Source organism: Carassius gibelio, chromosome A10, assembly GCF_023724105.1.
Source record: "Carassius gibelio isolate Cgi1373 ecotype wild population from Czech Republic chromosome A10, carGib1.2-hapl.c, whole genome shotgun sequence".
NCBI classification, from domain to species: domain Eukaryota; kingdom Metazoa; phylum Chordata; class Actinopteri; order Cypriniformes; family Cyprinidae; genus Carassius; species Carassius gibelio.
In genome coordinates, this window is record NC_068380.1 from 6789015 (window position 1) to 6852634 (window position 63620).

Here is a 63620-nt window from a genome sequence, read left to right on the forward strand (position 1 = left end):
TTTTCGAGTTTCTAACATTAAGACGTGATCATCTGAAATTTGTGTCTTGAACAGGTCTCATTAGCTTTGTGTGGGGGCTGAACGGGCTGTTTCTCATTAACATCTAACATGACACTGTTCAAAGATACAAACCGTTAACAGCACAGATTTCAAAGTATACACCTCCAGGCCACTTTGTGAAGATCAGTGAAAACACAGCTGATGGCGCTGGTATTTCTCAGGCATCAGAATGTTGAAAGAATGTTGCTCGCTTGGGTTATCAGGGTTTCTTTTCTGATTTGCTGCTTAACGTGTTTCATCATGTTGTTAGATCCACATATCTTGAGGTTTAACCCAGATTGGCAGTCACTGATTAACTGCCGCGAACAAAAGGGAAAGCGAGTAAGTTATTTCTTGGGGCTTGTTTTTTTACAACATTATAAGTGATCAATGATCAGTTGAATGAATCCGAATAGTAGTGTCTGTTTATAACAATAATGTAAAATTCATATGCATACATACAATGAGCACTGTGGGAATGACAGGAAGCTCTTCCTGTAGTCCTGTTATCCACATATCCATAAATAGCCAATACTAGGGGCCAGCCTGTCAAAGTTCAATATTTTAATCAAAACCATTTTGATTAAATTTGTCTTTACACAGTCTTTAATTTGACTACATTTTAACCTGATCTGACATTGCAGTTGGGTTTCTGTAATATGTGTGTTAGGTGGGATATTTGATGTTCTGAATGAATGTCTAGTGAACTATATTACTAATCAGATGTTCAGATCAGTGGAACCCTGCCCAGCTATTGTGAGCTCTTCTGTGACACAGAAGGTAAAGGAATTTTGCTTTCAACATGTTGTAAAATGCTGTCTGCTCTTTGCCTTTGGAGGCAGAACAGATATTATCGCTATGCTATGGTGGTGGTGTCTGGTGTGTGTCTCAACTGTAAACTTAAACAGTGTCTTGCAACTTCTACTGCCTTAATGTAGTCAACAGTTGTACAGTATATTCCAACTATTTTAAATGATTGTAAGCAGTCATTGGAGGGTGCTATTTTCATGACTATGGTAAAGGTACCATAGTCCATAAGGTATTGCGATTAGGAACGTTATATATATATATATATATATATAACATTAATCTCTTTTCAAAATTTTTTTTAATTTTGTGTTCACAGCACAATCTATTAATTTTACATGTAAGAGATATAATAGTAATAATAATAACATTAATATTGTGGTAGTCACAAGTAGTCTTCTTGTGAACAAGTATTCAAATGAAAGCTCAGTTGTGTGTGTGTGTGTGTGTGTGTGTGACTGCATGTTCCTGCAACTACAAATGTGTCCCCTAGATGCTGCTAGGTTCATATGTATAAACCTCGTAATCTGCTGTGGAGGTTTGGAACTTCTGTTTGCTCATGGTCCCCTAAACAGATATTTCATAATGAATGAGTTGTTATTTACAAATTATTATAATATATATAATTATTACGGTTATTTCTTCTTGTTGAATAAATGCAACATAGTGTCATTCCAATAATAAAATGATTATACATATATATATATATATATATATATATATATATATATATATATATATATATATATATATATATATATATATATATATATATATTAGACAGCAATTAGTGTTCTTGAATGAACGTTTTTGTCTGTTTAAAAGTGGAATTGACTATATATAGCAGACTGGAGCTGATATGAGCAGAACAGTCATTCTAACATCTCAGCATATTAGAAAACACCACAATGAATACACATGTGGTCCAAACAGCTGTGCCTGGCTAGTGTGTCTAACTCAAAGTCATGCTTTTTGAAGGACAGCTTCAGTCCACCAGTAGGTTTTTAAAGATTAGACGTGATACAAGCTTGGCTCAGGCCAGAGGTTAATCTCTCACTGGCATCCTGGAATAGAAGCAGTGGATGCTCTGCTCTGGCTCTCTGCCCGTGGTCTGTATAGCGGCTGTGCCTTACAGAGGTGGTATCGCCAAACACTGCTACACAAAACTTCACAAAAGACTCAGCAACCATTATAACTGGTGAAGTTTGCATTGCCAATTATTATCATTCCAACCAACAGTGAAAAGTAACCCTGATAATTTATAAAATAAAAGTAACCCTCCTTAAAACTAATGGCCTGGTGATTTGTTCGTGAATTATCTTTAGAATCATAAAGTGATCAAATCATCCTGGAATCTACTTATTTTTTCGGCAACTGAAAAAGCTTGCGACAGATTTTCTAATTTCAGATGCTGACTGTAGCGCACAAACAAATAGCATTAGAGGGGGGATGTGAAGGAGCATTGGTTGGGCCTGCTGAAGGATCATGCCCAAACAATTGAAATAAATGAATGAGGCATCTCGTTCAACAACATGAGGAGAAATATAAATCGAATATGTTTACCAAGCTTATATGATGCTTAAAGGGAAAGTTCACCCAAAATGAAAATTACCCCACGATTTACTCACCATCAAGCCATCCTAGGTGTTTATGATTTACATTTACATATTTAAAGAATACATTTGGAGTTATATTTAAAAAAAAAAAAAAAAAAAAGTGCATCCATCCATCATAAAAAGTACTCCATACGGCTCTGGGGGTTTAATAAAGGCCTTCTGAAGTGAATATATGCATTTGTGTAAATATCCATATTTAAAACTTCATAAACTTTAATGTCTAGTTTCCACTTACTGTTCTACAAGCATTCACTAGAGAGCGGTGTTCCAGTGAATGATGTAGGACGTAGGGATAAGGGATAAGGAATATGCTAGTCTCATGAAAACCTAGATTTGTTTAATTTGAACTCAAGTTTCTGTGAACGCCTGTATGACAGTTCGTGGAAGCTAGAGATTACAGTTTATAAAGTTTTAAATATGGACATTTTTCTTACACAAATGCATCAATTTGCTTCAGAAGGCCTTTTTTAAACCCCCAGAGCCATGTGGAGTAGTTCTTATGATGGATGGATGCACTTTTCTGGGCTTCAAAATCTCAACCCCCATTCACTGTCATTATAAAGTAACAGCCAGGACATTTTTTTTAATCTAACTTGTTGTTATATATATTGTATTCTGAAAGAAGAAAGACATATTGACATATAGAATGACTTGAGGGTGAGTTTTATTGAAATATGCCTTTAAACTTTTGACTTGGCTTATCTGTGTAGAATCTCATTTTTTAAATATTAAATAATAATACAGATTCAGATGTCGACTGAATCAGTTGGTTGAATGAATCCATGACTCAATAACACTCACTTGTCAATATGCACCTGCTGGAGAAATAATGACATACTTTAACATGCAGAAAGTCAGCACCACAAAACGAATTATTTAATGAATCGTTTTAGTAACAGTGAATTCAAAAGATTCGAGTTACTAAGTTGTTTTCTTGGTTGAGAAATTCTTTTACTTTTATTTTTCTTTTTAACTTAAGAAACTAAGTTTTAAACTTAATTAACATGAACTTTAATACAGGTTACACTAATCACGAATACAGTGGGTTGTTAAGGTTGTTAATTACTGGGAGCGCGCTGATGACGCTTGATAAAGAGGAGGGGGAAGAGGAGGAGACGCGGAGACGCGCAGCTCCTCAGCTCCTCCCACGGGCTTTAGGCTCGGATGGATTTACTCTCTGAGTGTCTTCGGTGAATCACAATCCTCCAAACACAACGTGAAAACACGTTATTTTGGAATAATTCATATAAACCACCTCGTCGGTGATCGTGTCAGGCAGACTGAATTTGAAACGCCGCGCACTGACTAAACTTGAATGTAGTTTAATTGCAATAATATCATATACCTTGATAAATTGAGAGTGCTTGATGTCTGTTTATAATATAGAGAAAGAGAAAGAAAAAGTACAACACAAGTTTAAGAGGAGAAACCTGGAGAAAAATAACTCAAGGACCTGCGCTGATCACCTTGTCGTCGAGAAGGTGAGTCTGGATCAGTAGCCTATAGCCTACTTAAACATGTTTACTATCACATGTATATGTAGTACGTGTACAGTTTGTCATTTGCATGTCTATATTATGTTTTTGTAACAACATATAATATATAAGTAAATGAAGCCACGTTTGGTTTATCTGAAACTTCTTTTAATCTGAGTTCACTTACAAAAATAGTATGACTGTTCAATATTAGATGGCAATACTATGGCGCTTTTATGTATTTCATGGTTTTGAATAATATACTCATACATAATGATGTACATATGTTTTTGGCTAAATTTAAACAGTAAAACATTTTTAAAGCAGGAAACTTAAATACAAATATTGTAATTTGCACATTAATACATTTCTAACTTGTTAACATTTTTTTTTTTAAAGATTGTATTCAAACCTGTGAATTTGAAGAAAACAAAAAAAGCTAAATTAAAAAAAAACGAATGAATCTGAAAATACATTTTTGATTTCTAAACCCATGTGACATCTTGTTCCAAGTGCCTCAACCTGCCATTTATAAAAAATGCTTGTCCTGAGAACACCGTTCATCTTCTCAGTTCCACCTTGACTAGCCTATACAGTCTACTATAGTTATAGTTAGCTCTTGTTTGAATGTATGCTAGTGTTGTTTGATGATGTTAAACGTTTGCCCAACAGCTATAAAACAATTATGTAAATATTGATATTTTAGGAGGACAGAATTCACCAAAATTATTCTAATTTATAAGGGTTTTGAATTAACAGTTTAACACCATAATACAAAATCAGTGCTGAAAACAAACGTTTGACATCATAGATTATTAAGATATAGTCATGACAACTGGCCCGGGTCTCCACCATCACCACTTGAATCTGCACATTATAAGTGTTCCTTTGAGTTAAAGAAAGGTGGGCTTTAATTTTGCATCTGAGATAGCCTACTCCTCATATTATCAGTGGTTTATGGGTTTCCAGTTGTTTATGGTGCTGCCAGAATCTCATGAGAGCTGAGCATTTCTCTTGAGCTTCAAGGTTTTGGGCTGAATGTTGAGGAAAGTGGTGCAGACTGCTGCTCAGGAAACTTCAGAGAGTGAAAGGACTAATAGCTGGACAAAATGGAAGTGTTTTGCAAACGACGGGAACCACCAGATGGAGGGTGCTGGATGTTGATGTCTTTCATCTTCTTCAGAACAAAGCTCTGACTGTAGATCATTTCAGGTCTCCTGAGAGACTGTTGCCTGAGTTCACCTTCATTCTGGTGTCAGCAGTGATGCTGAGGCACAAATGATGTCTATGTGTCATATTTCGCTCCTGTTATGACATCTAACGTCATTATTAGCTCACCACAACAACCAATGTTTAACATCCAAACTATGAGATTCTCAGAGCAGGTTAGAAGGTGCCAAAACAAAAGCAGTACACAAAGAGAGAGAAATGAGCTTGTCTTTGCTCACCAGAGGAGTGGGAATACAAAGGGCTGGTTTCATCCCTGGGAAAGGAAACCCTCCTCCCTGTGGTGGATCCATCAAACATATTGGATGATTTCCCACAGAAACTTCCCAAAGTCTTTTCACTAGTTCTTCAATATGTCTTGTTAGAAGCTGTACTATGATTAGTCTCTCTATTATCATCTCTATGATGATGTCTCTCTATTTTCAGACATTTGAATCATTTATGAGTCCTTGAATAGAAACAGAGTTCATTTTTTGTTAATGTCATGCTGGATAATTAGAGTTTCTGGACTCCAAATCTGAGGTGAGGAACGCTGGAGGAATGAGCTGTTTGTGTTTGGAAAACACAGTATTTTCGCATCCCAAGTGTTGTTGTAATATATGTTGTCATATTGTTGTCCAACCTTTATTATGTTTTTCCAAATCTGCATGACTTAACTTGCAAAAGGAGATATTTTGATTGAGATATCATGTGCAATGATATGCAATTTCTTTGCCCCAAAATATTTACATTTATTTTGAAATTATTAGATTATATTTAGAAAAGTTATGTATACTAATGATCATATATTTTTTTTAATTATTTTATAAGTTGTTATTTGTCATTGTGTACCGCATACAATGGATGCTCATTTCCCTGCCATATAAATCCAGTTTATTCTTCTGTTCTGAAGTGATAACTAGTAGAGATGTTGGTGATAATTCACTGTTCCCCTATCCGGTTGGCAAGGCTTCTAAAGTGGACACCTTTATTACTCTGTAAAGTCCCACCAGGAACAATGAGGATGTTTGAGCACCTGCTGCTGTAAAATGTCTGAAAGTAACGTTCTTTCAAGGTCGGATGTCTCAGTCAGATGTTAGGAATTCAAACCGTTGAATAGAAAGTGTTGCAGTTTTGTACTGAAATTTGGAGTTTGTAAGATGTTTAAATTGTATTGAAGAAAGTTTTTTTTTTTTTTTTTTTTTAAGGTTCACCAAGGCTGAATTTATTTTATCAAAAATACAGTCAAACAGTATTATAGTGAAATATTACAGTTTAAAATAATTGTTTTCTACTTTGATATATTTTAAAATGTACTTAATGTTTGTGATGCTAAAGCTGAATTTTCAGCATCATTGCTCCAGTCTTCAGTGTCACATGATCCTTCAGAAATCATTCTGATATGCTGATTTGCTGATTGGGGTTCTCTGAGCCCTCCTCTCGGACAGCACGCCAAATACGCATAACTTTTACTCCGTTTATTATATGTAGTGAACTCGTGAAATGTCCTTGCTGTCAAAACCTTTCAGGTCAAGCCTTCCATGAGCTCAGAAACCGTAAATAAGCAAATTTGTCTTTAGAAGTGACAGCTTGATTTCTTCTTTTCAATTTGTTTAATATTCCCATTTGAAAAAATATATATATTACTTGAAATCTTGAAGAGTGATTCCTTTTGGGTCCACTAATTAGAGAATTAGCTGTCAAAACAGCTTCCTCCCACTTACACGAAGCAATGCAAATGACATAAGTCATTTGAATATTTTGCAATACATTTTAAAAACATAAAAAAAAAAACATTGAGCTCAAATTGTTGCAGGACATTTAAAATTAGATATTTGATACAATTACAAAATAATCTAATAAAAAAGTGAGTAATTTTATATTGATTTTTTAATTCAGTTGTGAATTTTGCAATTCTTCTGTTCATACACTTGTTTTTGCTTCAAATCAAAGTTAGCAATTTTATGTTCACGTTGGCTTGATTAATGGCTTATAGCTTAAAATACTGTATGTAGAAAATGAATGGGGATAAACTTCTAGACCCAAAGCTGCTGAAAAAGTCCATTGAATTTGGTCCCCTGGTCACTTGAGGAGAGGGTCTGTAGTGAGGCAGGAAATTAAGCAGACCAAAGGTAGCTTCCTGTTTCTGGCAGTCGTACCTGTCGGGAAAGTCCAACAGCCGTGGAAGAGCAACAGGGTCTGCAGTTAGAGCTGGCGGGAATAGGGCTCAAAGCAGCATGTTAGAGAATTCGGGCTTTTGTAAGTCTTTAAAACTCATGGAAAGCTCAGTGTCATGGAAACAGGCTGGAGCATGAAGCCCACACCAACACAGCTGAGTACACACACGCTTACATTATACACTACCTCTCTTCTGCTCGAGTACTGTATGTGTCTGCCATTGTTTACACGGAGAGATACGGTTTTAATGGATTTATGAAGAATGTATATTAATATTGAGGTGGAAGGATCTGTTTTGCTCTTCCATAATCATGTAGCTGCTTCTGAGTGTGTCATAGGAAGACATAATAACACAGAGAAGAAGAAAAATCATATTCCATACAGTCCATGTTGGGATTGGTAAGATTTTTAAAGATGTTTTTGGAAGTCTTATATTCTCACAAAGGTTGCATTCATATGATCAGAAATACAGTAAAAACAGTAATGCTGTGAATTATTATTATTATTATTATTATTATTATTAATATGATTAAGTATTATACATTTTAAATTGTTATTTATTATAAGCTTAATTTATTGCAAAGCTAAATTTTCAGTATCATTACTCCAGTCTTCAGTCACATCATGATCCTTCAGAAATCATTCTGGTTTATTTAAGAAACATTTATAATAATTATTAATGTTGAAAACAGTTGTGATGATTCATATTTTTGTAGAAACCCTGATACATTTGATGACTAGAAAGTTCAATAAACGTATTTATTTGAAATAGAAATAGTTTGTAGCATTATATATGTGTCTGTTAGCACTTTTGATTAATTTAATGCAACCTTGTTAAATAAAAAAAAAAACACTAAATCTTATGGACATGCAGCTGGAAGTGTAGAGAAGAGTAACACATGCTTTCATATTCTCATGCATTCGTTTTAGCATTTTCATAATGATTTGTAACACAGCCATCGTGACTTTTAGAACCGTGGTTATAAGATGGCTTGTGAGGGTTCATATGTTAATGTCTGTTCTGAATGAGTCAAAGGAATATGATTATTGTAGAATATGAAGCAGGATTTTTGAGGAAATGACTAATGAAGACTCGTAGTGGCTTGTTTGTGTATGTGAGGTGGGTTTTAGAAGATGTTAATGATATGCTAATCTGTCTGAGTGGGTGCTTCTGGTGGACAAAGATCAAATCTGTGCCGGCTGCGTCTTGATAGCCCTCTTTAATTACTGTCATTGAGATCTGTTGTTTTTCATTGGAGCATCTGGTGTGGGAATGCTGGGTCAGTGGTTGACTTATGGGTTTGTGGTTTTATGTATTATGCACTAGAAATCAATTATGCCTTTTAAATAAATTAAAATAACCAAGTCTTTTATTTGTTTATTAAATAACATAATTATAGGATTTAAATGGATTTAAGAGAATAAAGGTAAACAAAGAACAATAAAATAATTGCATTTACATTTACGTTATCCTCTCTATTGTATACATAAGAGCCAAAAATGGCTCTGTTAATGTTTCTTGTCCTGTCACATTTGGTTATTCATTACATGAATCATGTAAATGACAGTCTATGCTTTTGAATTAGAGAGTGACATTTTACTAAAAAGTTTTCACGACTACAGTACGTATTATTGTCAGTCTTTCAACATTTCCGATGTTAAACCGAGGTCCTGACTCTCTGTGGTCATTAAAAATCCCAGGATGTCTTTCGAAAAGAGTAGAGGTGTGACCTCGGCATCCTGGCTCAATTCGCCCATTGGCCTCTGACCATCATGGCCTCCTAACAATCCCCATATCCGCTGATTGGCTTCATCAGTCCGTCTCCTCTCCACCGGTAAGCTGGTGTGTGGTGGGCGTTCTGGCGCACTATGGCTGCCGTCGCATCATCCAGGTGGATGCTGCACACTGGTGGTAGATACCCCCTGACTATGTAAGCACTTTGAGTGTCTAGAAAAGCGCTATATAAATGTAAGGAATTAAATTTCTATTGTAAAACTGTTGTCAGATATTTCATATTTAGCTACTTACGTGTTACTTTTTGCAATCTGCTAAAACTGAAGCATTCTTTGTAAATTCATGTTAACAGTGTCGTCCAAATTTCTTTGATCGGCCATCTCTATCATTTTGACATTCATCAGCCCTAAGACCACTGGACACATTTGGAATAAGAAGACGTAGTTAAAGAAACGTTTGACTATCAGTACACTTTTTTTTCAAATTGTTCTTCAACCAGGCTTTAATGTTTTTGATCGACATTCTGCTGAGCTGAACTTTGGGACTATGGTGACCTGTAGACTGACAGAGAAGGCCGCTTTGACTCTGTCGGGTCACATTTGAATATCTGATTCTGTAAAATCTGGAATTGTGTGTGTGTCTCACAGCTTATAATCAAAGAGCTGCTGTCACACAGAGTCCTGTAGGACCTGCTCTCAACCTCAGAAGGGCTGTTCACTGACCATCAGATGCAAATTACTCCACAAACTGGCAAGAAATGTCCGTGATCCAGCTAAATCTTATCTGTTTGGCCAGGTTGGTGGCATGACTGCGTGTTCTTCATTTTGGAATTACTTGTATGACGAATATAAGCAGAAAGTCTACATACAGTTTTGCTAATTAGTCTTCATTTTGTTTATTTGTTAAATGCTGACAGTGGTGTTGCCGTTGCATTCAGTTGCAGTTTGATATTATTTCCTGTATAACCCATGATGCTGTGATTATGAAAAGATTTTTTTACTTTGTATTTCAGTCGGGGTAAAATGGCATTGTGAACTGACATTACTGTTGACCCACAGATTATTACCGCAGTTATTACTGACATATCTGAGGCTGTAGAATTTTCTCTAGTATGTTTCCCTAAGGCAAGTTTCCCAGACACAGCTAAATGGCTAAATCCTCAAGGTTTTAAATGCGATATCAACACCAACAGTGTAATTTAGTTGAAGACAGGATAGGCCTGATGTCATTTCTTACAGATGCGTCTCGTTCCTGCAGGTCTGGAGTGTGTGAGTGGGATGTCTGCGGATCAGCTTTGGCCTGACTATGGTGAAACACCAACCGTTACAGGTGTATGAGAGACAGCTGTGTTTGTCCTGTCTGACCGGGATCTACGGCTTCCGCTGGAAACGGTACCAGCGCTCCCATGACGACAGCTCCAAGGTAACCACAGCATCATCCTTTGTTGGAGAAGCTATTCTAACTACATGAAGACCGAATAAAGATTAGATTTTGGTTTGTAGTTATGATGCAGTTTAACAGTTTCTTTTAAAGAAATAAATAATTTAAATAAAAAAAAACTAATAAAGAAATCCTTTGCGTTATCAAACTTTATTCCAGCCCATGTAACAATAGTGTGATGGATAGCCATTTTGATGGGAAGATGTGTAAAGATTGAATGAGTTGCCAATAATAACCAAGCAGGCGGAGCTTAGAAAAGTGTCAGTTGTCATCTATGATTCCCACACCTCTGGATCATAGTTATGGAACTACTTTGATGATACCGGTGCTTTTCTATAGAAATTTCTGTCAGTGCCTGGCGCTTTCCCCTCTGCTGTCTGAATGTCTCTGTCAGACAGGGAGAAACTCAAGCCAGAGTTTCAGATTCCCTGGAGGACGTGTTGTAGGTCAATTCCAATCTGTATACAACACAGTGAAAGGCTTAGTAAGGTCTCTCTGTCTCTCTTTGACTTGTCCGTTCAATGTCTTGTGACGCCAAACTGGATACTGAGCTTATTTTGTAAAATTAATCAAGCAGCTAAAGCCTGTTATTTTAACCACACATCCATTTCAGCCCAGTGATCAAATGTTATGACCTGAAATGAGCCACAGTCACATTGAAAATCAACCCTTATCTAATCTTTACCTACGGTCCTCTAATATTCATAGGGTATCAAGCTTAAGTGTACAGTGGGTATAGAAAAAAGATAATCACTGAGTTGGAAAAAGGATCATCCCCTTGTTTCAGTATTTTGTTGAACCACCTTTTGCTGTTGTGGTTGCACATCTAAACTTTGTGATATTTGTCCACTTTTCTTTGAAGAACTGCTCAAGTTCATTTAAGATTGATGGTGACTATTTGTGGACTGCTGTCTTCAAGTCATTCCACAGATTTTCAGTGGAGTTTAAGTCTGAGCTCTGTCTAAGCCATGCATGCACATTCACCTTTTTCTCCTTCAACCACTGTGATCTCAGTTTTGCTATGTTCTTTGGGTCATTTTCATGTTTGAAGGTAAAACTTCTTCCCTTCGACAACTGTCAGGCGCAGGGCAGTAGATTTTCCTCCTGTGGCTAAATACAATTTTAGTCTCATATTTGCCTCAGAATCTCCAAGGTGGGTTTTGGCAAAGCTCAGTCGTGTCTGCATGTGGTCTTTTTGAGGAGTGACTTTTTTTCTTGCAACCCTCCCATACTAGTCACATTTGTGAAGAATTTGTGATATTGTTGTCACATGCACACAATGACCACCCTTTTCATAAATTCCTGCGACTGCTTCAGAGTTGCTGTAGGCCTCTCAGACCAGTTTCCTCCTGGCTCTTTCATCCAATTTGGAAAGACGTCCTGATCCAGGGAGGGTCTGTGTTGTACCAAATACCTTCCACTTCTTAATAATAGACTTCACCGTGCTTCTAGGCATTGATAAAGCCTTTGATTTTTTTTTTGTACATCTCTTGACTTGTGCCTGTCCACAACTTTATCCAAAATACCTCTTTTGACAGAGCAAACTCATCAGACTCAAAAAGACTCAGCTGTCTTTTTTTATGTCATTACTTCTGGCTCCGCCCACTCTATAATTAGGAGGAGCTGATTGGATTGAGGGATTAGCAGCTGTCAGCTGTGCAGAATGAATGAACAGAACAGTGAAATATGTCCTCCGCTGTACAGTATCCAACAATTATTTTGGATGCCTCCAAAAATCTACTGCCTTTTCTCAGCAGCTCCTCAAAGGTGGACAATACTTAAAAAACATGTTGATAGAACTAGTTCATAGAACTATATAAATTTGAAGTATATCTATTTAGTTTAATTTCTCAAACACACTTGCGCTTTTAGTTGCAATGTTTGACAATACTTTGCAGTACTTGCAAACTTATTTGAATCTGATTAAATATTTTTACACATGTATTTCATGTTGAATATGTTACAGGTAATAAAAATGTATACACTTAAATATTGAAATTGTCTTTTTGTGACTTCTTCTCACAGTTTTTACACCAGTGGGCTCAATTTCTTTATCTCGCCTAGGGCCCCACAACCCTTCGGACCGGCACTGTGTCAGATTTTTAAAATCAAATAGGCTAGGCCTACCTGAACGCAAACATTCAAAATCTGACATTTTCCAGAAAAGAATCCAGCAAGATCAATTTAATGTGAGCAACAGTGTGTTTTGCTGCAACAGCGCTGATGAAAGTGTTTGGGATCATTTTATTTTAAATGGCATAATGTCAGCTGAAAACATTGCAGTTGTGTTTTAAAATACAACAACGAGCACCACAAAACCATTTAAAGAGGCTCATTCAGCGGTCTCCGTGCGGGATGGGAAAGTCAGCAAATTGATCTCAAGCATATGGCGCGCTCTCTTCATTTTATGAAATGATCATAATGACATCTATTCATTTTATAATCCTGCTACTAGCATTTTATTCAGTCTAAAACACCATTCATTCAAGCGAGAAAGCGTTTTGTGTGTGGGGGGGGGGGGGTAGCACATCCTGTCATGGCAGTGACTGCTGCCTGCAATTGATGCATTTTGCAGCATTATGGTTAACGACTAATCAATTAATTGATTAATTTAAACGACAATCGATTTAGGAATCCTATGAGATTAGTTTCAGGCATTGATGGTTTTCCTACTAACAAGCATGTGTGCTCATGTCATTTAACACACACATCAGGGAGAATTGTATTGTTATTGTTTATTTATAAATATATATTGTTTGCCCCTGTGAGAAACCTTTTTTATTCCGTTGATACTTTTGGAAAAAATTTTAATCAAGTGAATCCGAACATGGTCCTAAGATTTCTAGAGGAAATAAATGTTAAACATCTTTTATAGTCTTCCTTTGATTGATTGTACTTTATTCTCGCCATGAATATAGCCTTAGAAGCTGGTATGGCGTTAAAAAGAAAAGAAAGAAAGAATATATATTGTTTTAAGTAACGCTTTTCAGTATTAGCATCAGGTGAGCCGAAACAAGTTTATTACATCACCTTTTAACTCCTGTGAACAGCAATAAACCTCCGCCCTCTCGATCTCCACCAACGACACTGCATGGTCTCCTAGGAAACATGCTTTAGTGCCATGCAATCTTTCTCTCTCTCTCTCTCTCTCTCTCTCTCTCTCTCTCTCTCAGAATGATCCCGCTGTGCTGAAAATGTTCCATTGCTGCTGTAATTCTCTATTGAACGCTGCGTGGTTTCTATGGTGAAGGAATTTAATTAAATTCCTGTCATTTTGTTCATAAACTTATTAGTTACTAAAGCTCACATTCTATCATGCTCTTTACAACTTTAAGGCATCTTTAAAGCTCTGTATTTGATCTCAGTGGCCTTTTATATCCCCTGCCACACATGATATGTGATTAAATGAGTGCTGAGTCCAGATGTGAACATGTTGTAAATGATATAAAGACGGGTATTAAATGTCCCAATTTGGAACATATAAATAAAAAATAAGTTGTGAAAAAAATCACAGACAGGCTGGATGATCGATTAATGCCCTGTTTGTCAGTCTGCCATGTCTGTCTTGTTGTGTTCCTCACAAGCTTTGGATAAAAGCATCTGCTAAATGAACAAATGTACATAAGTCTGTCTGGAAGGCATGCGTGCTTATATCCGGTTTTTGTTTTTCAGTGGGAATGTTCATGGTTCTTCCTCCTCTGCTGTTCCTTTCTCCTTCTCCTCGTCTGGTCATACTTCTGGTTGGTGGCTCATAATGACTACAACGAGTTCAACTGGTGAGTTCAGCCTGATGTTTGGAGGAACCTGCTGTTTTAGGATTGACATCAGCAGGTCATTAACTCTGATCCCTGCTGTGTGTCTCCACCACGAAGCTGACATCAAGCCATGATTGCACATTTCATTACTACAGCATGTTTTATGAGTTTACTAGTTTGATTGCGAGGTTTACTCTTAGTTCTTTTCATAAACATGGATTTCTTAACAGGTTTCTGAATTAATTTTATACACTAAGCTTTGGAAAACATCATGTGCTAAGCATGCTCTGTTTTTTTTCCCTTCTGTTGATGGTGTTTGTTTCTCTGGCAGGTTGTTATATAATCGTTCAGCCGTTTGGAAGGATGGCACAGTCCCTATTCTCACCACAACACTCACAGGATTCACTTACACTGCATTTTTAATGGTGAGCATTCTTAACACATGCACATGTGACACAGAAAGTAAGCAGTGGTTTTAACTTTTTATGGCATGTTAATTGTTGCATTTACATGGTGAAACCATTACTGACTGCTTGGTAGTTCAAAACATCACCCTTGCAGCCTTAATTACATATACACGCTTGTGAGTGTGTATGGTTTTTTATTTTATTTTTATTGAAAATTATTATTGTTATTATTATGTAGAAAATCTTATATAATACCTATATAAGTGAGTAAGAGCATCAGATAAATGTTTTTTTTTTAATTACTTTTATTCATTTTTATGTATTTTAATTTATTTTATTTTATATTTAAAATAAATATAATAAATATTATAATAATATTTAATATTATTATTATTATTATTATTATTATTATTATTTTTTTTTTTTTTTTTTTTTCAGATTCTTGCACTTTGTCACATTGTACTGGGACAGCAGCTTAACTTGTACTGGATCCATAAGGTGAGATGAGTTTATACATCTATTTAAGCCTTTAGCTAGACTGGGGTTATTCATGTACATCATAACAAGCTTTATTTTGCACAGATTGTAGTCCTGGCTATTCTGCTCACCACCATAGCAGGACTGGTGTCCATTGATGATTTCTGGCAGGATGAATGGGACATTGTCATCATTTCTCTGCAGGTTGGATCAGTCTCATCAGCATATTGCTGCCCAGTGCCTTGAGGTCTTTCTTCTCAAATAATTTAGGCTCTGTCCTGATGTGATCATTGATTTGTTGTAGTTCACAGGGCCGTTCCTACACATCGTGGCTTTATCTGTGGTCACAGCATTAGGTTGGGTCATCGCTGGTCAGGTGGTCCGCGTGGAAAGATCAAGTGAGTTGAAACGTAATGTGAGGGGAAATGGCAGTTTAGGTCGAAGCCTGGCTGACCCCTCACCTACTTGAATTTGAAATATATGTAGATTACCATTCAAAAGTTTGGAAATGACAAAAGCTGTTCTTTTGAATTTTCTAGAACTGTTTTCAACATTGATAATAATAAGAAATGTTTGTTGAGCAGTATATTAGAATGATTTCTGAAAGATCATGTCACACTGAAGACTTCATAATATTATAACTGTTTTCACTTTATTTAGTAAATGCAGCCTTGGAAAGCTTATGAGATTTACCCACCCCAAACCTTTGAACAGGTGTGTTTACATTTTGACATCTATTTTTGTGTGTGTATCCAGGATTCCAAGTTGTAACGCTGGTGATTTATGTGAGCCTTCTCCTGGTTCTCTATCTGGTTCCCCTCTTCATCTCATCTCCCTGCATCATAGACCGGTCCAAGCTCGGTCCTCGTCCCGCTGTCATTGGCCGTCGTGGAGCTCCAATGGTGAGTTTCATAATCCTGGTTTTCCAGGCTGGAACATCGGCCATATTTGAACTCAGTTCCTGTGACATGGTTCGTCTGTGGAATCCAGGTTTCTTTCTGAAGTTTGCTGGAAGGATTGTGTGCCCCTGCTGTAGAGATCAACACTTACACTTTGTCTAAACATTAAGCTGATTGTACAATGGAGCTTAAAGCGGTTTGATAGTAAGATAGTAACTCCGACTACACACTTCCTCTTTCTCTCAGCTCGCTCCAGAACACACCATCATGTCCTTCAGTAAAGCACTGCAACAGAAGGTCACTGCCCTGGAAGCAGAGGTTACCATCAGGTATCCTTTTATCTTTTTTGTGTGAAACCTACCTCTCATACCTTTCTAAACAAAGCGTAATCTTGTATTTATTTTATTTTCAGTTAAATGTGAAGAAAGGAATAGCAACAACTCTAATTGGCTCTCGGTAACTTAGTATGCTTTTTTCGCTTCAGTCTGGATGGAGTGCCTTTTTTGATGAGGGACCGCACACTCCGCAGGACCACCAATGTGGACAAACTGTTTCCGTCCCGTCAGGACCACGATGCCTCGTTCTTTAACTGGACAGAGATTCGCAGTCTAAATGCTGGACTTTGGTTCCTCAGGGTATTGCATTTGATTTCTTTTGTATTTCTTATTGTCCACCTTCACAATTACTAAAGATTTTGAGGTTGTTTGTCCTTCAGGATGATCCATACTGGACAGTGCAGTACATGTCGGGAAAAGATCGCAACCGCACGGCCAATCAGACGGTGTGTAGCCTAGCGGAGCTGCTGCGTCTGGCTGCTAGAGCGAACCGCTCAGTGATTTTCAGCCTGCGGCGGCCTCCATCCCATCATCCCCGGCATCAGCTCTGGGTCAGTGATGCACTGAAGGTGATTCAGAGATCCAGCATCCTACCAGAACAGGTGAGAACGTGTCTTATTATTCATTCTAAAATATTCTGATAAGCTTCTAAAGTTAAAAAATAACTTAATCTGCTACTTTACACTCCAAATAAATGCTTACTTGTGTTGTTACTTATTCTGTCTAAACCGTACATTTTGAGATAATATTCTTAATAAAAAATCAAACATTAGAAAAGGCCTTTATCAGCTACTTTATAAGAACCAGTTTCAAATAAATGATGTGTATTATAATATTTAATTACATATAAAAGTATAATGTCGTATTGTAAAAGTCTTAAATATTGAGAAAAATATTCCTAAGAAGTTTAGAGTAGAAAATAATTTCATTAGCCACAAGTCATTTTTAATAAATATTTTTTTGTGATCAACTTTTCATTTGATTTTATCACAAAATGTACACTTTATTTTGTTATATGCCAAGTAGTATATATGTGTCCTCAAGTACATAAAACAAACACGGGTTTTCAACAGTGCAACAATAACTTTATCCAACATCCAGAAATGAACTTTGTGCTTTATGAATGACAGCCAATGATCTCTCTAAAAGAGCAATATTTCTGAAATAATTCTATCATTCTTTTATTGAAGGGGGTCCAGGAGAAAACCAAGAGTGCATTATATATATATTTTTTATTTTTTTACTGCAGTTAAACCTGCAAATATAACTTACTTAGAAGCCATATTAGTGCAAATAATAAAAGATGAGGCATCATTAAATAAAACTAAGGTAAGCAGTTTAGGGACTGGGAACTCTAAAATATCCTTAAGAAAACTGCGACTCAGAACCAAAGATTAGAGACATCTGGGCAATCCCAGAAGATATGCAGGTAAGTGCAAACTGTATTCAGATTACTGTGAGCTTCATTTAAAAATGTCTGTAAGGGAAAAGGGAAACTTGAACTTGAAATGAATCAACTGATGTGCAGGATTACCATCCAAATTTTACCATTCCTAAATTAATTATTTACAGATATTTATTTATTTAAAATTATATAGTTTGTTGTCTTATTTTGTCAGTACTGTATGTTTTAACATTTAGTGTAAATCTTAAATATCCAGATATAAGCTTCTGAGATTAGAAAAGAACATAATCAGCTACTGTGTGTGTGTGTGTGTGTGTGTGTGTGTGTGTGTGTGTGTGTGTGTGTGTGTGTGTGTGTGTGTAGGTGATGTGGACGCCTGACTGGTACAGGAAGAAGGTGCGTGCAGCGGTTCCTCTCCTTCAGCAGACGTCAGATGAGAAACTTCCTGTGGCTGAGCTGAAAGAAAGAGGGATCAGTACTCTGACCCTGCACTACAGCCAGGCCAGAGCTCAGGATATCAGGTACACACACACACACACACACACACACACACAGAACGTCAGCACACATCGGCCTTTCTCAGTCTGTATTAAATATCATACTGAAAGCATTTTGCAGTGAAATCTAACATCAGATGTATAACCATACAGCTATTGCCATTATGATTAAATCACAGTGTATTAAAATGTTAATATGGAGTTATCAAATGGGATACAGCTATTGGAAATATTGTATTATCTTGGTGTAAATGGTGTAGATGTAACACATTTTTAATCCATTTTAATACATGCATTTAGATACTTAGGCTGGGTCTGTGTAATGTTTTGAGAACACATTTTTATTGTTCTTTTTATTACTATGATATCACAATGCATTATGATTTATATAGTTATACAATATACATTTTAATGTATGTTTACATCTTTTTGCTCTATAGATACATGCAGTACATACATGCAATCAGTTTTATTGTTTCGTTAATATGAAAGTAGGGAAGAGGTTTAGTTCTGCAATACTTTTACTAAACAAACTTCCTCTGTGTATATGTGTGTGTCGTGAGCAGGCAGTTCTCTGGCAGTAATGTGAGTGTAAACGTGTATCCGGTGAACGAGCCGTGGCTCTATTCGCTCATGTGGTGCAGCGGGGTTCAGTCCGTCTCTTCTGATGCCCCACACATTCTGAAGAAAGTGCCTAGTCCTGTCTGGATCATGGTACTGATCTCTCTCTGGCTGAATCCCAGTTCACACACTCCTATTACGTACGAAAAGTGCTGGCCACATTCAAGAACACAGGCCAGTTTTCCACAGATTTGGAACGCTTGTCATTCATGGAGTCCTACACTTTGGCAAATATTCTTTTAATGGCTAATTTGATTATGCTGTCATCATCCACGGTGGATGTAGTGAATCTTGGCCCTATACATTCTACTTTCCATTCCACTGGATACTGTAGATTTTACATTACATGCTTTATAAATGATGCAAGATCAGTATTGAGAAATAATGTTGCAAATGGTTGCATATGTGTGCATCACTAAAACCTGTAGCGCAAGGGATTGTGGGCAAAAGCTTTGAAATACTTCAAAAAATTATTTGGAAATGGTACCTTTATGCTAAATATTTAGACACATTAGACATTATATATACTGTGTGTGTGTGTGTGTGTGTGTGTGTATATATATATATCATATTCTTATTAATTAAAACAGTTTTATACAGATTTAAATTTTATTTGATTGGGATTCTGGTGTGGGATTTTCAATATTTTTATGGCTGTCTAATGGCTAAATGCTGCTTTAACGTGTGTAGAGTGCAGATGAATATGGCCTGATATGGATCACTTCAGATATAATCTCTGTGGCGATTGTCATCGGCATCTTCGTATTTCAGAAGTAAGTGCATCTCTTTTATTATGTCCTTCAAGTTGTTTCTCAATACTTTTTAATACTTGAAGCTTTTTTGCTGTGTCGGTAATGGCTTTAATCTATACGACTATTTCATTTGCACGGAAGCCTGTTTGATTTGCAGCGCAGTCATTGGCATTAATGTTAGGTTGTTTTGTAGTTAGCATGCTTGCTATATATCTGCTGGATGGCTGGGCGCTTTTCAACTCATGGCTCTGCTCTTTTTTTCTGGGCAATCTCTACTTTCCCTCCGTTTTCTCGCTGTCCTCTGCTCTTTGCATGTACCTGTCCTCTGCTGCTCACTGAAATTGCTCAGCTATCACCTGATCAGGTAATGAGGATGAGTATTTTAGGGACAGAATTTCTTTGACTGTTTTTTTTTTGTTTTGTTTCTTCATCTCATCAAATATGTCAGGATGTGATACTCCGATTCAATATAATGACCAGAATTTTATGGCACTTTCAGACCCTCTGATTTGTGTTTTGGCGACGGTGTGTTTTCATCTTTTTCCTCAGGTGGAAGATGAGTGGCATGCGCAGCTACAACCCGGAGCAGATCATGCTCAGCGCTGTAGCACGTCGGCCGAGTCGTGACGTCAACCTCATGAAGGAGAAACTGATCTTCTCAGGTGAGACTCATGAGCACACAGCTGTGTGGTTAATAAAGCCACAGAACGATTTAACTCACTGTGACCTCTGCATATGGCTTTGGCACATCACCCCCTGGTAATGCACGTTCAATATCTGTATTCATATCTGCATATGGTTCACATTATACAACAAGGTTAAACATTAGTTAATGCATTAGGTATCATGGACAGATAAGAAACTTTTATTTACGTATTATTATTATATATTTTATTTATTTATTACCAGATATAACTTTTGATATTTTTCTACTAGTGTGTGCAGGACTCTATAGTTCATTTATGTAAGTGAGCAATGCATAGCAAAATAAATAAACTGTTACATATTCTTCATACAGTGGACTATCAGTAAAATTGATTAAACATTTTTTTTTTTTCAACTATAGTGACTAAACTGTGATAACGTGTGAAATGTTGAAGATGTCTGAATAAATTTTGGTGTGTGTGTGTGAGCTTGTTTATGTGGTTAATGAGGACATTTTTAGTGTCCCCGTAATTCAAAACGCTTATAAATTATACAGAATTAGTTATTTTGAAAATCCAAAAATGCACAAAGTTTCCTGTGAGGGTTAGGTTTAGGTGTAGGGTTGGGGTAGGGCAATAGAAAATACAGTTTGTACAGAATAAAACCCATTACGCCTATGGAGAGTCCCCATAAACCACATATACCAACATGTGTGTGTGCGTGTGTGTGTGTGTGTGTGTGTGTGTGTGTGTGTGTGTGTGTGTATATATATATATATATATATATATATATATATATATATATATATATATAATGCTGGCAAGCAATTAATCGCATAAAAAAAAAGTTTTTGTTTACATAATATATGCGTGTGTACCGTGTACTGTATATTTAGTCTGTCTATATAAAATATTTATATATAATATAAATTAAGACACATGTTTATATTTAGAAAATTAAATTTTGTGTATTTATATATACATCAATAATATACACAGTACATATATTTTGTAAGCAAAAACTTTTATTTTGAATGCTATTAATCGCAATTAATTTTTACAGCACTAAAGTGTGTATAACATGGCTCAAAAGTCTTCTGGTAGGCTCTGTGAAAGTTTGTTCATTTAAATACAGACTCCAACATCTCCCTCTAGTGGAGAAATCTGCCCTGTGAAACTCTGGCTAATGATGTTCGTGCTCTTTCATCCCTCAGAGATCAACAACGGTGTCGGGAGCACAGATGAGCTCTCCGTGTACACAAGAAACGGACTGGACATGTACTCCCGCGATGACATCATGACACCCGCCCGTCATGCAACGAAACTTTAATGACTACTTGAAGCCATTTAATAGAACAGACATCTCAAGCTCAAAATCATTCATTTAGACCGAGTTGCTTTTTCGAAAATTGATTGAATGGTTTTTGATTGGTTCACAGACACTCTGGGACTGTATTCCAATGAGTCCGTGTTCTGCTTTGATGCCTTACATAGCCATGTATTTTTCCTGTACCAAACTGTATTTAAGTTATTGTGGACTGTTAAGTTTAGAGTCAGATCTTGAAAGCAGGTAATAAAAGTGTCCTATTAATAATATTTTTGAAGAACAGACTGAAGATCAATGGATTTAATGTTAAAGCATGCCGAAATCACAGATTCAGAGATGTTCTGAGCCCCAAACTAGCCCTTGTAAATCTCGACTGTATAGGCTGATATAATTATTTATTTTTTTGTTATTTTTGTAACACATTATTTGCTTGCTGGTGATTCATGTCATTGCACTAGCTTAAAATCACATTTCTTCTACCTTGCTGTATCAGTGTCTTTTTAAGTGATTTGTTTTGTAATGAAATCTCTGAATTGTGTTGAGAGTCTTTTTCATGAGGTGTTCAAATGGGTTTTGAAGGTAATTATTACTGGAAGTTATTCAGTATATTTGGTACAATTGAGACACTTCTGATCACAAACTGGCCCTGTTCATCCTGTGCTGCAGTAGACAGGGCTACTCTTTAGTCTCTCAGAATAATACTTATGATAAACCGAAGTTTTTTATTGTGTATTATTGGGTAACACATAGGCCATATTCATTCACGAGCAGAAAGTTTGTGTTAATCACTCTTGGGTCAATAAGATCTTTTTTTTTTTAAGAAATATATACTTCTATTCAGCAAGGATGCTTTAAAATTACCAAACATGACATTAAAGATATTCATAATCTTATGATTTATATTTTTTATTTCTTTATTTTTCATTTCTATTTATCTAAGAATCCTTAAAAAAAAGTTTAACAGCTTCCACCACAATATTTAGCGGCACAACTGCTTTCAACTATGTATGAAAATAGATATATCAAATATATAAAAACAGAAAATCGTTAAATTTCAGTAATATTTCAGAATACTGTTTTAACTTTGGTGAATATTAGAGATGTAAAACACATTTTTACAAAATCTTAAATGAGCCCAAAACTTTTAACAGTTTTGTATAATCATTATAAAGACTGCAGTTCATGCATGTACAAAAATTAAATCAATGAATCAAATATTAAGTATTTTTTTTAACTATTTGAATGTGCATTAACTAATGATTAATAAACCAGTTATATTTGTTCGTGTTGTTTTAAAGTGTTACCAATTATTTTTTAAGACAAAAGCTGTGCGATCTATTTTGCCGAACATTTTTTTCAACAATTTTAAGTTCCATGTGCAGCAATAATGTTGTAAAAATGGAGTTTGCTCATTGTTTTATGGCTGTAGTCAGTAAGTGCTCACACTAGATGTCAGCATTACTGAGATATCGCTGAGGATTGCAGCTCTAGTTTACTTAAGCATATCAATGCCACTTTTAGTTTCAGGAAGCCTCTGACAAAAGCTTTGTCTGTACCCGTAAATATAAGTATATAAATATGACCAGATATGTAACAGATGAAATTAGTATGATATAAAGATATATTTTTATTGCGTAAAATAATGCATTTGTAATTTCCGTAGTTTGTTGTTTTGTCTAACATCTGCAAGGCAAAGTTTAAACCGTTTACAAGAGCAAAGCGTAACCAATCTCACCATATTAACAGTATATTTACATGTCATCGTTAATATCTATAACAACTTCTCTCAGTGTCCTTGATTTGGTGTAATCCAGTGTCATCAGAGAACAATCCCTGGACCGAAACACCTTAATGCAACAGCTCTGAAACACAAAGGCTTCTTTACACAGTCAAGACTCTGACCAAAATAGGTTGTGGCCAGTGGGTAACAGTCTTTGCACCAACCAGAGGCAGGCGAGGACGAGATAAACAGCATTCTGCAGGGCTGTGGTTATGCTTGGGTTGCAGGTGGGCTGAGAGGGGCCGGCTGGCTCTCTGCGTCCTCTTTACTGTTGTCTGAGCAGTCAGATCCGATGTAACAGCCCGAGTCTCTGGGACAGTCGCTCAGTTCGGCTTTGACCTGATCAGAGGGAGATTTGGGCTCCTCGTCTGTCTCTCCATTGCTCTGATTATTATCTGTAGGAGAAAAAAAGAAGAAGACAGATGCAGACATCATGATAATGTCATCAGATGATTGTGCATGAATATTCATGCAGTATTCGGAAGTATTTTTTCATGACACACAACACACACTGTTTTTTTTTTTTTGTGTGTGTGTGTGTATTGCAGCATTTGATGCCGTTTGGAGGTGTGGCTGTACTTCTGAAATTATAAAGACGGATACCCACACAAACTCACTGCTCAACACACTTCCTGTTGGGTCTTTCATCACATGCTGGCAAATGGCCTCAATGACATTAACTTTTTTCCATTAGCAGTGTTTTTTGTTGTTGTTGTTGTTGTTTACTATAAGCTACACACATTTTAAAACAAAATCGAAAATGATTTTAATATTTTTCTATTTTATACAATGTGTATAAAAATGTGTGTGTATAAACATCTAATTTACAAACAGATATTTTAGTTTTTTTATGTATTTTATCAAAGCTTTGTTTTATTCAATTATGAAAAATGTATAGTTGGAAAAGTACACAAACCATTTTTATTCATCCACACAAATGAGTCTTTTTACAAATGTTTTTTTTTTCAATCCTTGGTTTGTGTTCCATTTATGTCATAGTGACTTTTTGTACAAACACAATTCATTCAAATATGTTAATATTTTTTAAACTTTTTAATTTATTTTAAATGATTTGAAATGTATATTTTTAATTTGATTTAAAAAAAATTAAATGCATTTTATGTCATGTTTCTTTTTATGTCACTAAAGCAGACTTGAGTGGAAAGGAACTAGATTTTTATCTGAGGGAAAATGTGTGAAAAGTAGTGTTTTCAACCTGCCGTTTCACCAGTGTGGTTTTGATGAGGTTTATTTTTTTATCTTCTAAAACACTGAATGATCACAGCGCTGAAGTGCTCATCCTACATCAGCGCTTTAACCGTGAGACCTTTTATATTAAATATAAAATGCAAAAACCAGTCTTGGAAACAAAGACAGCATCCTCTATGTTCCATTTCCGGCATTTTTTTTTTAAATATATATATATATATATATATATATATATATATATATATTTTTTTTTTTTTTTTTTTTTTTTTTCGATGCCTTCTGATGTTCAACTACTTACATTCAGGGTCCTGCAAGCTTTCTGCCGCCAGCAGCAGCCGGTGTCTGTGTTCAGGGTCGGTCACATTGAGCTCCACGAGGTGCTGCTCCTTCAAATCCCGCAGATCTTCCACTGTCTGATACCCGTTCAACAGCAGAGATGAAATGTGCTCCTGCAGAAACAATTTTGTCTGTTAAAGTAGCATCAACCATCAGATAATACCTAACATCCTGTTTTTGAGATTTTGTATGTGAATCTGTGGGTACAGCAAGTTTGATCGTCAGCTATGGTATTTAATTGAACATTTTAAGCACCTCCAGATGGAGTCTTTCCAGAAGTTCCTGAAGAGTTTTGGGTCGAGGTCTTTTGCTTCTCCGGTGAGAGCGAATCCTCGGTTCCGGCACACTTTCCTCCACCAGAATGTTGACGTAGATGAACTTGAAGCTTCCCACTTTACCATTCAACATCCCAGTCCAGATTCCCATTGCGGGTTTGCTGATGATATCAATCACATCTCCCACCTTACAAGCGAAAAGGAACGCGTTAATAGCTCTGAAAACCAACCAACCATGGATAAATCTGCTGAGTTGAGTTCGTTGTTATTGCTGAACATCTCAGATGGGGTTTTACCTTGAGTTTGAGAGACTCTGTGTCATATGGACTGGGAAGGAAGTCGGTGTGGACCTTGGCTCTCCCGCAGAACTGGCCCGTATAGGGCACATATTCTTCTAAACGCAGGCTGTCCCTGTTACTACAACCCTCGGAGCCGCTGGTCACACCACCTAAAACAACAGGAAACGCACAAACAACCAGTGAAACACAGAACACATTGCTGAAATGTCAAAAGCACATCTACACCAAAATGCATAATAAATGGTCTACTAGTTGTAGAGGACATTGAATTCAGCTTACTAGATGTACTCTGGCCGCTGTGCAAGCTGAACAAACTCTCTACGGAGTTACTGGAGTGGTTGCAGCCTTTGGCCAGCGCGCCGTCCACGACTTCAGCCGCCGCGGCGTCGTTCTCCTCGCCCTGTGAAAAACATCAGCTGCGTTCATGAGCGGAGAAAGTCTCAAGCAAGAGTCCCAACCAACAGCCGATACGTGACAGGTCTTCAGGTAGCACATCAGGTCGTGCCAGGCCACGGGTCGCTCGAGGGAGCAAAGTCTTTAATCCGCGAGAGCTACACTGCCATTTTTACCTCAGACATGGGAGCTGCATGTAATCCACCCACACAAGCTCCTCAGAAGCTCTTCATAGTACAAAGGTTCACTGCTTTGTAAATAAGCTTGAAAACTACTGAGACGTTGTGCTTTCTTGCTTTAATACCTCTAGAACTTTAGTTCTATTTACGCTCTTTTACTTATTTATTTTGTTAAATACAAAAAGGCTCCACAAATGAGCAAAAAGCACCATAAAACAGTTTACAAATTCACATTCACTATAATGTCTTCTTGCTGCGTGAGATTTTCAGAGAACAAAGACTTAAATATTGGTCTTGTCTTCATCTAAAATCTATTGTATGACTCTAAACACTTGGAATATAGCTTATAGGTCATAGACAAAATACTTTTATGGTTGTTTTTTTTTTTTTTTTTTATCTTCGGATCTCATCACCCCTTTATAAAAACTATAAACGATTAATTTTGGGATTGTAAAATGGACCCTTTAAAGAGACAGTTCACCCAAAAATGAAAATTGTATCATTTAACCCCCCAACCCCTCCTCACTTTGTTCCAAACCTGTATGACTTCTGTGCAACACAAAAGAAGATATTTTGAAGAATGTTGGTAACCAGACTATATATATATATATATATATTGTGTTCCACAGGAAAAAAAAATTAAATAACTAATAAAGGTTTGGAATAACATGAGGGTAAGTAAATAATGAGAGAATTTTCATTACAGTTCCTATTGAATTCCATTCCAATGGACAAAAAATACAATGAAAGTCAATATGAACTAAAACTGTCTAGTGAAAATATCTTCTTTTATGTTCCACAGACGAAAGAAATGAATACAGGTTTGGAACAACTTGTGCGTGAGGAAATGATGACACAATTTTCATCTTTGGTTGGACTAGAACCCAGAAGCCAATACGCTGATCTAAACAACCTGATCTGTAACATCATTATTTTATAAAAAGAGCATTGCTTGCTAAACCTAAAGAACTTTTATTTTCAAGGGTTTCAAGTTTGAATGTTTTAAAAGTTAAAGTTGCTGAATTGTCAAGCAAGCGCTCACCATTTCCTCTGACAGGGCTTTAGTGTATTTCCGGCCCATCTTTTTACGCATGGTCAGTGAGATGTTCTTCATCTTCTTCCCGAGACCTCCTGATTTACAGGGATCCACCTCAGCTGCTTCCACGGGCTACACGGACACACATCGAGATCAGTATGACAGATTTTGGAGTCCAGCTTCTTATAAGAGCTTTACTGACAAGAAAAACTAAACTCACCATACTTTCTACCTTCTCTTCTGCCTTGACATGGGTGGGCTGCTGTCTGTCAAAAATCCCAAAACTGGTGGATCGCTGGAATAAAATGAAGAGATAAAATAGGTTAATGTGGTCTTCAGCTGTGAACTTGATTGCATCTTGGGTTTCACACCGTAGTCTAGCGGTCACAGAGGAGATTGGACATTAATGGTCACTAAAAGTCAGTTTCATATGGCTTGTTTGATACAGGAAAAGTCGAAAACAGAATAACTGCTAGCTGAGCACTTGCGTAATGTTAACATTTCACCACAAGAGATGGCCAAAAGTGTGTTTTCTTCTTCTTGGGAATAAAAAAAATTCCTTTTTACCTTGGGTTTGTTCCTTGGTTTGTCAGAGGCATTGGATGGTTTTCTTTGAAGCATTCTGCCAACTGCGTCAAATGTTTTTCTCTTAATTTCACCTGCCAGAAAGCCGCTCAGCTCTTATTGAAGCACTGCCCCGAAGCAGTTCACACATGCAGTCGACTCTAAACACACTTCCTCAACCGCACACAGGATGTGTGTGAGCGTCTACTCTGACATCTCTAATCAGTGACTCTAAAGTGTCTCTTCAAGAGAAAATAATGCACCCTCATCATGACAATCTTTTAGACTAGCACTAAGGTAATTCTGATGTAATATAATCTGTAGAAATAAAATGTCTTTAATTGAGCATTTATTTATCATCAGTTAATTAATATATATGCTTCCATTTAAAAAGGGGTCAGCCAGAGCTGTTATATTTTTGAAAGAAGCCTCTAATTCTCATATGGGCTGAATTCATTTGATCAGAAATACAGTACAAACAGTAATATTGTGAAATATTATAACAATTTATGATATCTGTTTCCTGTTTTAATATACAGGCCTATTGTAAAATGTATTTCTGTGATGGTAAAGCATCATTACTCCAGTCTTCAATGTCACATTCTAATATGCTGATTTAATGCTCAAGAAACATTTCTTATTATTATCAATGTTGTAAACAGTTGTGCTGGCTAATATATTTTGATAAACAGAAAATTCTAAAGCAGCATTCATTTGAAATAGAAATCTTTTACTGTTCCTTTTGATCAATTTATTGAGTCCTTGCTATTTTAGACCCCAAACTACATATAATATTACACACTGTATATCTAGTAATATCTTAAATTAAATATTATTACATATTAAAAAATTATTTTTAGGATATAATCATATATATATATATATATATATATATATATATATATATATATATATATATATAACCAATACTGTACTCTTTCAATATTTATTTATTTATTTATTTATTTTCTCATTTATTTTTACAATTTTATTTTATTTTTTTCAATTATTCATTTTAAAAGTGTGGGTCTTTTAAGCAGTACACAGTACAAATATTTTGTTATCTTGTGTCTCACTATATTAAAAAAAAAAAACTTCTGTGGTATACCTTGGTTAATAAAAAAAATAAGATTTTTTGTAGTTTTATCACCTTTGCATGAAATCTACATATCACCATTATGCATCGGATGCTGGTCTCATGATCTTCTGCTGTTCTTATGTGTCCTATCAACAGGAAGAGCAGCTCTGATCAGTGTCTCACCAGAGGGTCCGGCACGTCCAGGTCCATGACTGAGTGGGTGATCCACCTCTCTTGCTGCTCTCGTTTGTAGGGGTCCAGTCGGTGGAAGAGCTCCTCGTATTTCCCCCAGTCCGTGTCTCTGGGGAGGGTGAAGTTGAAGTTGTACATGACCTGTTCGGCCGTTGACTTGTGACAGGTGTGTGTGGACATGTCCCACGTTGGAGAATATGCCATGGTGCTCCAGTACTCCTGAAAGAGCCCCGGGCTCCACGAACCCTCCGTTTCTGTGTTATCGTCTTTATCCTGCAGTGGCTGCTGGGATTGCCGTGTGGATGCCCTTGTGTGCTTCTTCTCAGCTTTTTTGGCCAGACTGATGCAGGTTATGACAGGACTGTGGTCTTTGCCACTGGATTCTGTCAAATGATGTAAAGGCAGTTGTATGGATGGTACAGCTTTTTGTATTCATTTGAACATATGATGAAATTATTTTTTTAGGTTTCTCACCTCCAGGCTCTGTGTTGTTCCTCGCCTCCTCCGTGGTGCTTTGACCACCCTTTTTCACTCCCACCAGTTTCTGGATCTTCTTCAGTGTACCTTGTGCCTCATCCTCGCCTTCTGACCTCCTGGACTGAAATGAAGAGGCAGCAATAATTACAGCACGCGAGGGAGATTAAAGATGCTGTGTACACAAACTGCATCAAGATCAACACACACAAGATTCTGCATACTGCTGGGGATTCTGGGTAATACTAAAGCTCTGCCCTCAGGCTCTAACCGTATTAGAAGGCTTTCGCAGATGAGCATTCTTACATTGACATGTCATTTGAGTTCCACATAATCTGACCTCTATTTTCATGAAAAACCTAATATTTGATTTTCTTTTCTTTATCCTTTTTTGATTCAAATTACAATTTGATTACTTCACACAATGAGATGTAATATCAGTTTCAGGGTCATTTTCTGTTTTGGTTTAGTTCTGTGTTACTTAATTTGACCCAGTTTCATTTGTTCCCAGTTCTCCCCTGTTCTGGTTCTGTTATTCGTCAGAATGAATTTAAGCCTCAGTTTTAGTCTGTTCTTTGTGTGGTATTGTTGGTATGTTAGTTGTGTGCTTGATCATGCACAACATGCTACAATCAGCCACTTTTTATTATAAATTGGTTAATAGTTTTTAGTGTTTTTTTAAATGTATCTAACCAAATTAATATTGCATTGTGATATCAGTCACTGTTTAATGTTTAATAGTTTTTAATGTTTTATTTTTCATTTATGTGAACAAATTGTAAAATTGCCCACTTTTTTAATGCATCTGTATTCAGCCTTAACATAAATAACAGCTTATCATACCACCCATAATTTTAAATATTGGTGCATTTTTTATATTTTACTAATGAAATCCTTTTATGCATAATTTTTCATATTTTCCTTTCAGAATTAGTATGGTAAATATGAAATGTCTGGACCGAGCCATAAATGAAGGCAGTTTACAATACAAAAATCATAACAAAAAAATATTGTCCACAAGAAAGTGCTATAACTACTGAAAAGTTTAAGGTCTAAAGCAGTCATCAGAGAGGAAACTCACCAAATCTTGCTGTCTACATTGAGAGTTCTCTCTATTGGGATTCCAGGCTTCAAAATTCACACCCTGTGAATAAAAACACCAAAGCTGAATCAGTCTGAGAGTGATATTCTATTATTGTAAAGACATTTAAAGACTGACAAAAGTGCAATAATACACAGATAACTGAATCACATTAGTGTAATGGAGAATTTAATCACTGAGAAATGTATCCTATATTATCAAGGGGCACATTTTCTTGAACTTTTTGTCTCAAAGTGAGACTACACAATATTTTTCTGTGTGTGTGTTGCTGTTGTGATTTACCTGGACGGAGGTCTTTTCTGAAGTCACCCGCTCCTCTTCCTCTTCTCTAGTGAGTTTTGACCGGTGATCTTTGACCATCTCTAGATTAAAATACAGCACAATTTAACTCAAGTCCTGCATTTATGGCAATTCTGACTTTAGATTTAGATGGAAACTTGGGAAGTCTGGGGAAGAGAGTGTGACCCTTATCACATTTTATCTGACTGTCAGTGAATCAAAAGTCAAATCAAATCCACTGTTTCACATGGGCTTTTGGAATTGCTTTGTGTCGTCACTGATCTAATCCACTAAGACTGTTTGACACGCACAGCTTTCTCTGACCCCGAGCCCACCACACTTCCTCTAACAAAACACACACTCTGCAGTCTCTTTAGACCTGTTACCTGTGTTCAAATAGTTCTTGCTGTGTACCAAGCCGTCTTTTTTCCTGGTGGACAGCCAGTGGGCATCAGACTCTGTATGATCTGTCAGAGATAATGACAGGGGTTATTTTAAGGGCAAAACATGGAAGGCAAATGAAATAGTGTAATCGTGAGAGACCACTGCCAAGTAGGTCAGCAGGACTGGCATTTGTGTAACAGTGCTCAAAAATTCAAGGCTGAAGAGCTAGGGTCATATGCAAATATATTTTATTATATATACTGTATATATATATATATATATATATATATATATATATATATATATATATATATATATATATGTATATATATATTAAGTTAATCCTTAATCCTAAAACAAAGTAAAAAAAAAAAAAAAAAAAAAAAAAAAAAAAATCAGACGCATAAAGCTTAATGCTACAGTTCCAGACAAATGGAATAACTGACCCTCGGATTATGAATTTGACAGACCTTTAAACTCTATGACACTGTTCTATGACTAGCAGTATTATATGTACCGTAGTAATAGGGCATGTGGTTTAAGTTATTAATGAAGTGTGAGGGAAATCAGCAAAGAATTCTGGGTATTCATTCCAAACAAACAGACAAACCTGTAGTCTCATCTTCTGATGTCGGTAGTATTTGGGACCTGTTATATGAAAGAAAAAAAAAAAGGCATTAATAAATATTTAAACATTATACTCCAGCAATAAACTACTGTAAAACTAAAAAAGCCTGTGGAAGGATTTTGACAAATGTTTTACATTTATGTCATTGGTTATTTAAAGTATGATAGCAATATTGAAAATGAGGCATTTTTAATAAATCTTATAATTAGTTAAATTTTCCAACATGCCATTTTTCTTTATAGCTTTCAAATAAGTAGAAAACTATGTATTTGTTATTAAGCTTTGTATTAATAGCCAGCTATAAATACTATTTATGTTCTCCTTTAAAGATATGTAAGATAAAAACCTAAACCTCCACCCCAAATCAAGCTATAAATTAATCAAATTTAATTAATCATAAAATATTTTTGTTTTATGTAAAACACTATTTTATTGATGCAAAATGACCAGTGAAAAATGATCAAAATGATCAGTGTGTCTGTTTAGACAAAATACTTATATCTTCAGTGTTGTTCGGTCTGAATCGAGTCAGTTCTATCAGTTTTTATTGTGTTGTTCAGTATTTACTTTTCTTTACTTTTTTTGGTCTGTATTACATGACTTGTTCTGGTGAGAACATAATTATTCTGAAAGCAAATCATGACCATTATATGATGCTTAAGCTGGGGCAAGTCTGATATTGGTTTAAACAGGTGAGTTAGAACATAAACTAAACCCCTCACACTTGTACCAATTAATATAATCCTAATCCAGCTCTCTCATTCTCTCATAAAACACAGCATATGGCACATCATGATCTAATGTCGGCCCTGACACAAATACACCACATTGACTGTCTACGTTTAAATGCTCATTCTCATAAAAGGTGTCATTTAAAAATAAATTCTTAACATAAATAGAAAAACATGTTATACAGGTCTTGTGTATCATTAACAGACCAAAAGATCCAGAACTTACTTTCTCTTTGCCTTTTCCAAAGTTTTACTTTCTTGAGTCTTACTTGTGTGAGTCTCTGGAAGCTTCTAGAAAAAAATACAACACATGTAGTGCATCATGACATCTGAAGCATCAAGTCTCATGCAGCATCTCGCCTGGATAAAAAGTCATGCTGGCATTTTGGTAATTTCCTAATGAGTGTGACCCGCTGTACCCTACATAAATCACTCACAGATTAATCGGCGGCTATACAGGTGGTAGCACTTTTGCTTATTAATATTTTCGTCTGTGACACTTTTGACATAACTGCAGCTCAGTCTCATGAAATACCATGTGAATTCCCTTGTGCTTCTAGGCATGTGCGGATGAACCCACCATGGTGATGCATGGCTCAGATCCACTCCACATGCCCATGATTTTCACAGAGTTGGGGCTGGGGAGCCTTCTGGGTAATAAGTCTTGACTGTTCTGGCCGATCTGGGCCGGCTCGTACAGGCTGTCTGTAGAGCCATCCTGCACCAAACACAAAGTAAGAATGGTAGAAAGATATTTAGTCTACGGTGCACAATATCTCTGCGATTAAACAATAACCATGCGGCAGATGTATGGCTAAAGGCTTGATCTTTGATTTTTAGATCTGCTTTCTATGAACATTGGAGCTACAGGCTGTTGTTAGATGGATATATCTGGATCCTGGGAATGTAGTGGCTTCTTAAGACCTTCAGAGGTGCTGTGGTGCCCCTGATCTATGAATAGGATATTTTCCTTTCTGCCGATCCGTGATCTGCTGTAAGGAGCTTTACCTCCGCTCAACGTTTCCATACAAACACAATCCCACTTTCTCTTGCCGTAAGGTAATGCCGTGATATCCACAGCTAAAATTAGCATTTTTCATTTTCATTTAAGCTTTTTGGTTTGTTATTGGTTTTTAATATAAAAGTCTGTTGGAAAAGCATCACTTGAGTATATTAAGCCACTGTTGTTATACAAACACAAGTACAGCTCAAGTTAAACCAACATCAGTGGAATCAATCAAGGATCTAAGCTTGTTCTTTTACCAGCAGAGACGCAGATAATCAGTTCAGTCTGATATAACATACAGTTTCAGCCTGAATCAGTTCAGATCATTTCTATTAATATTCTGGAACAGCTGATGAATCATTCCTGATAAAAACTGAATCCATGTCTTTCTGTCAGAGCATATAAATGAGCAAACAAGGAAACTTTGTTTTACCAGAGTGAAGCAGAAGAGGTTCATTTTCCAAGTCTCAGTCTGTGTCCTTGCAGCTTCACACACTATGATCGGAGAAGTGCATATGTGTGTGAGTGTGTGTGTGTGTGTGAGCTGTCACGCATGTATAAAGAGTGCTGGGATTGAATGGATGTTGGACTGTGTTTGGCCTCACAGATTAATGCGAGTTGAAAATCCCTCTCATAATCCAATAGCTGCAGTAGGCTGTCACTCTTTAGGTGCCCGGCCCTTCCTGCTAATGAGGGTCAAATACCCCAATGTTCCCATCAAAACAAACATGCTGAACACATGCTGTCAGCGGGACACAGGAGGACACGTGACAGAGGAGGACACCTCTATGACATGATTTAGTTGTTTAGTTGTGTTACTCAAGTTTCAGAGTGAGTTTGGCCAAATGACAGTACTCATAAAAACTTCCTGTCAAAGGTTTGGAAAAATTTTGATTTTTAAATAAATATTTTTACATGAACTCTCTTATGCTCATTGTGGACACATTTATTTGTCATTTGGTAAAAATAGTAATATTGTGAAATATTAAACAGTTTAAAGTAACTGTTTTCTATTTTAATATATTTGAAAATGTAATTAATACCTTTCTTATGTTTAACAAGGTTGAAGGTTTTATTTAATACTTTAAATTAGCAAGGACTTACTAAATGGATCAAAAGTGACTTTTCTAATGTTACAAAAACTGTCCATTTGAAAGAAATGCTGTTATTTTGAGCTTTCTATACATCAAATCCTGATGTTGTTTCATAATAAGCAGCAAACCTGTATTCAGCATTGATAATACAAACTAGTGTTGATAGCACAAGATCCACATATTAGAAACATTTCTGAAGGAGAGTGTCACACTGAAGACAGGAGTTATGATTGCTGAATATACATTTCAACATATATTAAAACAGAAAATTGTAATACAATTTTACAATATTACTCTTTACTGTATTTTCAATAAAAAAAAATGCAGACTTGGTGAGAAAAGATTAAAATTGGTATTGTGTGTGTGTGTGTGTGTGTGTATATATATATATATATATATTTTTTTTACTTTATACTCAAAATAATGTCATAAAAGTATGTCTTTAAAAATATGGTTATACCATGGTTCTCAATTGGCCTTGGCTCTTATTGTCTTATTGTTTTACACAACATTAGTCAGGTCCAGCAGATCTATTTTTGGACTATGGATTTAAAGTGCTTTTTTTATACACATCCTGCAAAGGTTTCAAGGTTAGTCAGTCACAGAGGATCTGTTTCTAGATTGAAATAGTGAAAGTGAGTACCTAAACACTTCTCAAATTGGAATGTTTCATGAACATGCAGGTTCTGAACTGGTACTACAGTATATGTAATCTCTGGACTCTTGCATTGAGGAAAGTGTGACTGGCCGCAGAAAAAAACAGCTGATGGTGAAAGTCGGTTTCCTGCTTGAGTGTGAACAAGGTCAGAGATGTGTTTGTGGTTATTATGCCTGCTTTTTGTAGCGTTGATAGTTTTGTCATTGCATTTTTCACCTGTTAGCGCCCCCTCCTGGGTAAAATAACGAAATATAAATAAAATAAAACATTCATTAATTCATTCATTCAATAATTAATTCATTAGAGGTTATTCAGAGGTAACAATTTAAAATAATAATGAATAAAAAACAAAAATAAGTTGCGAAAAATTTTTATAAAATCCATGGTTAACATTTCAATTTAATTATTTTATGAAACATAGTACCGTACATGAACATGAACACAAATTCACTAAAAAGCATTTCTTGTGTGGAAATTATTTAAATTATTTAAATGAGTCACCAGTGTCCCTCAGCTGTGACGTCATCTACATCGTGTTTTTTCACAGGTTTTACTTGGTTATGAAGAATGCAACGATGAAGATCGTAAAGTGAAATATGAGTGAGGGTGTAATTTTGTCGTTACACAAAAAGTGAAAGAATATTTAGTTTTTCGGATAAATCAGATGATAGCTAAGAAATAAGGCATAAGGCAATAAATAAATATATCTGTTTGCCGTTTTTGCAAGATGTTTAAAATATAATTTTATCACAGTAATTTAAACCACTGACTGTTGTGATTTTGGCGAAAACTGATTACAACGATACAGGTTTCATCCACCTGAGGCCTGTGATTTAAAATAAAATATAGTTTTTAGCGTTTAGCTTTTCACATGCAAAACTGTTAAAAACCAAAAAAGTCGAGGAACGTGTTCGTTTATTTATTATTTACGTTTGTGGAGTCTTGACGTGGACGCTCTTCGGGTCTTCGACACTTGAGGGCGCTGTTGCTCGGACTAAAATTCTATTGCAACCTCGCACCAAAACCACTCGTGTCACTCACTCAAATGTCATTTGATCACATTATATGGGATAATATACTGGTACTGGTTTATTAAATCGTTTATGTCCATTATTAGTGCAACATGAAAATGAAACGGTAGAGTACAAATATGAGTGAAATATAACGTAAGGTGGTCTAATCTCTCTCTCCATCAGAGATGATTAGAGAGGTGGTGAAACTCACGAGTGAGGCAGGTGAACGAGGGGAGCGAATCTCTGGAGTTTGATATATGCACTCATGCGTGCTGTCCCAGAGCCACAGATGATGTTCAGAGCCACCGTGCATTGATTTTTTTCTGTCCTTGTTCAGAATTCGTAAATTGCTCATTTTGGCCTTTGCTATTCACACTAGCCCCAGCCTTGACTCAGATATGAACCGAGAAGAAGCTTGTTTACGTCAGATTCTCTCTCTCAGATGATGAAGAGGTTTAAAGCATCGGGTGAATTAAAACAGGTGTACAATTCAATATGCCACATGATTTACCCCGGAATATATTCTTTAACGCTGTTCTTTTACCCCGTCACACATAATGTATGTATGTCTCTGAGGAGCGTTGGCAGTGTTTAGTCTCTGTGATGAAGGATTACACAGTCCCGCTGGATCCTGATGGAGCACAAATGGTTTCAGGAGGACACACAGACCGTAGTTTGATCTGCACTGGTGTCAACAAGAATGATGATCCGAGCTGTCGTTTGTGAGCCGGACTGCGGGAGAGAAAGAAAAAACATCAATCCATCTCCGATATTTTTGAGGAACAGCATCATCTATCACCTCAAGGGCATCACACTGAGTTGTTTTCTGTTGGAAGGGAAGATTTAGAGTGTATTGAGGCTTCTGTCCTGATAATCCTTCAGGAGGTGGGTGAGGTGAGCCGGATGAGGAGGGGACAACACTCCCCCGGGCACCTCACATGCCTGCGCTGACCTTTGAACCCAGTCGGGCTCTGAATCTGAACCCAGAGGTCACGACCCCTCGCCCCTCTTTCTGACCCGCTGAATGTTTGACATCCTTTAGTCCAAAAGTGAAACAGTTTGCCCCTGCGCCGGGCGACCTCTTGCCCCCTCTCTTCCCGTTAAGGTATGAGAGCATGTTGACCTCTGTGGCCTTTATTAGCTCGGCCTGTTATTAGTCTTGCAGCACACCAGCCAGAATATTGTTACTGTCATCGCTGTTCTTGAATTTTAAGTTGCACACCAAGGCTTGATTTATTTGATCAGAAATACAGTTAAACAGTAATATTGTCATCTATAATCTCAGTACTATTATCTGGAACACTAATATAACACCAACACAATATATATATACATATATATATATATATATATATATATATATATATATATATATATATAGAGAGAGAGAGAGAGAGAGAGATATAGATAGATAGATATAGATATAGATATAGATATAGATATAGATAGGAGGTTAAGGTGTTGGTGATTTCAGGGTCCTTTAAATAATTAAAATCTCCTCTTTGGCATCTGACTGTAAAACATTTTTTTGGCCCCAATTTTTTTTTTTTTAATTCCAACTAAATTGTAATTATTATTAATAATATACATTTCTCTGTAATTTTGTCCAAACAAATGTTCATTAGAACAGGGCCATTGTAGTTGTTTCTCAGATCAGAGATTACTGTAACCTGTTAATGAGGTGTGTTTTTTTGGGGGAAGGTGTGTTATGCCAACACATATCCATCACCTTCTTCTGAATCCTTTTTTCACAGTAGTGCCAAAAGTCCACACAGAGAGCTGATCTGCTGTGTACTGACCCATTGCCTCTAAAGGGTTAAATCTTTGACTTCATGAATCACTGTTTGGGCACTTGTAGGCCTCACCCGTGATTCTCATAGAGTGCTGTGTGTCTCGGGACGATACGCGAGTGTCGCAGTGTTGACTGCCACAGGGCGGGACACAAACGTCATTCTACACTCAAATGTCAGTCAACAGCGTCTGGCCTCGGGCCTACATTCCCCCCTCCAATCAAGACAAAGACAAAAAGACTGCCAGATTATGATCAGCATTTCACACTCCAAACCATTCGGAGTTGTAGCCTGTTTTTATTGTGTTTTTATGGGTTTAATGGTGCATTAATAAGTCAAAGTGGTTGAAGCTTGCAATTCTTTAGTGCGTTTGCGTGTCTGTGCATGTCCACAGGTTTCTCACCGCCCTTTCGTTGACCCGTGACCTCCAGTGACCCTGAGCCGTGAGCTGCCCTTTCATTCCCAGCAGGCTGGTGACAGTAAGGCTAATTCCAGAGGGTGCAAGCAGGAGCCATAGAACTGTTCCCGTTTAATGATGACAAATCACGTGCATTGCTTCTTTTCTTTTAATTGGTCTATTTTGGCCTGTTGTTTCTCTTTTTACAAGACAGTGTCTGTGTGAGGCCCCAGGCAGCTCTCTGGGTGTGTATTTTAAAGACTTAACACCATTTCCGAGGTATATCTATTATAAGTAAAAGATAACCATTTATAGCGGTATTCGACATTCTAGAAATTATGATAAAATAAAGATAAAGAAAATAATTGAATAAAAGTAACATAGGCTGGAATAATGTTGAAATAGAATTAGAGCATTTATTTATAGTACTAACTGTAATGTTCAACTAGCAACTACGTATTTTCTTTCTAAGTTCAAAAAAGATAGGTTAATGGTTTAAAAAAAGACATGGCGCCCTCGGGATGTGAAATCTGAGTTGCATGAAGTTGCGTAGACACTTGGGCTAAGTTGCGTGATGGGAAAGTACCTGCTGAAAAGCATAATTTATTGCAAGCATTATAAGGTCATGTGAATGTCTAGCAGGTCACGCTGATATGTCAAGGAGCAGGATAAACTTACTGATGAACTGTGGTGTTTTGACACCTCTTAACAAGTTAACACGATCTCTGCTGAGGCAGGGGCTAAGCATCTGTGCATGACTTCCTCTTAACATTTAATGTAGTATAAGTCATAAAACACAAAAGGTAGAACCTGTCGAAAGACAGCTTTACACCAGTTTTAGTCATAGCCAATTGAGTTAACTGTGGAATAGATTAACACAAGCATGCAAACTCAATAATACCTATATATACACATAAAGATAAATGATTAACTGATACTTGATATTTGAATGTGAGACATTTTCATATGTAGTGTACATTTGTAATATGAGAAATAAAAGAAGAAATAAAAGAAATCAGAAAAGTTGCATTTTCTGCTACATTAAAGAATAATAAATAAATACCAAAAAAACTGTCATAAATCACATGGGTATATTTGTAGCAGTAGCCAACAATACACTATATGGTTCAAAATGATTGATGTTTCTTTTATGCCAAAAATCATTAGGATATTAGGCAAAGATCATGCTCCATGAGGATATTTCCCACCGTAAATATATTTATTTATTTATTTATTTATTTATTATTAGTAATATGCATAGCTAAGGACTTAATTTGGACAACTTTAAAGGTGATTTTCTCAGTATGTAGATTTTTTTGCACCCTCAGATTCCAGATTTTCAAATATTTGTATCTCTGCCAAATATTATCCCATCCTAATAAACCATACATCAATATAAAGCTTATTTATACAGCTTTCCGTTGCTGTGTAAATCTCAGTTTCTCCAAAAACTGACCCTGGTTTTGACTGGTTTTGTTGTTCAGGGTCACATTTATTATTTGATTGATAGTAACTAAATGAAATCGGTAACAAAAATTATATTTTAGCATTAATATAATTTACCATTTGTAAATTAGAAAAGGAATTTAGAATTAATTGATCAAATTAATTCTTTACAATTCTTTTATTAATTCTTTACAATTATTTACAAATTAATTCTTTACAAGGGAATGTGTTCTTAATATCATTATGCAAAAAATCTTTCACCTTTCAAACAATCAGAGAATCAGTTAATATTGCGGTGAAACTAAGATGTCTCAGCTGGGGATTTATTGTGACAAAAAGTATTAAGAACTACATTTCCCCAGATGTGGGAACATCTAAATATTGCAATTGTCTTTGTGTACACTTAACGGGATTGACTGTTAAACCTGTTTTCTGGTCAACATGGACCCATTCTTCTCTAGATTCTGGAACGCCAGCGGAAAAGGGTCTTAGCAGCGGCGATGTGGGAATTTGCCTTAATTGTCAAGTTATTAGTTTAACTTGTGTTTATTCCTCATCTCGGTATTGTTGTTTTCTCAAACCCCAAGGGCGGACAGAAGACAAATTCTCACCCCTACAGTGTACGCTTGCAAGAAGCTCCTCACTCCCATTAAACAAGAACAAGCTGAGGATGGAGTTTTGAAAGCTTTTAATGCCATCTTTTTTTGTAGCCACCAGGGAATGTTTGTTTTTGTTCCAGAGGAAAGAGAGTAGGGGTATTTATGTGAAAATGTTCAGGATTTTTTTTTGTTTGTTTGTTTGTTTTTTGAAATTTCGAAAGAACAGCATTTATTGGAAATCTTTAGTGTTACTGTAAATCAATTTAATGCATCCTTGAGAATAATTTGACTTTTGAATGGTGAAATATATATTGTATGATATATTGTATGATTTTTTTTTTTTATTTAAATCCTAAATTAAAAAAAAAAAACTACACTTCCAGTACTTTACGAATTTCTTAACATTTCATTCTCATTTACTTCTTTAAACTCACATTTCACTGGAGAGAAGACCGTGGTGAATAAATGCTGGAGGTTGGGGGGGAGGGGTTGTAGCGGTTGTCAGGAGACGCCTTGGCCTTACACCACCTCAGAAAAGTCTAGTTTTTACCCATACTTCCTGAACCTCCACTGGTTTTCCACTTCAGTAGGTGCAAGCAGATGAAGCGAGAAGGATTTTAGAAGCATGTTCCGGTCTTAGTTAAGATGTCAACGGTGTGTGTGCTTTCTCAAGGTCAACGCACCCTAATAAGAATGCACCAGGGACCACTCTTATATTATCAGATAGCAACGAAATGGCTGAGGTAAAAAAAAAAAAACCTTCATTACTCCCAGGCATGCGATAGATAAAGGCTCTCATTGCCTCGATTAGAGAAGGGATAGTTTAAGAAGGTGTTGATTTCCCAAAATGCCTCTTTTTTTTTGTTACCTTCAAGAGTTAATTGTGCTTTACGCTTTTGAACATCTATCGCTAGTTGAAAGTCATGACATGCCCTTCAGACATAACAAGCTCCGCTGTAGTTTCTGGGCAACATCCAAGTTAAATGCCCTCTGTGGAATCCTTGATAACGGTTGAAAATCAGCCGATCGGGCCTTGGACGTGCTGTAAAACTGCAGCCATCACTCTGTGTCTGATGTGGAGGTCAGCGCCAGCAAAGCCAAAAGGGCACATCAATTTTTACAGCCCTCCTGAGGACGGGCAACTTTCTGCCTCTCTCTCTATCACCTTTGTGTGGGGGGTGAGCGGATGCTCATTGTTTCTCAAGGCTGTTATTTGTATGATGTCTGATGGATGTGAAGAGGGCAGAAGGACTGCTTTCTGACCTAAACACATGATGGCAATGCAACTATTTACCTTATGGATGTTGTCTTGTCTTTGGCCACTAAATATAGCTTCACATAAAGTTGAGAACTCGTCAATGTCAAGCTGGTAAACAACATCCAATTATTTTATTTTTTCAATTAATTCATGAATTCATTCATTATTTTTCTAAAATCTTTTTTTCTGTTCAACAGTTTATTAATATTGGTCACATTAAAATAACCATAAATAATAAATTTCTTTTTCCGTCTTTTTAAGTTATAGTATTAATTAATATTTGAATTAGCTTTTATTGTTTTAGAATTTTTCTTAAGTTATTTATTATAATTTTTTTAGAGTTGTGAGTTTTCGTAATTTTGTTTTGTGCTTTTGACATTTTTAGTAATTTTGTTTTAAATATTTGTATATAGTTTTAATAGATTTCTAATGTCAATCTAATCTGTAATATTTACATTATCATTATTTCATATGCCACAAATGATGGAATTTGTAATATATGAAATAATATATTGAAAAAATTTAAATTATACATACATTCATATATATATATATATATATATATATATATATATATATATATATATATATATATATATATATATATATATAATTTCGTTACTATATATATATCAAAACGTATATATCAAAACATTTTATGATTATATATGATCTATGTAATTATCCTCTTATACTATTTATTATTGAATCAATTCTTGTAATGTAAAAGATAACAATTAATTCAATATTAAATAATATATATAATAATGGAATAATCACACAGGGTCGACATGATTTTGAATAAAACATGTTCCTTGTCCAAAAATATTGATTTAACCCAATCCCTAAACCTAATTCTACCCATATTTTTTTCTAAAATCTGTGGGAAATAATAGCTGATTAACAAGGGTGTAGAAGCACCTTACACAGATTGTGAGCCTAAAACAGATATTTTCTGAAAGTTATATCTCAATTCTGATTGGTTGATTGAAATGTTGTTCCAGGAACATGTTGTACTTGGTGAAATCATGCTCGCTAATTACATAGACCATTTGTAATCTTAAAAAACATCTTTGCTTCCGCATATTTAAAATGCTGAAAAATGAATCTTTGGACATGATTATAAGTTTGTCTTCAGTCACAGCTGAAGTGTGGCCATCCTGTGTACAGTTGGAAGCTCCTTTTAATTATCAGACGTTATCATACACTCCTGGTTGCTGTCCTACTTTCCAGCGTAGGAGTTTTGCAAACTCAGCCAGTGCCAGCCAATCCTTGAGCTTTCTTTTTGGCAGCACAAGGACGCAGCGATGGCTTAGACAGCTTCAGGGGACAGCAGAGCCAGAGAGAGATAAGAGAACAAAAACAAACAGAGCTGACGATGGAGAAGAAGGAGAAGGTTGTCAGGGATCAGGGTGACCCTGTGCCGCACGCAATCATCTCCTGCCAAATTCTTGAGAAAGGAAACCAGGCCACCTTGTAATCTACTCACGGCAGTCGGGCACGGTGTCAAATCCACTGCCGAAAACAGGCATGTTCACATTCTAAAGAGATTGTCTTTGAAAAGTCTGATACTTGATCAAACCTGTATGTGTTGCTTCTTATGATGAACATAAAAGAAGATATTTTGAAGATAGCTGGTAATCAAACAGCTGATGGTTGCCATTGACTTCTATAGTAGAAAAAAATACAATTCTAAATGCATTCTGTTCAATGAATAGTTCACCCAAACATGAAAATGTGCCAAACATGTACTGAGGCCATACAAACTGTAAATGTGTTTGTTTCTTCATTGGAACAGATTTGGAGAAATTGGATCCAATGGATCCTCTGCAGTGAATGGGTGCCGTCAGAATGAGAGTCTAAACAGCTGATAAAAGCGTCACAATAATCTAAAGTAATCCACATGACTCCAGTCCATCAATTAACGTCTTGCCAAGTGAAAAGTTGCATGTGGGTAAGAATTAAATCCAAGACGTTTTTAATGTTTAACTGCTAAAACACAGTAACACATATTCCTCTATCCATTATTATAGGTTATCAACTCATATTTTGGCAAAAAGCATTACAACAACACACTGGTAGATTTGTTACACACAGATGTTAATTGATGGACTGGAGTTGTGTGGATTATTGTGATGTTTTTATCAGCTGTTTGGACTCCCGTTCTGACGGCACCCATTCACTGCAGAGGATCCAAAGGTGAGCAAATATTATAATCTTTTCAAATGAAGAAACAAACTCATCTGCATCTTTGTTTTTGACAGAAAATCACAAATATAGTAGCTGTGCTTATTTGTAAGGGGCTAGTCGCTGTGATGTTCTGTACTGGGCTCATAAAGCTGTTTGAGTTTCCCTATAATCAAACAAGGTGATGTTTCTGCCTGCTGACTGATTACAATGTCATGGCTTTCTTAAAAGCCGAGCCCGCTGCCCTTTCCCTGACAGTGTGGGTGACCTCTCACATGGGTCTTTTGTTGGTACAGTGCCTAGAGAATACATCCATTTGCATTTTACAATTGTTTAACAAATAATCACCCGTGGCAGGCTATTATCCCCCACTGTGACCCCAACACACATGAACACACACAGCTGTGGCCTGTTCTCACTTATGCAGGAGATAAACCAGCTACATCTGCAAGACTTATGAATGCATTAATGCTAGAGATAGGTAGGAAGGTAGATAGATACTATAGATAGATAGATATTACAGAGTCAAGGACGCAGGTTTTGAGATGGTTTATGTAAATGAATTGTTTGTCTCATTAAACTTCATTTTACTTGTCTGCTTTCAGTATCTAATTTTCAGGTAAATTCAGTGGGCAGTTTAAATGAGGCAAGACTCTTCTTTCCATATATCATTAGAGAGTATTTTAATGTTTCAAAGTGACTCTGTTTAGAAGCTAAAGCGAGGTGGTTGTTCTACAGATAAACCTTGTTTCTATGCTCTTAAAATTATTGTGGATAGAATTTGTTCTCGGAAGGCTGATGAGAAATCGGGCTTTCGTTTGCATGCTTTGGTAGTTTGCCAAATTTCACAAGTTAGTGATCTTGTTAAGGTAACATGCAGGATAATGGGTATTAGTTTTCAGAAAGCAGGAGATTTAAAGTGTCAGCTTGTTCTCCTTTTAATAGAATTGCTGAAACAATTGCAATTTTTGAATTTGCTGATACACTGTTGAAAAATGTTAATTCAATTTCAACAAAACAAAAAATATTTCAAGAAAAAGTATGAGCTTTTGCTCTAAAATGTAGCCAACTTGAAATGTTTGTGAATGTAAATGAAAATGTATTAATTGACAATTAGGATATTTTTGTGACTACACTTTTAAGGCAAAACTAGGCAGCATGAAAATTGATTTATATATGTATGTATGTATGTATGTATGTATGTATGTATGTATGTATATATATGTATGTATATATATGTATGTATATATACAGTGTATTTGTTAAGTCTTTGTTCATCCACCATGTTATATGACTGAATGAAATGATGTGGGTCTATGGATGTATGGGTCTGTTTTTTGCTTTTTTATTTTTAATGAGCTTAAATAACTGTTATTTTACCAAGAAAACAATAATTTGTATTTTATTTATTTGTATTTTTTATTTTTTTTTACATCTCTATTTTTTCATGTGAGTAATCTGTAATCTGAAAAATGTCTAAATCCTGAAACCACGTTCAGATTAGTTAATTCTGAGATCACAAAAAATTCTAATTAAATATCTGTGCCAATTTCTGCGCCATCCAAACATTCATTTTAAAGCTCTTTTTGTATGTCAGCAAGTGTCTCATTTGTGCTGTGTTTATTCTCCTAATAATTTCTGGAAAAATTTACACTTAAATAACTGACGTCTCTTCTGCGGTATGAAAGGGCAAACTCTGAACAATACCATTTTTGCTCTGGGTGGCCATAAAAGCATTAAGTTTGATCTCAAAGCAGAGATGAGGGGAGGGTTTGTGTATCCAGCATTGCTAGTTAATGTGAGGGGTTAATTTGGGTCCTTTTATTATTTTGACAGTTGTATTGCAGTTGTCTGCTCAGCTTCCTGTGTAGTCCCTGCACTGACATTGGGCGATCCAAGACTGAGACAATCAGACTCAAGAGGATACTGGTTAGAAAATGCTTTGAGGGTCTGTGTGTGTGTGTGTGTGGATACTGCTGTTCTTGTGTGAACTGGGAGATTCCCTCAGGGCCAGAACAGGTCGCAGCTGTACAGAACAGTGTTGTTGAGACATAAGAAGTGTGCGTGTGAGTGTGAGTGTAAGTTCACTCTGTTTGTGTTAAGACAGCTGAGGCATGAAATGGAACTCAGGTAAGCGTGGGGGCCCGCGGCTGTCTTGTGTCTTCCACTGAGTGATTTTACTCCGGCGCATTGATTTTGTTTCTCACAAGCTCAGAATGAATCAGCTGTCCGACAGAGGCCTGACGTTTGACAGTTTAAACCCTCAGAAACACATCATGCAGAGAGTGTTACATTACACAGACCAGCAGACACACAAACATACCAGCAGAGCGGATTTGAGTCAAATAGATTTGAATTCAAATGTTTATATTTTATAAATCAGTATTTATTTATTATGTTATTTGTTCTATAATAAATTGTAACATTTGTTTTATATTACACTTGGTAATAGATTTAAATTCAAAGTCACCCCAAAAAAGATTCATTCTATTTTGTATTTTAATGTATTATTTTTATCATTATTTTATAATATATTATTTGATTATATTCAATTTTTTTTATTATAATATAATAATAATAATAATAATATTCAATTGTAAGTTTTTTATATTATTTAAAATATAATATATAACAATATTCAGGTAAAACATTATTTTGAGTCAAATAGATTTCAATTCAATGTTTTTGGGTGAACTATCCATTTGACTTCTCATTTTCTTTTCCTAAAATTTTTAAAAGGTACATCCACTGGTAAAATGAGGACAGAGGCCACATTCACAGCCCGTAAGTGAGACCTGCAGCTTGTGTCAGCCAGCAGAGCATTCTGGGAACTCTGAATAATATGTTTTTAGTCGTGATCAATGGGAGCCACCGCTCTGTTAGTGGCAAAATCAATACAGTTTTCTTTGCTATTACAATGGGCTGTCTTGCTGCAAATGAGCTCTGAAACAGAGTTGTCTGGGAGAGATGTCGAAGCAGAGCAACCTGCAGAAGTTCAGAGTAATGAAGAGGTCAACAGCTTCCATTACTGCTGCCGTCTGCGCTGAGAACGCTCATTATGTTCACTGTTTGCTGCTCTTTGAGTTTCATTAACGATATGACCAGAACACATTCAAATCAACACAAATTAATGTTTGCAACAATTTTATTCCTGTGATTTAACATACTCTGTACAAAAGTTTGGGGTTTATTTTTTATGTTTTTTGAAGGTCCCTTGCTCATCAAGGATGCATTTATTTAATTAAATATAAAGTAAAACAGTAATATATTTTAAAATAAAATGTATTCCTGTGATTCTAAGCTGAATTTTCAGCATCATCACTCCAGTCTTCAGTGTCACATGATCCTTCAGAAATCATTCTAATATGCTGATTTGGAGCTTAAGATTTTTTTTTTTATTATTAACGATATATATATTATTATTGTTGTTGTTGTTGTTGTTGCTGTTGTTGTTATAACATTAGTTACTTTTAGTATACACGACCTTCCGAATGTCAGCAGAAAAGAAAATGTTTCAGACTACATTTTGATAAACTTTCTTGTGCACTGATAAATCATGTGTAGTAAAAGATTTTATAGCCTTTCAAGAAAACATGGCAACCGGATCAAAAAGTCTATAAAATGTAAATTATTGAAATGAGATTTTCTTTTGGCATCTTGCCTCTAAATCAAATGAAACGTCAATGTGTCGTGAGCTCATGAATCAAACTGCAGTCAGAGAGTTCAGCTCCAGCTGAGTGACCTTTAACACATACCCTTCATTGAGACGAGATCATTTTCCCCTCAAGAGATCCATCAGGATTCTGTGGACGAGTTTGTGAGGCTGAGATGAGAACAGTTGTGTCTGTGAAGCAGACAACAATAAAAGTTTCTTTTTTTTCTGAGATGATGTTGTATTTGTAAAATGTATCTGTTTGCATTGACTGCAACAATGTGGTTGCATGTTGTAGGGTTCAGGAAACTTCTGAGGTGCAAATAAAATCAAGAGTGAATTTGAAAAAAGATATCATCACAGTATGTTTATCTCAGTATGCTTCTCAACTATCTTGATGTTAAGGATGTTTTACAATTTAAGAATGGTATTTGTTCTAGAAAATTGGAAAATAATACTAAGAAAATTATTTTTAATAATATAAAGCAATAAAATATTTATTTACCCGTTTAAAATATGGGTTCAATTCTCAGGAAACACACATACTGATTTAAAAAAAAAATTTATAGCCTGAATGCACTGTAAGTCTTGAAAAGTGTCTGCCATATGCATAAACAGAAAATGTAAAATGTAATAATAACTGCAGCTGTCCAGCACCAAAATGACAACAACAACAACAACAAAAAGTATCATGAAACTGGTCCATACAAAAATACATTTCATGCATTTTATTTCAAGTCTTCTAAAGTTATATGATATTTTTAAGTTATGAACAGGCTAATAAGTAACAATCAAACCAAAAATTTTCAGAAGGACTTGGTTCTATCCATCGTTTGTTGATTGGATTTTGAGAGTCATTATGCACAAATGAATGATTCACAATAAGATCAATAATGTGCATTTAACATATATATGGATTTGTAATTCCTTTTTATTCATTTCTTTAATTCTCCTTTTCTTTGAGTCATTTGGGTCACTTTTATGGAGCATTTTTGTCATTTTGGAGCTTGACAACCACCTTTTGTGTTCCCCAGAAGGAGGAAAGTCACACGGGTTTCCAGTGACACCTCAATCATACAGAGCTCATTTCCAAATCACAAAACCCAGCGGACTGTATCTCTCTCTTCCTTATGCATCGATTATTCATCCAGCCCTTCTCTCAGCACCACACCTCATACTGACGAAACACTGGCGCTAATAACGTTCATAGCTTTCCTTGATGATTATGTGTGACAGCTTGGTCAGGAATTAGCCTCACTTTCAACCCTCTGAGAGACACAGAGTGCCCGTGGCGCCCCGCGGTCAGTCTTCTGACACTCCCAAACAGAGTCAGGCACGAGACCCGCCTGGATCCTGCACAGCCAGTCTCCTGCGCCCGGGGCCTGGCCCGTCCTCTTTGTTCAGCAGACATTTTAACCTTCATCTCAAAACAATAAAACAAGAATAGAGCGAATGTGTGTGTGTGTGTGTGTGTGTGCTCTTGTTTTTGTGACATATCAGGACACAACTCTATATAATGACATGGGTATGACACAGGTATTACAAGGAGAGGGTGACTTATGAGGACATAACTCATGTCCCCTTTTTCAAAATGCTTATAAATCATACAGAGTGAGTTTTTTTGAGAAAGTAAAAATGCACAAAGTTTCCTGTGAGGGTTAGGTGTAGGGTTGGTGTAGGGCAATAGAATATACAGTTTCTACATTATAAAAACCATTACGCCTCTGCGTGTGTGTGTGTGTGCGTGTGTGTGTGTGTGTGTGTGTGTGAAAGAGCGAGACAGTGGGGGTATTTGACACATCTCCTTAAGCCACTGTGTGCTTTATTATCTTTGGCAGGCCTTATTGGTCGTGCTAATCAAGTGAACGATTTGCCACCCTTATTCCTGGCAACTGACAAATGTATTACGAACCGAGGGGAACGTGCGACCTTGAACGTGTCACCTGCGAACCAGCTGGCGCTCTCTCCACCAGCAGGAAACAACCTTTCGGAGGTCAATAAACTAAATAATTCACAAAGGTTATTTGCTTTGCGCTGAACGCACAACAAATCTGTTAACTCCTTTGCAGCTGGACTCGGTTCATAGCACTGATCCAGTTTCAATCATGTTCATGACACAGGACATACGCCTGATTTCTTGGCCCTCTCAGACTCCAAAAATGAGCACCTCATGAATTATTTAAACATGACTTTGATGGGAAACATTTAGTGGCATTTGGTAATACAGGGCGTTTATGATGTGTACACTAACTTCACAAATTTGGCAGGGATGATATGAGGCTTGGCACTGATGTCCCAGCCAACAAGTTATGATCATTGAAGTTATCAGTCTACAGCTGCGAGCCTCTCCAGTTCATACACGATCTCGTATGCATGATGGAAGAGAGTCAAGCGTCATGGTTTAAAGGTTGCACTAAGAATGGAAACATCAACCGCCGTAGCCAAAGAGATGAAAATGTGCCAGCAGTTCACACTAGGACAGAAAACACAGTTGCTAGTGTTAACTGCCGATAATTTATTATCATCTCTAGCCAGTTGTTATATCTGAGCGGTAAATAACTTCTGTATGTTAGATTGTTTATTTATTTAAATCAGTAGGGTCACCTAAATGCAACTAAAGCAAAACTAAAAGCCTGTTTGCACCAAGAGAGCGAAGTATAAAAATAATGCAAACCAGCATATGATAACATATTGTTTATTACAGTACAAGAGTGCAGGTAGATTCTGGGGTCAATGTTTTTATTGTTCATCCATTGGAAAAATAATTCTTCTGAAAGTGATTCCAAATAAAAAAATGTCTTGGTACTCTTTTAAACAAGAGCTGTGGTTTGTGTGGGTCCTAATGCAACCTTGTTTTGATATAACTAAGGTGTAGTGTAATACTATGATTGAATCTCCCTGGCCAACTCCAGCAGGTGGGGTTTGTCTGAAGATTAGATAAAACAGGCGCTGGCTTCCATATGGCACTGAGACTCCCTAAAGATTGAATATGTTTACTTCCCCTTGGACTAGGTACGTCAAGGCAGAAACATCCATAGGACTTAGCCAGTGTATGGTCTCCAACATAATGACTAAATCATGATACTGTTCCTCACAGATGTTTATTAGATGGACTCAGATGTCACTGTGTAGTTCCCGTCTGCGTCAGGATGGCCTCAGTGTTTCCGCTGGCTTTGTGCCACTCTGAAATCATACACTGCATAACTGATGTCTCAAAGCTGCTGAAACATCAGTATTTTCCAGCAGATACAGAGGGTTTGTAGCTGTTACAGTACATGCATCGGAGGCTGTACACACCTGGCAGCGTGCTGCGGGACGTTTCTCCTGGACGCAAGTCTGACTGCAGTAATGACTGTGGATCTAGTGGTTATGATGTCTGGGAGGATGTGTATATGCACAAGTGTCATGACACCAGAAAAGTGCTTACCTAAACAGGTCTGTGTCACACGTAGTGTTGGAAAAACCTCTTATTGATTTCACTGAATGGTTCTCTTTATTAAGTATTTTAATATCAAACTCATTGAATCAGTTCATCCAGATTATCTAGTGAATCAGTGTTCTCTCAAATATGAGGAAACCCCTTTTCCACAACCAATTCTGAAGATTTCATTGGTAATGGTTTACATTTGTAAAGATTTAATTTTATTAGCATTACTGTGTATTATGATTGGATCCATCCATGATTTTTCTGAACTGAATCCATGAACTTTTCTTGGCAAGTGACTGATTAGGTTAACCAGCTCAGTCATATAAATTAACTTATATTCTAGTTTTTAAATTAAATTTAGTGTAAATAAATACTGAACTTTCAAAAGACAGTGTTACTTTACTGTATACATATATTTCAAAACTAATTATGAACACACTTTAGCTATACTTACCTTTGCATCATCAACTTGACAAAGCATTTTTCAAAAGTATATAAATTAATAATGAATAGTGTTTTTTGTTGCAGAAATAAGACTAATTTTAATTATTATTATTATTTATTTATTTTTTTTGCAACTTGACAGGACCCAGGTCAATACTGTATATGCTTCAATAGTATTCAAGCAGCATGAACATTCCTAAAAATTTATTTTTGTGTTTTACAGAAGAAGAAAAATCATGCAGGTTTAGAGCGGCATGAGGGTGATTAAACGATGACCGAATTTTCATTCCTGGATGAACTATTCCTGTTAAAGTCCAAGGAGGAAGATAAATACAGAGAGACGGAGCGAGACAGTGAGAGAGGAGTACGTGTGTGAGGGGCGGGTGAGAGTTTCACAGTGTGAAGGACAAAGTTAGTGACCCGTAGATTATTCAGAGGAGATTGTGTTTCAGGGCCATCTGAAGGTCAGACCGAATATTTTATCTCTCTGCTCTCCATAATTTGCTTTCAGCAGTTGGAAACTTTTTAATCACAGACGGCCGCGTAGAGGTCATCCTTACATCAACATTTGATCTGTTAGCAGCATAAATTATAGGGGAGCTACAGTCTTCCTTTTTTAATAGCAAAATGTTTGTATATGACCAGATGTCTTGTAACCAGACGGTGCACATGGACTTCACAGTAAAGGCTAAATCTGTTTGCTGGATGCAGATAACAGTGGGGCAACGAGGGGTCCAAAGAAGGGTCACGGCTGCTATTGACTAAAGCGCAAGGTTGATGTGTCTCATTTCAACTCTATTTGTATCTGTCCACTCAGTGCATTCCATCTCATATATCTGTTTACCTAGAATATTCATATTTTTATACTAATCTAGAAGGCCTAATTTATGGAAATATGTTGACATTCAAACATTAACAATGAAAGCGATATATCATTGATGCAACAGTGTCATGGAAATGGTAGCAGTGTAGCAACTACAAAGTCAGCAGTCAATGATCTGCAGTGCCGTATGTTGAGATTTCCCCAGAGTGAGTGTCTCAGAGAGACCCGAAATACATCTGGGACTGCAGTGCTGTCCAAGTGCACTAGTATCGCCATGTCCATACCTCAAGTAAGTGATGTGACACAACACAATTTGGAACTATTAAATGACCATATAGGGCATATAACATGAGCTCCTCTCCTATCTTGATTTACATTTAATGTAAGCAATACATTGTATGATTATGGTTCAAACAAGTCCATATGATACTATTCTTATAAACTAATCTCCAGCTATTTTCTCTAAATTGTAATCACACAATCTGTAAGAACACAATCTGCCTAACACCGTGTCTGCTCAACTGATACATGACTTAACTAATCATATAACATTTTATCTAGCTGTATAATACTGTCATGATAATATCTGGCTGAGGATAATAATTCCTAATTGTAACATTGAAACATTAATTATCCATATGGCTGCATTAAATCAATATGTATTGTAAAAAGTGAATTTAATCTTACCCAAACGCACTTCTTGCAGTCAATTCAGTCTCAAATTTGCACCACATATAGTAAGTGATTGGCTAATAGAATTATAATTATTTTTAATGAAATTTAAATACTTGTATTATTATTATTATGATTAGAACAAAATTACTTTGTAAACTTGTATGCATATTTGTAATGACACATAATTAATTTTGCATTGGACATAGCTAAAAAAAAATAAGAAATAAAAAATAAAGACTCGCAGTTCAGTTCAATTTGAGTAATGACTCTGGATGATTTACTGATGATTCATCATTCAGAGTCATTTGAGTGAGATGATTCACTTCCTGAGTGAGTCTGATCCAAACTGCTAAATCACACGTAAGACCAGGACTGTTTCGTGAATCTTTTTGACTCGTTAAAAAGATTTGGTTTGTAAGAGTCATTTATTCATAAATCAGACATCACTGCTTCTGCTCTTCGGGTGTGCGCTCTGATGAGTTGATTTATGTGACGAAACGGTATTGCAGTAAGGTGTTCCTGACTAGATTTTCAATTCTTTTTTGTTTTCATTTTTTCGTCAAACTTTAAAGTGTGAATGCCTGAGAAGCATTTTCATTTTGTTGGATCGTATTGCTTGTTTTCAATATAGACACGTGTGAGAGAGAAAGATAAAGTTAGTATGTGTGAAAAACAGAGAGAAAGGGAGATGGTTGTTGTGGACTGCAGTCTCCCCCTTGAACAGGGAGTTTTATCTCTACTACATACAGCCTGTTATAACGGCCACAGACTGTTCTGATAATGAGCAAACAGGGGCAATTGAATGTCAATGCCCCCGTGGGAACAGAGGAAATGTGTCCTGGGGGGCCGTGGCTGCTCCCCTCCTCCCCACTCCTCCCCCCTGAGCGGCTGGTCTAGAGCGAGAAAGATGCAGTGTAACCTTGCGGAGTTGTCTCTTTGTCCTCTGATCGGCTCACTGGGTTGGTGGGGGGGGGTCTCACTGACAGCTGAGTTCCCCCACAGGTGGGCCTTACACTAATAATGCAGATTGGGCTGTTTTAAAGTCAAATGCTGATTTTGACCTTCCAGAACTTTATTAGGATGTGACCTTTGGGTGTACTTATCATTCTAGACAATTGTTGACATATTTCACATCCCTCAATTTGGTTTACCATATAGACGTGTTTAAGGAATATTTCAATCATAAATGAAAGTTTATGTCATTTTGTACTCACCCTCATGTCAATGGATGCTGTTATTTTGTCTGTTGAACAAATAAAGGGATGCACAATTTATCACTTCCATATTTTTATGGGCCAATATTAAAAATGGGTGTTGATCGATATTTATTTATTTGTGCATGGTTATTTTAGATTAACTTTACTATAATCTAAAGCTGACTTAAAGTATTTTTTGACATTATAAACACTGTTAAATGCAGTATTTGGCAAATATTAGAATAAATATTGTTATTGTTTCATATAATTCGTTATAATGTTGCGATGCTCAAATTCACTTTTTTTTTACTTTTAGACCAAATATTTTTTATATATAATATTTCATATTTATATATAACAATAGTATAGAATATAATTTTTTATCTTATTCTTTTATATAAAATTTACAGTAAAGTTATTAATATTAAAGGTCGATTGATATTGGATCTTGCCAGTAATAAAGACATCTGGCCAATGAACAATTAATGGACCAACAGTTAAATAATAAAAAATATATTTTGTATGAATTACATCTTAACTAAACCAACCTAATCTGATTGATAATTATTGATGAACTTCATTACACAATGAACAATAATGACTTTAATTGAATGCTTTGCAGTTGTTAAATAAATGTAATAAAAAATAGCTGTGCTTCATCACACACTGACAGTTTTCATTATCATATCAGTGCCGATACACCTCTAAATAAAATAATAATAATAAAAACAATTTATCAGTTATTGTCTATTAATATGAACATTTTAATATCGATGAAGTTTAATTTTGGGGTGAACTGTTCTTTTAAAAGTAGAAACCTATATACAGAGTCTTATGTTACATCCATAATAAAGTTGATATCTATAACACATGTCCTAATCACAAACACGATACCTTATCAACCACAAAATCAGCAATCCGACACAGACCAGGACGACAAAAACTCAATCCTTTAATGCTCAGTAATAAAATCCCCCCCAACTGTGTCACTAAGAAAGCTGATACATTTTCCTTTAGAATGTGCTCATCTCGATCTGGAAGGATCCAGAAGTCCACAAGGAAAAGTGTGCTTCTTGTACAAAAGCCTGCCCTACAAAAAAAAGGGGGAAAAAGTGGCCTCTTCAGAGAATGGTGTGTTAAGTTAGAAACAAGGCCAGACGCAACATGACAAGAAAGATGTCAGAGCGTGTTTGTCACCTGATGAGAACCATGTCTTGGTGTCAGTAACAACTCCAATGCCTCCTCTGAGAAAAAGATCTTCTGGATCGCAGTAGGGAAAAGATCAGAGAGGAAAGAATAACAACGGCAGAGAGTGCTGTGATGGCACATTCAAATCCCACGGCTGTGTGGAAATGTTTTTACAAGGGGATCTGTCCTTTCCATCTGATAGTCAAATGAGCAGAAGAAAAGCAAAGCAGCCCCTCCCAGACCACTCTCTCTCTCTCTCTCTCTCTCTCTCTCTATCTCTCTCCTACCCAGGGATTAGCCAAAGACCACAAAGTAGGTCAAGAAGACATGCTCGGAAAGCGTGAGGAAGGATAGACTGCAAACCACCTCTCTGTGACAGGCCGGGACTTGTCCTTCTGTTAGATTTCACCACACGTACACACACCAGCAGCAACCTAGATTTCAAATTTGAGCAAAGACACAGAAGTGACAGCCAAAGTGTTTGAGAGCCTGCGAATGTAGGTTAAATGCTGAAGATGTAAAGAGGGACATCTAGAGTAAATACTCTTTTCCCTCTCAGTCACTGGGGAGCTTTAACTTATTAAAGGCTAAACTTATTTATTAGTGAAACGACAAGCTCAAATCACTCATCACTTTTGATTAACGTAGGGAACGTCATTTTTGGAAACCATTTTTATGGTGCGAATGCACTAGAGACTTTCGTCTCGCGCCTTTGGATTCTCCCGTTTTTTTCCGTCTTTGAGCCTAAGGGAGCAAAAAAGGATTTTAAAAATAGGATGAAATCACCCCCTGCCTCTTTCTGACACATATCGTGGAGATATCAAGAGGCTAACGGGTGCTCAGACAGACTTTGAACCCCTGCGAGTGTTACACTCGCTTTAATACCTGCGATGATCAGTCATTGAGCGCTCTGAAAGCTTCCTGTTCAAGATATAATCCTATGAGGCCTATTTTTAGATGTATATATGGAGCTCTGCAAAAACAGAATATTAAATCTTATGCCTTCACGCCTGTCTGATTATTTATGAACACACCTTTATCTAGGTCATGACTTTGGATGTTGTGATCACCTGTGTCATTTACTCTGTTTAAAGGAATGGTTTTAATAAAGCCTGATTCATGTTGCTTTATTTATTTTTGTGTGTGTGTGTGTGTGTGTGTGTATGTGTGTGTGTGTGTGTGTGTGTGTGTGTGTGTGTGTGTGTGTGTGTGTGTGTGTGCGTGCGTGCAATGTGTGTGTGTGTGTGTGTGTGTGTGTGTGTGTGTGTGTGTGTGTGTTTTAATAAAATGCCAGGTTGCATTCTGTTTTTGAATACTTTTGCATGCAACAATTTGATGTACATTTTATGTATTTTTTGTTTTTGTATCACATTTCATGATGTTGTTTTATTTTTTTTTTTCATTTGCACATTTGTTCTACTAGAATGCCAGATCGTATTATGTTTTACCTATGCATGTACCATAATAAGTTGTTAATTGTATTTATTTATTTTATTGCCTTTTCTATCCTGGTACATGATTTTTTTTTTTTATGTTTTTCTGAAAATTTACTTTTTTTGCCATTCTTCCACCTAATTTGTTTGGCACAATCTCTTTTGTACAAATCAAAAAGTAAATTTGGATCTGATGATATTTGAACTGATGTTGCAAACAACTTCCATAAATACACTCCTAAGTGTGTTTACAGTGACTACTCTCTTATGTTCCTAAAAACAAAGGTAAGAGGTTCAAATTACACTGTTTAATTAGTTGCACGTGTAGTTTGTCATGTTTCTGAAGGTTGAAGAATTTTGTCTAACAAGATGTATCGATGTGCATTTGACCAGTGAGGTCTTGCTGCTAGCATGCTTATTTTCTTATGTCGTCTGATCTCATGTCATATCTCTTGCTCTTGCTGGTCTCTCTTCTTCTCTGGCCACCAGATACACAGTTTAATGCATGGGTAGGGCCAAAGAGGTCAAAGGTTAATATCCTCTGATACAGCGGTCTCTTCCCCTTGAGACAGTCAGGCGTCTTCAGTTCAGATGCCCTGAGCGATCTGCTGGACCTGTGGAACCAGAGAATAAACCTGCCAGAGATGCAAATCCCCAGTTCAATGACAGTGAGTGAGAATGAAGTTGAATATAAAGTCATTTATCATTCAGTCTGAGACACTTGTTTGTGACAATTGGTGGATAATATTATTTATTAGAGGCTAAACCTATACATAATTTGGTTTTGGAAGGATTTTAGGAGACTTACACTACACTTTTATCCTTTTTTAATACAATATAAAATGTAATTTATTTCTAATGGTGAAGCAGGATTTTCAGAAGCCATCACTCCAGTCTTTAGTGTCACATGACCCTTCAGAAATCATTCTAATATGCTGCTTTTGGTGCACAAAAAAAGGAAACATTTTGGGATTACGGTTTCTTCCAAGGAGACTTTAAGCAAAATATCCAGCTGCTCTCCATTCCTTCTCATGCTGTTAGGGAGAAATAATGGAGATACAGTAATCTAATTTGTGACTTTTCTTTCATAGGGCTTAAATGCTTAAATAGGTTTTGTATTCATGTAAAAAACAGATGAAAAAACTAATCAGAAGACCTAATAAATATACTGTATGTTTACTCTGAATGCAAAACCTGCCAGTACACGTTCCAAAATCTGTAAAATACTTGTGATGCATTAAAGATGATTATCAACAGGCTGAAGGGGAGATGATGTAGTCCGTAAAGAATAAGTTTAGGATGGAGGCCAATGTACAGTATGACTGAATCAAAAACATACTTAAACACACATGCGTCTCTATTCTGAGGTCAAAGTTCAAAGTTCCGTGAACCATGGTTCTGTGAAAAGTTTTGGAGCACAGTTTACCGGCTCGAGATGGTGAGGGAATGAAGGGCGGATATTGTACCTCCATTCATGTGGCATGTGAGGTCAGAGTTCAAAGATGAAAGGTCCTCTAAGTTCAAAGGTCATCTTGGTGAGGTAGTACTGAAATTGCTGTTCGGGCGTGTTTCTGGGATCCAGGAACTTTTAGTTGAATCACATTTGGAAAAAGAAAAGCGGATTCATGGTGAAATGCTATAAGAATGCTAAGAAAAAAAATATTGGGGAAAAAAAGCAACATTTAACCTCAGTGGACAATTTCAAGTCTAAACAATGTATTATTTCTTATTATACATGCAGTTAGACTGAATATTAGAACGGTTAGATTCCATGCAATTACACTTTTGGTCTTGTGACATGGCTTTATTGTTTTGTTTGTTTTATTCTGTCAAATAAGTTGCAATACAAATTTTTATCATTTTTTTCTCTTATAAATACTATATATCTAAAGCCACAAAGTCTCCTGTTTTCCTCAGATTACTCCAGATTATTAAAGGTGAGAGGTGAGTTAAAGCACGTCTCGCTGTGCGCGCGCGCACGCACGTACGTACACACAAAGCGTCTCCTGTAGCTTTAAACTGCGCTCGCTCATTCGCTTAGTCAGGGAGGGAGGGCAAGAGAGAGCAGGAGCAAGAGGAGGAGTGTGAACGTTGCGGAGTTGTCGGGGATTCCGAGAATATACAGTTCAGACTCAGACTCAGACTCGACAGCGCACGGCGAGTTTTTGGACTCTACTTCCATTTGGCGCGGGTCACGGCGCACGTCTGCGCCCAGGAAACGCTCAAGCTCGGATAGCGGATTCAGGTATGTGTCCAGACCACTCGATGCCCGCCCAGCAGCTGGAAAGAGTCCGCTCCGCTGCATATGACTCTGATGTTTGCTCTGTGTTTATTGTGGTCCTAGGAGGTGCTGAAGGAAAAACGGAATGTGAGACACGGGACGCGTTCAATCTTAGGTTCATAAACAGGACGCCGTGGTTAAAAGTCGAACAGTTTTTTAACTTGACACGGTCTTATAAACGTTACAGCGAGACCAAAGACGCCAGAACGCATGCTGTGTGGATCGCAGTGGTCGCTCCTGTCATTTAGTTTCCATTTTGTTTCTCTGTTACAGTCAGTGCGAGTTTACGCTTCCTTTATCTGCTGGATTATTCTTCATACACGGGTAATTAACTAGTTATTTATATTTCTGTTTCCAAGCCGTATAATTTATTATATTTTATAATTTTATAATATGTAATGCAGTATAAGAATCCTTACATTTGGTTTTCTCTTGTAATCTTGTACTTTTCCCTGTACTCTAGATATACATATTCTGTCTTGGTTTTTATTAGTGCTTGCCAGAAAGTTATTTAATGCTGTTTGCTATTATTAGGAGCCATTAATAGTCATAAGAGTCATTAATACTCTAGGTTAATCTCTTCAGGATCTTACCTGACACACGTTTTGGATTTTACATTGTTTATAGCCTAGTTTTCAAAAGGTTTCCTGTGGCTTCAGCCAATAAAATTGGGAGGTCAAGGGTTTCAGTTTAAAGGTGTTAGAGATCATAGTTTGTGTTCAGTGTTGGTTCAGATGGCTTTCTTTGGTTCAGTTACTGACAAGTGTTTGTCATAGTCTGTCCAAAGAGCATGTGCATGTATTTTGAAGAAGTCCGGACAGGATTGAGAAATCTGTTGTAGATTTCATTTTAGTAGCCTATTACAGGATCCATTCATTTTCTGCAATTCCCATATCCCCAACAAGAGAAAACGTGCATCTTCATTAGTCTCGTCATCAGACATTTATTTTAAGAATCGGACATTTGTCTGTTAGATCTACAGTGCATCTGCAAAATAATTTGTTGCAATGGAGATTATTTGGAGACATTTGAAGAGATGGGATAGAGTCAGGCTGACAGCACTATGTGACATGTTATCTGACTTCGTAAAGCTTGATACTGACTTGTAATGATGTTATCTTTGCAAGAGAAATTAAAATGAACACATGGCAACCTAATTTCTCAGAGGGAATGTCAATACAATGAACACAAAGCGGTTACAACCATGCTGGGTCGTCATCATCTTAAAATAGTATCCTAAACATCAACCTCAACATTCAGTTTCGCCTTCTGGCTTTTTATGTTGTTTTACTTTTATCAAAGTAATTATCAGGAAGTATTCTTCACAGGAATACTGAAGCACATTGTTTTAGCTAGTGCGACATAAACTTGCATGGTGTAACGTGTCATAAATCCATAGAAGCCACGGGCGCTTTACACTCATTAACAGGTCAGTTGACAGCTCAGGGACATAGTGGTTGCGTGTTTGTTTCTCGTGCAATGAATCTTGTTTTATACAGGGTATATCATAATAGGTGGCCTGGAAATCAACAGGAACTGATGCTGATTATGCAAGAGGTCTTGTACACCAAAAGAAGTGATGAAGACTGTTGTCTGGCTCAGGGAGCTGAATTCTTCTCCCCTCAGCCTTGAGACAGAGGCAGGGCTTTCATTTATAGCGATGGATTGATTTTTGCTGATTGATTTACTGTAAACAATTTATAGTTTGCTGAATTTGCGGTGGAGGTTTGCTGGGAGATGCAACTCTGATAAATTACCACCACACATTCGAACAAACATCAATGACCTCAACACATATACCAACTGACCAGCCAATGCATTTTTGGACAATTCAGTCTGTAGACTTCATGTCCCCTTATGCATTTTGTATACATATTTTGGCATAGTTAGATAAGGGGCAAGTAAGTTAAGTTTATGCAGTATACTACACTCTTTAACACATTTAACTCTAAATGTGGTAAAAAAAATTGCAGATGCCATCTAAATCTGTCTGTAACTAAATGTTAATTTGGGCTTGTTACCATTTAGCAGCTTACCATGAACATTCTGCAAAGAACAGTGGATGAAAAGCATGTAGGTCATCTGTAAGCGCCTCCAAAACAGGCAAATGCTGAACCTGAGAAAAATGATATCGACAACTTGTATAAGACACAAGTTAGTTTAATATAATTACCCAGCTAACCTCTAACTGCCTCTAACTCTATTTTTGTATCAGCCCTTATGTCCTGAGGCGAGATGGACCTGGAGGTCAAGGAATCCTGGCAATTGGGTTCAGGAAGATTTTACTGCTCCTTGAGGACGTTACTAATTGTGTTTTATTTTAAGCAGTTTATGCTGTGCTAAGTGAAACGCCAGTCCTTTCCAGTCGTTCTGGAGTTGTAAGGCTTAAGTCGTTCTCGTCTCTTTGAGCCGCGAGATGAATACATGCAGATTTCGCAGTCCAAGGCCGCAGCGTGCCAAGCTGTCCTTCACACCGTATTAGTGGCCTGTCCTTTCAGAAACCTTCAAAGCCCTGAGAAGGACACAAATCCTGCAGTAATGCTGAAGAGATGAACACTCGCAGAATGATCTGCAATCAGGGCATCTGTACGTCATTGACAGAGCCAGCGACAGGAATGAACACGGCTTCATTATTTCTGTCATCTAAAAGCTTTCAGACTGCACAGGTCCAAGCAATTAAATAAAGAGGAGTTTTCAGAATTTATAAATTAAAAATGGATGTGTGGGTTATGAAGACTGGTGCTTGTGGTTGAACGATTTTAATACACTTTAGTTTGTAAGCAAACTGAGGGCCTGAGCCAGGTCATAGTTTTACAATAAAAGCTGGACTCTGGACACCTAGAATTGGTGTAATACTGGTCAATATTTAATTTCAGCTGCCTTTTACTCATTTACATGGACATCGTTTTCTTAATTTAAAAGAAAGTGGCTTTGAGACATCTAGTAAGGTCTTAACGGTTTTTAGCAATATTGTTATTGTTGTCTAGTACTAAAATTATCTTGTACTATAATTCTCAGGTAAATATTGGAACCTTTTACTCTATTTATCTATCGATCTATCAAACTATTTGGAGCAACATGAGGTTGAATAAATGAAGGCAATATTGTCATTTTTGGGTGAATTTTTTTTTTAAATCACATGCTAACATCCCTCGACAGAATAGTAGTGACTGGCATAAGCAGCGACTGCTTGTGATGGGATCCCTTGAGATGGATGTCAATACCAGGTGTAAACCAGGTCTTTGTATTTATCGCAGCTTTAGACTAATAGCTTCCTGCTTCTGTTGGTGTCAAGGGGCCTTTGTCATATGGGCTGTTTCTGCTAAGACTCATTTCATGCAGAGGTCAGGGGTCAAACACGGTGGAGCAGATTTACCTCGCCTTGTATTTTTGAGTACCGAGCTGCACGCTAAAACACTGGAAAGTAATAAAGTCCTGTCACTTTCGGAGCAGCCCACCTGTCACTGGCCTCAGACTGCTGAATCACTTAAAGACTTACTTAAGGGGTTAAAATGAGCTGAGCTGTTGCCAGGCAACAAGGGACACCTCGGCAGTCACTAGATGCGGCGTGTAGCTATCCATCCCTCATGCACAGCCAGCGGTGAAAGTGTTGAAAGATTCACACTGCATGCCCCTGCTCTCAAAGTACTCTCATGCTTCATGCAGCAAGGCATGCTGGGATATATATTTTATAGACTGCTGTTTGTATGCACTCCTGCCACAAGTAGTAGACACAAGTGGAAAGTGTTGCATTTTTGTATTAAACTAAGACCTTCTCCATGTGAATTGCAATCCCTGTGCATTCACGTTCACGCTCTACACATCCCAATCAGGCATGGGCTGTTGATCAGCTGAGTTTGGGCACATCTCTTTCAGTAGTTTGGGAGATGCCCTTGGACTGACGTCCTTGTGTCCTAGCAGACCGCTTGGGGCTTATGGAGGCAGTGCCTGTTTTCCTGGCATTAGTGCAGCACAACGCTCTGACCTTGACCTGACTGATTTGACCTGAAAGCTTTTAAGTAACTGTCTAAAACAGGATTCTGTCATGTGACACCTAGTGCAGGGCTTACGTGTCTCACTTGACTGGAGGTGTGGGTGATCGTTTCTTCATTCACATTATGATTTCAAAAGTGTTTCACCGCTGTGCATGATGAATATTGATTCAATGAATGATTTTGCATAACGCAGAAAAAACAAATTGTGGTGGATAAAGACTTTGCCTTGTTTTAGTCTGGTGTGGTGGAAAGAAATACTGTTAGACATAATTCAGTTGTTTATGCAACATGCTACGTAAGCCTGCAAGTCTGGAAATTTTATATATATATATATTTAAATTGCCACTGAGTATCTGAAAGGCGCTACATAAATAAAATGTATTTTAGTAGTAGTTGTTTCTAACAGTAATATTATCATTAACAGTAATAATTAATGATAATATTTAAATATTTATATTATAATATTTAAATGTTTTATTATCAAAGGAATTGCCATTTCAACTA

The 63620-nt window shown here is 36.6% G+C and overlaps 3 protein-coding genes across 8 annotated transcripts in view; 2 read left to right on the forward strand and 1 right to left on the reverse strand.

The window, feature by feature from the left end:
- The first annotated feature begins 3558 nt into the window (after nt 1-3558).
- On the forward strand, nt 3559-22151 carry LOC128020966 (glycerophosphodiester phosphodiesterase domain-containing protein 5). Of its 4 annotated transcripts, XM_052607804.1 has the most exons (18): nt 3580-3732; nt 3849-3943; nt 10314-10478; nt 14169-14272; nt 14583-14676; nt 15097-15156; nt 15241-15339; nt 15440-15533; nt 15892-16037; nt 16281-16363; nt 16519-16669; nt 16750-16971; nt 18138-18295; nt 18838-19066; nt 19583-19665; nt 19994-20008; nt 20194-20306; nt 21503-22151. In XM_052607804.1, exons 3-18 carry the CDS (start codon nt 10362-10364, stop codon nt 21616-21618), a joined length of 1884 nt encoding a protein of 627 aa, XP_052463764.1. In that variant the 5' UTR covers nt 3580-3732; nt 3849-3943; nt 10314-10361; the 3' UTR covers nt 21619-22151. The 4 variants fall into 4 exon arrangements, with proteins under 4 accessions (XP_052463767.1, XP_052463764.1, XP_052463766.1 ...); XM_052607806.1 differs by having other exon boundaries at nt 3580-3943; nt 18838-18985; XM_052607807.1 differs by lacking the exon at nt 19994-20008 and having other exon boundaries at nt 3559-3943; nt 18838-18985.
- Nucleotides 22152-23222: 1071 nt separating this feature from the next.
- LOC128020634 (uncharacterized) lies at nt 23223-34174 on the reverse strand. Its single transcript, XM_052607246.1, has 17 exons — nt 33994-34174; nt 33135-33272; nt 32781-32845; nt 31806-31843; nt 31198-31278; nt 30815-30894; nt 30512-30574; nt 29431-29554; nt 28948-29339; nt 27690-27803; nt 27343-27417; nt 27129-27254; nt 25794-25914; nt 25512-25663; nt 25196-25402; nt 24903-25053; nt 23223-23790 (listed from the first exon to the last, which is right to left on the reverse strand). The coding sequence occupies exons 1-17, from the start codon at nt 34015-34017 to the stop codon at nt 23606-23608; spliced, it is 2136 nt and encodes a 711-aa protein (XP_052463206.1). The 5' UTR covers nt 34018-34174; the 3' UTR covers nt 23223-23605.
- A 24486-nt stretch (nt 34175-58660) lies between these two features.
- Nucleotides 58661-63620, forward strand: part of LOC128020965 (nuclear receptor-interacting protein 1-like) — a 24090-nt gene continuing 19130 nt past the window's right edge. The window contains exons 1-2 of one of the 3 annotated variants that reach the window (XR_008185449.1): nt 58661-59085; nt 59185-59388. The gene's annotated coding sequence lies outside the window, so the exon portion shown is untranslated. The other 2 variants (XM_052607802.1, XM_052607801.1) reach the window with 2 other exon arrangements.

Bases quoted from the DNA above. Each gene is read 5' to 3' on its own strand.
- LOC128020966 (XM_052607804.1), top strand. From the start codon at position 10,362: ATGGTGAAACACCAACCGTTACAGGTGTATGAGAGACAGCTGTGTTTG. The intron at 16,364-16,518 runs GTATCCTTTTAT...TTTTCGCTTCAG, and splicing joins GAAGCAGAGGTTACCATCAG to TCTGGATGGAGTGCCTTTTT. The intron at 18,296-18,837 runs GTACACACACAC...TGTCGTGAGCAG, and splicing joins GCCAGAGCTCAGGATATCAG to GCAGTTCTCTGGCAGTAATG.
- LOC128020634 (XM_052607246.1), bottom strand. From the start codon at position 34,017: ATGAACCTCTTCTGCTTCACTCTG. The intron at 29,555-30,511 runs GTGAGTTTCCTC...TCTTCATTTCAG, and splicing joins AATGTAGACAGCAAGATTTG to TCCAGGAGGTCAGAAGGCGA. The intron at 25,054-25,195 runs GTGCTTAAAATG...TTGTTTCTGCAG, and splicing joins TGGAAAGACTCCATCTGGAG to GAGCACATTTCATCTCTGCT.